The sequence below is a fragment of the Zootoca vivipara genome, chromosome 12 (genome assembly GCF_965207765.1).
Source record: "Zootoca vivipara chromosome 12, rZooViv2.hap1.1, whole genome shotgun sequence".
NCBI classification, from domain to species: Eukaryota; Metazoa; Chordata; class Lepidosauria; order Squamata; family Lacertidae; genus Zootoca; species Zootoca vivipara.
The window spans coordinates 32678047-32732943 of NC_142595.1; the positions used below are offsets into that span (position 1 = coordinate 32678047).

Here is a 54897-nt window from a genome sequence, read left to right on the forward strand (position 1 = left end):
TCATTGACCATGCACAAATATAAAAAAAATAAAGCCCTAATTTCTACCCATCTTAACAATCATCCTTTGCATTTGAAGAAAGACGTTTGTTTTAACTGGTTTGCTTGTATTGCCTAGAAGTTCTTGAAATGTCTCTCACATCGGAGAAAGCAGTAATTCTAATAAAAAAAATTCCATACAATAAATAAAAAGAATGATCTCCCCCCCCCCACACCCCACACCCTACCCCTTTGAAAAAGGAGATAATGAAAGCCAGCTTGTTTGGTAAAAGCTAATGCCGATGCTTCACTGGGGAATAAAGACCACACCTCAGAAAGGTCAGTGAGAAGCCTGTTGGCATCCTTCTGTTATATAATCTTGCTTGTTAGGAAAAGTATTCCCCGCTGTCTTTTGGTTATATGAGAATCAGTAGACACAGCAAGAACATCAGAAGGTTGGCACTGAGAGAAGAGGCGTGGGAAGGTAAGTGGACATCGGGATGCTTTTGCCCACTGGTGTCTGACCTCCAGTAATGTATGTCACGCCATTCGCGTAGTCCATGGCTATTTGGGTCTTTGACAAATTGGATGCCTGGGATATGGCTGTGGATCCACTTTTGGTAGTACGTGAGACGACTATACACACCAGGGCGGTTCTCAATGGCACATCCTTCACCCCAGCTCACAATGCCAGCCAAGACCCATGACTGGCCAACTGGACATACCATGGGACCCCCAGAATCACCCTGTGAAACAAAGAAACAGAAATGAATAATAGGGGCAATGAATGGCACAGTTACTATCACCAGCAAGGTCCTCTATTAATTTTAACAGCAGGTGTATTTTAGGAGATATAAAGTGGTGAGTTCAGTTTGGAACACTGAGGGCCCCCTAGATGTTCTTTTTAATCCACGTTCATGATGATTTGCACCCAGGATGCTGTTGGGGCTGTCACACACATTCCTACTTTCAGTATTGTTTGTGCGTGCAGAAGATTTGGAACAGTCACCTACCATTTCCAGTGAGTGCATATCCCTTGCCTTTCAGCTGAAATCCCATAACTTTTTATACTACAAATGTTATGGTTTATTTCCATTCTAATTTTTGCTGCCCCAGAGCACCGCAGAATGAACTAAGGCTGCATTTAGACAGCAATTTATTTTGTCTCCCCAATGTTTTCTTACCCGATGATTGCTGCATTTTATGTGCTTTTTCACATTACATAAAAGCTCGCGGGAGTTCCGTACTTATTCCTATATTAAATGGTTCCAGAACAAAAATGCTTGCAACTGTGTAAACCCTGTTTACTCCCTGCAGGAGTTTTTGGTGTTTTTTGTGGTTCAGAGCATGCGATGAAACTTGAGGCAGTGTTCCAGCATACAGTTATTTACCCCACCCCACCCGACCCCACCCCACCCCCCATTTTCATGTGGCAATCTTAGGGGAACAGAGGCACACAGGCAAACAAAAAATTGCAACATGTCCATTGACATCTGCTGTTGTGTCACACCATGCCCACTGGTGTGAATGAAATTTAGTGTGTCATGGCAGCTGTTATATTTTTTTGAGGGGGAGAGGGAGGGGTCAATCTGAATTATATCTGTGGGGTCCCTTCCAGGCCTCTGATCCTTTGTCTGTGAGGTTAGAATCTGAAATACAAAACCTGGTGAACTGCTCAAACCAGTTGCTTTGCCTTGGGCTGGCTTCATCAGCATTTCAAAGAGTAAGATAAGAAGAGATGTCATAATAAGAAATAAATATGCTTCCGGGGGGTGGGTGGGGGGTGGGGGTGTGTTAAGCATTTCTACATCCCACCCCTGACCTGCTTTGATACCACTTCATCCTAGGAAGGAGAACAATAGGACAGGGTGCATTTTGTGTGTGCATTTTGTCTGATGCAGAACCTCCAGCAAAACAAATTAATGGGAAGCAGCACCTGTTCATCGTCGAATCTCGGCACAGTGCCCTCTCCGCAGATCCCATCTTATTTGACATCTATATCAGTTGCAGCCCATAGATTTGCCTTTATTAAGGCAAGATTTAATGCCTTTCCTCCCAATGTTATGAAAAATGGGTTTTCTAAAGGTCAGAGTTCAGTTCTATGTGACAAAGCAGGTTCTCCCCTTAAGGAGAGCATGGGTTGCGGAAGGGTTAACAAGACCTTCCCTGGTCAGCAGGGGCGGGTCAGTTTGGATGGCCACTGAGGGATTGTTGCTGGGGAGAATGTTATGTTGCTAATTTTGATTGACAGCCGCAGCCTTTAAAAGGGTGCAAGCAGGTTGCGCTTTTGCTTTTGGGTGCTTGCAAACGGATCTCCCGCCCCCTCCCTATATTTAGGGTTTTTTGCTGCGCTTGACGTTGCTGTGCCTCTCACGGGGTCGTCTGCATTCAGGGGCCTAGTAGGAATCTTGCCATCTGGCTGATTGGCTGGTGCCAGGTGGTTTTTGCCTACTACATAGCAAACTGTCACAACTTGTAAGGTTGGCGGTTAGGCATTGGTTCGAATTGGATGGGGGAGGGTAAGGATTTGGCTGGGCCTGCCCCTCAAATTGCTGCTGCCTTTAGGGGTATTCCGTTAAAGGAATCCTGGGGCTCAACATGTTTGTCCATACCCCCCCCCCAAGGGGCTAGGACCGCGCATGAGCCTTGGGGAGCACCTGAGGGAGAGGTCATAGGGCGTGGTGCCCTGTCCCAGCCTCTCTCAGAGGGTGCTTACCTATCCTGTAATCCCCAGGACGCTGGGGAGTCCGATCTGTCCCAGGCAGGGTACAGATGGCATGGGAACCAATGCCTAAGCAACCACTCACATTCAATTGTATTTAAACAAAGTTGTGGCCAAAATTAATGCCAAAAACCAAAACTTAATTTCTGTGTGATGTGTGAAATTATTTGGTGGGAAGTCTTGGTACCTCGGCACGCAACAGAACTATAGAATCTCTTCATCATATATTATTCTGTTGCCCCTTGCACATGGTCCCTCAGACCAGATTTTTATCCCCCTTAATATCAAAAACTTTGGTTGAGACTCCGGAATCTCAGTTAACATATCTGCTACAGGATGACGATCCGAGCAGATCACTCCTTATAGCCAGATATTTGACTGCAGTTTTATCCTATAAGAGGAAAAATGGGTTACTTTATGATTATTGATATTCCGTCCAAGTGTTTGATTTATAGTGGTGACCTGATGAACTAAGTGTTATGCTGTTCCTACTTTGTAAACGAAATTTATAATATTTATATGGATAGGATTTAAATGAATGGAATTAATTCAATTTATTTTATTTTGTCCTATTTTATTCTGCTGTATGGTGTATATTATTCTGTGTTGGTATTTAAATATGGGCCTATGGCCGAAATAAAGTTTATCTATCTATCTGATGCTGGAAGCTGAAGGAGTAGAGAATTGAGTTGGGAAAATGAAAAATTAACAGAACCAAAACTGAAACACCATCTCTATTCTTGCAGTTATTCTTGTAGCTAATAGCAGCTATGGGGACCATTGAATTTTAATTGAAACTACAGTGGGAAGGGAGAGCTAATCACACTGCCTTCTGTGATCCCTCCCGTCTAGTTTTTATTTGATTTTTTTAAAAAGAAAGAAAGAAAAGAAACATGAAATGCAATCCCGCCTTCCTGTCATATCTAGTTTGGCCTTCAAACTCTCTTAAGACATACATCCAAATATCCACCTGTGCTAGCAGCAGAAGTTGCCAAGCAATTATAGAGGACCAGGAGGAGTATTTACACATTTTTAGAAGTCAATCAACAGATAAACACACTCACCTTGCATGCATCTTTCCTGCCCTCCGCAAAGCCAGCACAGATCATATCATCCTTGATCACCCGTGGGATTGGGCCATCAGCTATGTTGGTGCGGTAGAGGGCACTGCATGTCTTGGAGTCAATAATGGGCACCTGCAACTTCTGCAGGGTTTGTGGGGATGGAAGGTCGACTGCAATGACAACAACAAACACCACTGAAACACTCCCCCCCCAATGCACTATGGGGGAGGGAGATGCATTGAGCGTCTCTGTCGCGTCATCTCTCATATTTACCAATCTATTCACTTTATTTATTTATCACGTTAATATCCTCCCTCCCTCCAAAGAGCCTAGTGTTGTGCACATGGTTCTCCCCTTACACATTTTATCCTCACTAACAACCTGAGTTGGTTCGACTGGGAGAGAGTGATTGGCCCACTGTCACCCAGTAAGCTTCGTGGCTGAGTGGGGATTTGAACTCCTATTTCCCAGGCCCTAGTACAACACTCAAATCACTACACCAAACAGGCTCTCTTAGCCACTCCTTCTTTTCTTTCCCCCTCCTACTGTGAACATTTTAGTTGGTCACTCATTTCCATAGCTGCCAAGTTATCCCTTTTTTTAAGGGATTTTCCCTTATGCTGAATAGGCTTCCTCGTGAGAAAAGGGAAAACTTGGCAGCTATGCTCATTTCATCAGAATTCCATGCTCCATAATTCATTCCACCACTCACTCGTTCATCCAAAGGTGTGTTTCCACAATTCCTTCCCTTCACATAATGAAAGCATAAATTTTTGAGGATTGTCCCTATGCCTGATGATGACATGCATGATGGCAACATTTCCTATCAGCTACATATGTATCTGTTGGCCATGTGAAGAGGCTCTGTGCACATATTACCACAATGTGCATAGGGTTCCTCCGCATGAATGGGATTCCTGAGATTGGAGCACAGTGCATGCATTTCCCCTCTCCACATGGCTGCAATATGCGCAGCTTCATCAGGGGCAGGCACGGCAAACCAGCATGCTCTCACAAACTCATCGCAGATGCATTTTAGACACAAGGGGGCCTCATGCTAAGCCACAATTCTGCAGGGGAGCAAAAAGACTACTGGTTGAGGCAGAATTGGCCACACAATTCTATTTCCTGGGAATCTCAGCTGTTTGCCAATGTTTTGCTAATATATGCTTGAAAGCATGTGGGCAATGCTAGCTGAAATTTCAAAAGCTGAGAGGGTACAGCTAAATTAAGAGCTCGTGCACAACTACCTTTGTTCCGTGCTTTCTAGGAACACGTCTGGGCTTTCCAGATCCATGTCTGAGTGGTATTTTATTGTCCCAGCACTTTCCTCAAGAAAAACCTGTGTTTTACCACTTAATTGGAGCAAACAGCAATCCATGGAAAACCCAATTGCCATTTGTTTCAATTCAGTGGTAAAACACACATTTTCCCAGGGACAAAATAAACAAAACACACACTTGCATGTGGTCCTGGAAAGACCTGTGCCCAGAAAAGCGACACAAAAGCAAATGTAGGTAAGATTTCCAGTTGTCAGGGACAGGGCTTACATTCCTCTCCCTATTTCACAAATAAGACAAGGAAAATAAACTATGCATAATGAACAAATTCACATTTGGGTATAGGGTTTTCATATTTAATTTTAGAATTTAGTTTAATATAAAGCAAATTTAATGGGTACCCTGATCTGATTTCTTTTGTGAAGTTATCACTATATCTTTTTTCTCCACACAAGTAGTGCCTGCCCCTGTCTCCTCCTCCTCCTCCTCCTCCTCCTCCTCCTCCTCCTCCTCCTCCTTTTCTCTCTCTCTCTCTCTCTCTCTCTCTCTCTCTCTCTCTCTCTCTCACACACACACACACACACACACACACACACACACACACCTGAATGACGCAGGTTTCCCCAGCCGGTGACCCAGCAAACTTTGCCTGGAGGAAACTTCACAGAAGCATCAGGCAGGCAAATGGGTAGGATAAATTCCGAATAGTGGACCTTCCTGGTCAACTGCACAAGAGCGATGTCCCCACTGCTGGTCTGTCCTGCATAAGTTGGATTTCTGATGACCTTCTTCACTCCCAAGCAGCATGACTGTGGGCCAGGATTGGATAGCTGGTTGGCCCCTAGGAGGACCTGGTACTGGGAGAGATCCCTGAACCTGGAAACATGACAGAAAGAGTGGGGCTAGGTGAATGAATGGTGTTCGGGACTGGATTTTGGAGCAAATTTTATTTGGAGAACTGCACTGCAAAATTTGGATAAGTGTGCATTTTCAATTATTGCTCTGTGTCAGTTTGCATATTGTTTCAGAAAGTGTGAGTTTGATAGTTGAGTGGGGGTGGGGTGGGGTGGGGTGGGGTGGGGTGGGGTGGGAGAAAAGCAAGCCAGAACAAGCTGTGGTAACTTCTTTGCCTGTCCTTTCCTTCCCAAAGGGCCAGAGCTAGGGTTGCTACATATCCGGAATCTCCCAGATATACCCAGAATACTGCAGTCAGAAGCATAGCTGTCAAGTCTTTTTTTTTTAAGGGAAATTCCCTTATGCTGAATAGGCTTCCTCACGAGAAAAGGGAAAACTTGACAGCTATGATCAGAAGCAGTATCCTGTTGGAAATTGGCTAAATGTTTGTGTCCAGATTTTTCACTTTTTAAAATATGGCATGCATCCCCAAACTGCGGCCTTCCAGATGTTTTGGCCTACAACTCCCATGATCCCTAGCTAACAGGACCAGTGATCAGGGATGATGGGTATTGTAGTCCAAAACATTTGGAGGGCCGAAGTTTGGGGATGCCTGAAATATGGCAACCCTACAAGACCTAGTATTCTGGGATGGGGGATCCAAAGGCATCAGTAACCCAGGTTTGCCATCCCACCTTGTATACTCACTGATAGAAACAGTGTGCTGCGGTTATCACCCACTCGTCGGAGATGAGGGACCCTCCACACACATGCCTTTTGTTCAGCTGCAAGCTGATCTGCCAGGGGAACTCCCCTGGCACTGTGTCCTGTCCCTTCACAATCCGGTTGAGACTGACATGAGGCCGCCCACAGGCTGCAAGAAAGGACAAAGATTCATTCAAACTGCCATGAGATTCGGGTGGAGGAGACAGGGCCGGCCCTGAGGCAAGGCTGGGTGGTGCAGGGCGCCAGGGCGCCGGGCCACGCTGGGAAGCGGGCGGGGGGGCACCGGAGGGATCTTCGCACAACGGCACCAGGGCGCCAGATATGCTTAAGATGGCACTGGGAGGAGACACTGAGATCATATGGATTCTAATTGATAATATAGTGGAGAGAGGTTTGACTCAACCTTAACAGCACATTCACATAATCATATGGCCATCTTCATCATTATCCCTGGTGAGAGAAAAGCAAGCCAACAGCAGTGCTCTTATAAAGGTGCAACAACAAAAACAACAACAACAAAAACAACAATTTATTATTTGTACCCCGCCCATCTGGTTGGGCTTCCCCTGCCACTCTGGGCGGCTTCCAACAAACATTAAAATACATCAAATATCACAGATTATAAACTTCCCTAAACAGGGCTGCCTTTAGGTATTTTCTAAATGTCAGGTAGTTCATCTCCCTGACCTCTGATGGGAGGGTGTTCCACAGGGCGGGTGCCACTACCGAGATTCCTGGTTCCCTGTAGCTTTGCTTCTTGCAGTGAGGGAACCACCAGAAGGCCCTCGGCGCTGGACCTCAGTGTCCAGGCAGAACGATGGGGGTGGAGATGCTCCTTCAGGTATACTGGACCGAGGCCATTTAGGGCTTTAAAGGTCAGCACCAACACTTTGAATTGTGCTTGGAAACGTACTGGGAGCCAATGTAGGTCTTTCAAGACTGGTGTTATGTGGTCTTGGCAGCCGCTCCCAGTCACCAGTCTAGCTGCCGCATTCTGGATTAATTGTAGGGTCACCTTCAAAGGTAGCCCCACATAGAGCGCATTGCAGTAATCCAAGCGAGAGATAACCAGAGCATGCACCACCCTGGCGAGGCAGTCCGCAGACAGGTAGGGTCTCAGCCTGCGTACCAGGTAGAGCTGGTGGACAGCTGCCCTGGACACAGAATTGACCTGCGCCTCCATGGACAGCTGAGAGTCCAAAATGACTCCCAGGCTGTGCACCTGGTCTTTCAGGGGCACAGTTACCCCATTCAGGACCAGGGAGTCCTCCACACCTGCCCGCCTCCTGTCCCCCACAAACAGTACTTCTGTCTTGTCAGGATTCAATCTCAATCTGCAATGGGCAGAATCTCATGAAGGCTGGGAATTCTGTCTCTCACAGGAGCCAACTCCTAGGGGCCAAGTTCCCTTCAGCACCCCAATAAAATATTTGAGGGGCTGGGCCCTCCAAATTTGATGGACATTGCCATTCAAATGGTATGCATGCACCGCATCATGTTGATGGACTGCATGTACCGCATGCAAAGTTGATGGACATTGCCATTCAAATGGTGTGCATGCACCGCATCATGTGCAGGGCTGGGCTTACCTGCCTCCCATATTTATTCTAGTTGGAACCCGTGCAGAGTCTCTGCATCAAAAGGTATTCAGTGCTTCACTTGCCCCAAGGCAGAAACTAGAAAAAATTACTCAGTGCTAACAAAACAGCTCCTTAGAAGACTTCTCTGTGGATGAACAATCTGGGCTCACGGCATGCAAAAAAATATTTAAATTACTTATTCCATGCCACACATATACCGGTATGCTCCAATGCACAGCTGGGCAATTAGTGGGGACAGTAATTGCTGAGCCAAATATTTTCAAATGAAAAAGCTGAATTTGGAGGGGAAACACAATCCCTGCTTAAAAGCCTTCAGCCCCTGGAATCACAAACAGTTCAGAGATTAGGGTGGCATGCATCAATACATTTGAAACAGAAGGAAAAGAAATGCCGAAAATGTACACTCACCACTGGTAGCCTGAACTTCTTGCAGACCTGCAACATGACAAGACAGCAGTGAGAAGGTGCCAAGAAAATCGAGGAGATTCACTGGATCTAAGACTCATTGGCGTAGTTGCACTGTATCTCCAAACAGCAGCTCTACTTTATTCCAAGCCAATGCTCTTGAGACAGGAAGCATCCTTGAAAAAGACAACATACATTCCCTCCAGGACATCCCAACGCCAACACAACAATGTGTACAACTCTATGGACCATCAGTAGACATCATCATTCCCTTTCCCAGTGAATATACCAAATAAAAGCTCTCTAGGTAGGTTTTTGATCTCTCGATGTCCTGACATCAGTCCTGACAAATGAGAAGGTTGTATTAATGTATCAAATTTGCAGATGAATCAGAATTGGGAGGGAGTGCAAACATTTTAGAGCATGGGATTAATTCTTTTTTAAATGATCTTAGTAAAATGGTAGACATCAACAAAAACTGGTTCTACCAGAATCAAACCAAAACAAGGAGCTCATTCAGCTGAAATCCCGAATGAAAAGTTTCTCCTGTTGTGTACATATTCCTGTCTCCTGGGTGGGACTGGAAGTTCCCTTCTCTTTTGTTTCTCAGAAATTACAGCACACAGACATGTATTCTGTTTGGCCTTTAACTGGGAGGTGGGCAGCAATTATACAGGATCATGGGGCAGGTCAACAGGGTGGTTGTATGTGGATTGTTGGCTCTAGCTGGGCTTGAGGTGGGGCAGCTAAGCCGACTGCAAGTCTAGCCCATATCTTCATCCCAACAGCCCACATACATCCATGTCTCCAGTTGCAATTGGGAAACAATAGACTGGTATGCTTCATAATTCCTCACTGTCTGGGACATCTACGTTACCTTGTCCATCTTGATCATACCAACCTCTCCTTCTGTACTGTGGCATCACAATTTCCGTTCCTGTCAAGGACCTGTGCTCCCAAAGTAACCTCTCTCTTGAAAACTAATTTAGCAAAGCCGTAATTTACTTTCCCCCACCTACCTGGCAACACCCTGAAACCCAATTATAACATCATCAAAATCAACTAAAGAAACTATTATGATGTCTCTTTCATCTCCATTAATGGCCCTTCCTTGCAGACACATGTCTGGTGCAGGATCGTTAAGACGGTATCTGCTTGTTAGTATTTTCTTATTTCTTTTTTAAAATATATATATATTATTAAAGGTTTCTTAGTTTACAAAAATACAGGCGTTGTCTCTTTTTTCAAGTTGTGTTTTCTACAGATCAGTTTCATTTTTTGTGCGAGATTAGTGTGACATACAGTGTTAGGTTAGGAAAGCGGGGGAATGGTAAGTGGGGTGGGGTCAGGTGGTTCTTCTACTTCTACTTAGTGTATGTGTGGGGTTTTGTGTCAGCATTACTTGTATGGGTCCTCTTACTATTCGCTTGTTGTACAGTCATACCTCGGGTTACGAACACCTCGGGTTATGAACACCTCGGGTTACGAACTCCGCAAACCCAGAAGTATTTTCGCTGCGCACACATTCTGTGCATGCGCAGAAGCGGCATGCACAGTTTCTGCATGCGCAAAGCACGAAAATTGCTGAAATTGCGCTTTGCGCATGCACAAAATGGCCCTTCGGGTTATGACCATTTCGGGTTACGAACTGCGTCCCAGAACGGATCGTGTTTGTAACCCGAGGTACCACTGTATTTCCTTGGTGGTGAGAGAGGTTAGAGTAGCTTAGGGTGTGGTTGGTTGTCTTTGGTTGGCTGTAGTGAGATTTGTTTTTTGTGTGTGAGCGTGAACATGGTGTGTGTGTATTTTTGAATCAAGTTAGTCAGACTGATTCGTATGCTGTCGGCGGATTCTTGTTGTTTTGTTGGGGTGTGTATGTGATATAGAGGAACTATAGTGGGGTGAAGGAGTCTTCTTCTTCTATTTGTCTCCATGTCAGCTTCACTTTATTGGTTAGTTTTTCTGATAAAGCTGTTTCCCATACTATTTTATACCATTGGTCCTTGCTTACTCCTGACAGGTCTCTCCAGAGTCTGGTTTTAAAAAGGAGGGGAAGCAACAAAAACCGAGCCACAAATTTTCCCTCGGGTCTTGAGTTGCTCTGAAGTCAGAGGCAGAGAGAGCGTGTTAAGTCTCACAATTGTACCGTATTCAGGTAGATAAGCCACCCTTAGGAGCTGCCTTATGCCAAGTCGGAGCACTGGGCCAAAACTTCTCTCTACTCAGAAAAATTGGGTGAGCATAACCATGTATTATTAAGCCAAGGAACAAACATGGCTTGGTTTTCAATCAGTGGATTTCAAGCAGCTGCAGAATAAATTAATGCACCATACAACAGGTAGAAGAGAGACTTGAGCAACAGTGTAATAATGGATGAGAGAGCATTGGCATTGATCCTTGGCACCATAGGTCACTGGTCGATTAGAGTGCCTTCTTTGCAGGCAAAAGAGCCTTGTTCACATTGTTGGATCTCCAAGTAGGGAGGGAAAGACTTCATCTGAAAACTTAAGAGAGCTACTGCAAGTCAGTGTAGACCTGAAGCGGGGAACATTTAATGATTCAAACGTAGCCAGCTTTCCGGTCAGCATTCCAGCAGGAGACTGGGTCAAAGGCGGAAGTGGGTGAGGAAATGTGGGTATGGCCAAAAATGCACTGGTTTGAAATGAAATCAATTGAAATTACAGTCATACCTCGGTTTAAGTACGCTTTGGTTTGAGTACTTTCAGTTTAAGTACTCTGCGGACCCGTCTGCAACGGATTAATCCACTTTCCATTACTTTCAATGGGAAAGTTCGCTTCAGGTTAAGTACGCTTCAGGTTAAGTACAGACTTCCAGAACCAATTACACTCATACTTCGGGTTAAGTACGGTTCAGGTTGAGTACCCCACAGACCTGTCTGGAATGGATTAATCCACTTTCCATTACTTTCAATGGGAAAGTTCACTTCAGGTTAAGTACGCTTCAGTTTAAGTACAGACTTACAGAACCAATTGTGTACTTAAACCGAGGTACCACTGTATGGTGGATAAATTAAAATCTACTTTATATTTTGGAAAGTTGATTGCTCATTATAAGTCGCCGGCAAATTTTGTATAGTGGTTCCTGAGATCTAGAAGCAGATTTTCATACATGTTTGGATACAACTGGACACCATTTTGAATGAAAGAATGTTCAGAACCTTTCAAGACGGCATTGATTTTAACCACTGATCTGAAAACTGCAGTGATTTTGGGGGGTTTCTTAGAACTTCCAAGCATGGATGGATTTATAATGATTTCATTTCTCCCCCACCCTCACTAAACTTTAGGTTGTGGGTCTGTACCAAGCAATGCTGGGTATGAGGCTGCCAGTAAAAAAAGAAGGGCAATGCTGCTGCCATAGACAATACTGAGATTGAGCGATGGTTTCATGTGATATAATGGTATTTCCCATGCCCCCTAACTTGGTATGAGAAAATTGGAATAATAATAATAATAATAATAATAATAATAATAATAATAATAATGTTATACCCCACTCATCTGGCTGGGTTTTCTCAGCCACTATTAACAAGTTTATCCTTATTTTGATCTGGAGGGTATACTGCAGTTATTCAGAGGCACATCAGGCATGTTCAGAGATGTTTTCCAATTGCCTCACATGCTGCAAGATTCAGCCATTGACTTGAAAACCTCCAGGGGTAATGGAAACTGATTTGCAGTGATGTAAAGGAGAATGAGCCACAGAATGAGATGGCTGGGCCTGCTCAAGCAGCAGATGAGATGGGAATCAAGTGGTCAAGTGCTAAGGTGGTAGAATGGACTGTAGCACTTCAGACTACAGGTGGGTGGGAATCACATTTTTGAATATTTCCCTGTGTTAAAAATGAAGCCAAGCTCAGCAGGAAGAGAGATACAGTAGAACAGGCATCCCCAAACTGTGGCCCTCCAGATGTTTTGGCCTACAACTCCCATGATCCCTAGCTAACAGGACCAGTGGTCGGGGAAGATGGGAATTGTAGTCCAAAACATCTGGAGGGCCGAAGTTTGGGGATGCCTGCAGTAGAATCTTTGCCCTCAGTGCATTAATTTTCAACTTACGGGGGGTTGTGACATGGAGGAGTGTTAAATAAAATGGAGCCCTCACCTGCTGTGTGAAGTAGTGTCATCTGTTCTACCACCTTGTTGTGCTGCATGTGTAGGCCAGACCAAACATCTAGACCCAACTGGGCCCAGTTTCACAACATTGTTTCACCTATCCCCAAAGCTGGGAGCAGGCTTGAGAACCAGTGGTATATAGTGGTTAGAATGTAAGGCAGATCCAGGCTCATATCTTTGCTCAGGCATGAAGCTCACAGTGTAACCTTGGGCTCTCCATATCTGTGAACTTAATCTATTTTGCAAGGTTGGTGGGAGGACCAAAAAGAAAAAAAAGTTGAGCTGAAGAAGAACTATGGAAAAAGAGTGGGAACTGGATAAAAATTAAGTTTCTCTACAGTTGAAAGGATAGGAGAATGTCTAAGTGCTTTACTTATAATAACAACCAGATGCAGTTAAGCTATAAGGCAGCACAAAGCAGGTAAGGCAACTATAAGAGCGCTGATTAGAATCTCTACAAAACCACAACCACACAGGAATAATCAACAGAGATCAAAGGGTGAGGCAGGAGGGGGAAAAAGAGAACTTGGAGGCAGTCAGCAAAAAAGCCAAGCAAAGCCTTAATAAAATATAAAGGGAGGCAGAATGATTTAATGTCTGCAAGGGGAAGAAGGAATGTTTCTGAAAATATGTCCTGGAGGAGTGTTAAGAAACCGATTAGAGGGAACACTGGCTGATCTGATGCCAATGAGGGACACAAGAACTTGTAAAATTAATAGACCATCAAGCAAATGTTAGAACAATCCAGGGAGGTAGGGAGGTTTACTGGGAGATATATATATTCTCCTGATGGAGACACAAAGGAAACTTATTTGCAGCTGAAAATAGATGTTGGTAGGATTTGTGAGAGGTTTGTGGAGAACTGGAGTAAAAGCAAACTAATAAATGCTTGGCATAACTCTTCCCTCAGGCAGAAAGACAAATTCTCTTTGCTGTGATTTCAAAATTGGAGCCATCTGGTTGAGATTTCTAACGATGAGGTAATGTGGATTTCAAGACACAGCTGGTTGAAATTTGTATACAATGTTCACGGGGAACATTCAGAACCCCCACACTGGATTATATATTACAGTTGGGGTAAAGGCTGTTACAAACAATCGAGACATACCCACAAAGGAAATTGCCTTGTACTGACTGAGTCAGGCCACTGAACCATCTAGCTCAGGCACCCCAAAACTGCGGCCCTCCAGATGTTTTGGCCTACAACTCCCATGATCCCTAGCTAACAGGACCAGTGGTCGGGGAAGATGGGAACTGTAGTCCAAAACATCTGGAGGACCGAAGTTTGGGGATGCCTGATCTAGCTCATTCATCACTCTTTACACAGACTGGCAGAAACTTTCGAGGATTCCAGACTGGGATTTTTCTCGGCCTTTTCTCGGGCGTTTCTGCACTTAACATTTATAGGAGTATAGTTGCTGTTTGATCAGACATTTTAAATAATGAACTTGTAGCTGATTGTCTGCCCTTTTGGTCACATGTCACTGTTATGAGTTCTGGGTTATCCTTGGGAGGTTCTGCCCAAACTGAGAAAAATTCAGTGGTCGTAGTCATACCTCTTGGTATCTCCATGTTCCTCCAGCCAGTAAATATTGGGATTACCTGTATGAGTATGTGCACAGGTGTAAATAACCCTTTGTGTTTTTATTCTATTTTTTTTTGAATTTTATGCCTAGTAATCAATAATTGTAACCTCGTGGGATATAGGAGATTAGAAGAGGAGCTATGTGTCTGCCTGGGCTATGGTGAACCTGGTGAATGTGGTGAGACTTTGTCTGCAGCTAATGATTGCTGTCATGGGCAGTACTTTGTCTGGCATGTCCGTCCTCTGAACTAAGCTCTCAGATTGACAGTTCACACCCAAAGGGAGGGAAGTGGCATCTCCAAAACCATGCCCATCAACCCCTACCCTCCACAAAGAAACCAGAATGATACTTGTAGACATTCCCAACTAATGAAAATATTCAGGATCCATTCTGGATTGTTCACAAAAGTCAGATTTTTTTGGGGGTGGTGGTGGTGGTAGAAGTGTTTCCTTGAGTACATTATTTTGGAAAACTAGTTGAATAATGATGGGTGCAATGAGTCAGTGCCCACCCAGGGACGGCTGTGCTCAGGATTCCTCCTTCATTGCAGGAGGTTGGACTAGATTTCCATCAGGTCCCTTCCAACTCTACAATTCTATTATTCTATGTTGTTTGGCAGCATGCCAAAAACAGAAGAAGAAGAAGAAGAAGAAGAAGAAGAAGAAGAAGAAGAAGAAGAAGAAGAAGAAGAAGAAGAAGAAGAAGAAGAAGAAGAAGAAGAAGAAGGCAGGGATTGAATTTAGTACGTTTTGCTTGAAAAGCTTGTGCTTTGCCACAGTACTCATGTGCTGGTGACACTATTTGTATAGTATTGTCTTCAAAGGGATGTGTTTTTAATATAGTAAACCTAGTGTATGCAAGACCTGCTGGAAGAATTCCAGTTCTGTTTCCAAGTCCTGAGCAGAGGAATTTCATGGAAATTCTGCGGTAAATCTGGGCTGGCAGCTAAACCTCTGGCACGTTCTCTCAATATCATCAGTGATTCGCTTTACATAAGTGTCCCAGATGCATTGGTGAAGGCTGCTAACTCATTACAGAAACATTGGGTGATTAATTGTGTGGTCTATAGTCAATGAATGAATTCATTGATTAAGCCTACATAAAATTTTCACATTGCTCTATAGAAAAAAAAAGTGTTCTGCTTAAGGCATCTTTGTATTTGCATATGTTTGTGAGTGTTTGATTAAAAAAATAGGTGCAGCAATACAGCTGGCTGGAGCATGGGAATAACAGGTTGGTAGGAGTTAGATGGTAGATCCTATAACAGGGGCATTGCTGTAAACACAGATTTGCACGTGCTCATTTATAGGAGAAAGATCTAGGGGTCGAAGTAAACCACAAGCTTAACATGAGTTAACAGTATGATGCAGAACCTAAAATAGTTAATGCTATTCTAGGCTGCATCAAGAGAAGTATAGGATCCCAATCAAGGGAAGTCATAGTACTGCTCTGTTCTACCTTGGTCAGACCACATCTGGAGTACTGTGTCTAGGAATTTACAAGTAAGTTGCCAGCATTCTATGTTTCTAAGGTCCCTAAAAGCATTCAGCAGGAGAAGCAGTTTACACACATCTCTGCAATGCCATTGAATTCTTTTTTTTCCCATAGTGTTCATCCTTAACTAAAATGGGAACTCTGCCTCCTCTGTGGTGGTTGAAGAGAAGAAGGGGGGGAGACTATCAAAAAAGAGGGCTAGATGGACTCTAGAGGATGCTGTTGCTGCACCAGACCAATAGCTTCCTTCCCAAACCATGGTCCATGTGAACTTAACTGTTGTACACTTCCCAAATGTGTAGGAAAGCACTCCAAACTATAATGGGATTCCTGGTGGCTTTGCTGTGTCTCAACTGACAGAGGCAGTAATGCTTTTGGATGCCAGTTGCTAGAAAACCACAGGAGATGCTGTTGTACTCAAGTCCTCCTTGCAAGCTTGCAGTTAGCCACTGTGAGAACAGCATGCTGGATTAGATGGGCCTGAAATGTGGTCCAGTAGTTAAGAAACAGGAGCTTCAACATGCTCCTTACAGGTGCTACACATTGCAAATGAGCAAAGACATGTGAGAACTCTACACATCCCAAGACAACATTTAGACCTACCCTTATATTGAGTCAGAAAGCAGGTCCATCTTCCCCTACTCTAGAATTACTTTCCAGCATCAGCATCTTAAGTAAAAGTCTGTCTCATCCTCTGCTACCTGATTCTTTTAACTGGAGATGCCAGGGAAGGAACTGGGGGGGGGGGTTTGCGCTTCTGCAGGCAAAGCTTTGCTCTGCCACTGAGCTATGGCTTTCTGTAATCCTTTGAAGAAAGCCTCAGACTTCCCCATGCCACTTCTTCAGTGCAGGTATCACTGAGGTAAGGTGGAACAATTTTCCTCAGGTGCACAGATCTGCCCCATCCCCTCCTTGCCTCTGCCATTGCCCCACTGGGACTCTGCCCTCACCGCTGCCACAGCACCATTGCACTTACTGCTGCTGGAGCAGCTTCACAATTGTGCCGGCTGCAATAAGGAATGAATGCCTAAAGGGGAAAGTAGTCCAGATATAGGCTAATACATATGAGGGGACAAAGCTTTAGCTGAGTCAGTCCATTGATCCATGTAGCCCATGGTTTTCTGATTGGCAGTGGTCTTTGCAATCACAGTTCAGTGGCAGACCACAACTCAATGACAGAGGACATGGTTTGCAAGCAGAGGGTCCCAAGTTTAATACCTGTCACCTCTAGTTTAAAAAGATCAGGTAGAGGGTGATAGGAAAGACCTCTGCTTATGACCCTAGAGAGCTGCTGCTAGTCAGAGTAGACAATATTGAGCTAGATGGACAAGTAGTCTGATGTGATATGTGGTAACTTTCTGTGTCTGTTGGTTTGTTCCTGTCCCTGCTACCTGAGAACATTTAACAGGATGTGCCATGGATTGAAACTGGGTACCTTTAATATGGCAAACATACCACTGAGCTATGGGCACCTCTTTCTACCTCTGCATGCATATCTAAAGGTAAAGGTAAAGGGACCCCTGACCATTAGGTCCAGTCGTGACCGACTCTGGGGTTGCGCGCTCATCTCGCATTATTGGCTGAGGGAGCCGGCGTATAGCTTCCAGGTCATGTGGCCAGCATGACAAAGCCGCTTCTGGCAAACCAGAGCAGCACATGGAAATGCCGTTTACCTTCCCACTGTAGCGGTTCCTATTTATCTACTTGCACTTTGACGTGCTTTCGAACTGCTAGGTTGGCAGGAGCTGGGACCGAGCAACGGGAGCTCACTCCGTCACAGGGATTCGAACCGCTGACCTTCTGATCAGCAAGCCCTAGGCTCAGTGGTTTAACCACAGCGCCACCTGGGATAGTCCTGCATGCATATCTAAAAGGCTGTTAATACAAGGCAGTAAATGAATCTGTTATAAGGTTATTAGAGAATAACAGAACAAAACAATGCTGACAAACTTTAATTCAGATATTGGGAAGTGGGGTATTGCTGACATCCTTCTTGGACTTCATTCTTCTAGATCTGTGTCCATAGCCACTAGCACTTTCCCATTGCACTACCAAAGCAATACCACTTCTGTCCTAGAGCTAGGAGCAAAACCAAGGATTCTTCTCATCCTTCTAAGATTCTAAAACCCACTGTTGTTTTTGGTTGTTGTTTAGTCCAATTGGTTTAGCTGTTGGAGGTAGGTAAAAATATGGTGGTTTTTCTTACCCATCAGTGCTAACAGAAGCATGAGTAGACGAGCTTCCCTGGTCGCCACAAGGCCTTGTCTTTTGATCACCTGCCACTCCAACATGGTGGGTTTTGCTAGTGCCAATAACCAAAGAGCCAATCAGGAAGAATCTGTAGCTTTCCAGAAAGTGGACACATAAGTGATAGGAAGCCACTGAAAGATATCCAGTCATCAGCGACGAGAATCACCTCACTTATATAGCTGTCTGTGGCAGGTAGGTTGTGTCCTGGTCGAGAATGTTGACCAACAAGTTCAGCAGATCTTGGCACACGTCTTTGCCTTCATTTCTAGCATCCATCCTGCTGAGGCCAATTGCTGAGGTTGCCAGGAAGAAGTAAATGCGACTGAGAGACCACACCTGAACCTACCATGCCCAGCCGTCTTTTCTCCATGCTCATCCACCCTCAGCTCCATACCAGCTTCCATTATTTGTTTAGCACTTTGGGAGTGGTGACACCCCAGGTAACCTATCCTGAAATCTGAGCTCCAGGAAACAACAACTTGTGAACAGTAGCACTGAAGTGCAATATTTCAGTAAATGTGGCAGCACTGTGATGCTCCTGATAAGGTTGCAGAAGGATAATATTGATGACACCATTGGTGTGGATGGTGCTTTACAAAATATAAGAGAACATGTCCCTGCCTCTGAGGAGCTTACAGGGGAGGAATAGAGGAAGAGGATGGAAATGGAGATGGGGTAAAAATGTGGGAAAGTATGCAGTTATTTCAATTGCACATACTTAGAGTATATTCTTCCCACCATTTATGGAAATTTTGAGGTTATGGGAACTGAGAAGTTATGCTAAAAGTTTTACATACAAGGTCGGAGATCTTTGAGGAGAGATATGAAGGAAGTGCAGGAGTTTGCATCATATAGGTTTTCCGGAAAATAGCTCAACGCCTAAGGAGCAGCAAGTGAGAAAGGGTGGGGTTGTAGGATAGGGTTACCAGATGTCCTCAGTTCCTGGGGACAGTCCCCAGATTCACCAATCTGTCCCCAGACAAAATCTGTCCCCGGAATGTCCCCAGATTTTAATTAATGTCCCCAGATTTATGCCTGGGGACTTCCAGCGAGGCACTATGGCGGGCACCATAGCAGTAAGCAGCACTGGAGGTCCCAGCCACATCAAAGTTCTAGCCAGCCAATCCGACGGTTGTGGGGGGAGTATTTAAACCAAGGCACGAGCCAGAGACCTTACTTCTGGCTTGCTTCCTCGATCAACGCTCGCCTCTTTTTATCCCTAAAGGTAAAGGTAAAGGGACCCCTGACCATTAGGTCCAGTCATGACCGACTCTGGGGTTGCGGCACTCATCTCGCGTTATTGGCCGAGGGAGCCGGCATACAGTTTCCAGGTCATGTGGCCAGCATGACTAAGCCACATCTGGTGAACTAGAGCAGCGCATGGAAACGGCGTTAACCTTCCTGCTGGAGTGGTACCTATTTATCTACTTGCACTTTGAGGTGCTTTCGAACTGCTAGATTGGCAGGAGCTGGGACCGAGCAACGAGAGCTCACCCTGTCGTGGGGATTCAAACTGCCGACCTTCTGATTGGCAAGCCCTAGGCTCAGTGTTTAACCCACAGTGCCACCCACATCCCCTTTTTTTATCACTACTATGTCCTTAAAGCAATGTCACTCTCAAAAAGTGATGTTAACATAAAAAGAGGTTGGAGTTTTAAGTAGTATACTTATGTACAGTTTCTCAAAAGGCAAAGAACCTAGAAGCTGAATTCACTAAGAGATAAATATAAGATCAGGCTTACTGGATCAGGCCAATGGCCTGTCAGATCCAATATCTTGTTCTCATAGTGGCCAAGACTCTCCCCCTCCTGCAGTTTTCAGGTATTCAGAAAGATAACTGCAATATCCCCAAATGTTCCTTCCAACAAGGACAACAATTTAATTGCTGTAAATGACATCAAGGAGTGGCTGTACACGTAAAACGCTTAATAAATACCTTTTGAAATATGATAGCTTCTTCTACCAGACCAAAAGGCATATTACTAAAATGGGGTGTGGGGAATCTGATTTGAGTACCTTATTTGGCATTTTATTAATGTCCCTTGGTAAATTGCGTGTTCCAGGCTGCCTAATAGGCCTAAGACTCCAAGGCACTGAATAGACATCAAAATGCATTGTCACTGCAGAGGTTATACTGTACATAAGTATACTACTTAAAACTGATGTTTCTGATCTTTCATGGAGACATTACTTTTTCCCCATCCAAGGGAATATTCTGAATCGTCTGCTTCTTCCCATTAAATTCTTCCCATTTACCTTCTGGAGTTTCGTAAAGCTCCAGAATTCAATACCCAACTGTAGGGGGAGAGCAGGTCTTAAGGGGACAGATTAAAAACAACAACAGTTTTCCTGTTACTGGTTTGGCCCCACTTAGCATCACTCCTCCTGCTTTCCAATAATGAGGCACTCACTCCCTATTTAATTAGAGACTCCTCAAGTGGAAGCTTGTTGGACTTTCTAGGAACCCCTTTATTAAACATCTGCATAGATGTTATTGCTCACCTGACCAAATACACAACATGGTCTCTGCTTTACTCCCCTAGCCCTAATACATCAGAGATATTTCCTAGCTGAAAAAGTGGTTGAGTAATGGAAGAATAAATATTCTTGTGTTCTGGGTGTTCTGCACTGATCCCTTGATGTACCTTTATATATCCTGCACACATACAAACACAGACACATGCCACAGAATTTCTGACTTATTGACATGGACCACACACTGCACTGCAGCAAATATTGAATTCGGAGGTGGGGCTGGAATCCCAAATGCAAATTCTCAAAAATCCAATTTTTAATGGCTTTGTCCTACCTACTTTGTCTCCTACCTTTGAGTGGGAGAGGTGAAGGAAATGTGTCTTACTAAGGAATCTTATTAGGCCCCTGGCTTTCCCTTAAAAAGAAAAAAGCAAGTAGTTAAAAAAAAGTCTTTGTATGAGAAGGTGTTGGCTGTGACCAAACAAAAACATTCTATAATCTATTACTGTTTCGGACCACCCATGAAGAGGTGTTGAACTATGGGGCAAGATATATTCCTCATCCCATTACCTTCCTGTGTGCTCCACCTTTCCCTCTTTGCAATCTGTTTCCTGGTATTTTCTATTTTGTCCCTATTTTGTTTATGAGGAAAGACAGCAGCTCCGTAGTAGTAGATTGTATGCAGAAGGTCTCAGTGTAGACCAGGGTTTCCCCAACTTGGGTCTCCAGCTATTTTTGCACTACAGTTCCCGTCATCTCTGACCGCTAATCCTACTAGCTATGGATGATGGGAGTTGTAGTGTCAGTGCTTTTTTTTCTGGGGGGACGCAGGGGTACGCATACCCCTAAACATTTTGTGAATCTAAGTTTGGCTTCACTGAGGGGCAATATTTCAATACAGTGGTTCCTCGGGTTACAGATGCTTCAGGTTGCAGGCGCTTCAGGTTACAGACTCAGCTAACCCATAAATAGTACCTCGGGTTAAGAACTTTGCTTCAAGATGAGAACAGAAATCATGCCGCAGCGGCACGTCGGCGGCAGCGGGAGGGCCCATTGGCTAAAGTGCTACCTCAGGTTAAGAACAGACCTCCAGAATGAATTAAGTTCTTAACCCGAGGTATCACTGTATGAGTAGGAAATTATTATTTATACCCTGCCCATCTGGCTGGGTTTCCCCAGCCACTCTGGGTGGCTTCCAACAGAAAAATAGAATACAATCTATTAAACATTAAAAGCCTTCCTAAACAGGGCTGCCTTCAGATGTCTTCTAAAAATCTGGTAGTTGTTTTTCTCTTTGACATCTGATGGGAGGGCGTTCCACAGGACGGGCGCCACTATTGAGAAGGCCCTCTGCCTGGTTCCCTGTAACTTGGCTTCTCGCAACAAGGGAACCGCCAGAAGGCCCTCAGAGCTGGCCCTCAGTGTCGGGCCGAACAATGGGGCTGGAGACACTCCTTCAGGTATACTGGGCTGAGGCCATTTAGGGCTTTAAAGGTCAACACCAACACTTTGAATTGTGCTCAGAAACGTACTGGGATCCAATGTAGGTCTTTCAAGACGGGTGTTATGTGGTCTCGACAGCCACTCCCAGTCACCTTCAAAGGTAGCCTCACGTAGAGCGCATTGCAGTAGTCTAAGCAAGAGATAACTAGAGCATGCACCACTCTGGTGAGACAGTCTGCAGGCAGGTAGGGTCTCAGCCTGCATACCAGATGGAGCTGATAGACAGCTGCCCTGGACACAGAATTGACCTGTGCTTCCATGGACAGCTGTGAATCCAAAATGACTCCCAGGCTGCGCACCTGGTCCTTCAGGGGCACAGTTACCCCATTCAGGACCAGGTAGTCCTCCACACCTGCCCGCCTCCTGTCCCCCACAAACAGTACTTCTGTCTTGTCAGGATTCAACCTCAATCTGTTAGCCACCATCCATCCTCCAACCGCCTCCAGGCACAGGACTTTCACCGCCTTCACTGGTTCTGATTTGAAAGAGAGGTAGAGCTGGGTATCATCCGCATACTGATGAACACCCAGCCGAAATCCCCTGATGATCTCTCCCAGTGGTTGCATGTAGATGTTAAAAAGCACGGGGGAGAGGACAGAATCCTGAGGCACCCCACAAGTGAGAGCCCCGGGGTCTGAACACTCGTCCCCCACCACCACTTTCTGAACACGGCCCCAGGAGGAAGGAGCCTCGGAATCTGCTGCAATCCCCAGCCCTACTTTGAGATGTCAGGGACTGAACCTGGAATCTTTTTCACACAAAACCATTTGCTGTACCATCAGGTATGCCAACTCAGGAAAGCGACTGGGGGAGCCTGATGTTACGCACAACTTTCAGGAGTTGTGCAGCAACTCATCTTCCATGACCTGCAGCTCCTCTGCCTCCTGCCGCCACCATGAGCTGTGGGCTGCTTTCCCTCTGTGGCAGCAGGAGGAGGAGCCACTGTGTTGCTGGCTTGCTCAACAGCGTTGCGTCTGGGCGTCATGCATGTTGTTGTGACGTCACACATGATGCCCAGATAAACATCAAGGGGACCCAGCCCCCTGCTAACTCCCACACTCCCTGACTACTGGCCATTCTGCTTGGACAGATGGGCGTTGGTGTCTGACAACACCCACTCCCCAACTTTGAGGGCCAACGTTTTCCCACGCCTGCTGTATACAGACGAAACTACAAAGAACTGCAAGAAAATTGCCCTAATGATAGCCAAGGTCTGGTCTTGAACATCATTCCTTCTACACAGTCTTTTTGCTACTGAAACAGATCATCATTGCTAGTAAACAAAAATACAGATATTGGGTATTATGAAACCCTGGCCTAAGATTGTTCTATTTATTTGTGCTAGTATATGCTGACTGTTTTTTGCTTTGAAATGACTCACTGAAGGTGTTACTTCACAACTGGTTAGTGCTTGAGGCATAATATTAACACATGCTAATGTATCTATCACTCCTTGTTTTTCATGTACATACTGAAATTACCGCAGTAGCAAAGAGGCTGAAGAAACTGCAGAGGTTATCTAACTAGGCTGTATGTCCCATTTGCTACCATATACTACGGATGGTCAACATGGTGCCTTACAGATGGTCTACAACACCCATCATCCCTGACCAGCAAGACCAATGGCCAGGGATGATGGGAGTTGCAGTCCAAGACATCTGTAGTACTACATAGTCTACAGCTGCCTTGTTCCATAACAGGTTAACTATGGCATATGCAACGAGATTTTGTGGTACTTCTGGGCAGAAGAATGGAACACAGGACTAGTTATGGTATACAGTGGTACCTCTGGTTACGCACTTAATTTGTGCCGGAGGTCCATTCTTAACCTGAAACCGTTCTTAACCTGAGGTACCACTTTAGCTAATGGGGCCCCCCACTACCGCCATGCCACTGCCATGCGATTTCTGTTCTCATCATGAGGTAAAGTTCTTAAACCGAGGTACTACTTCCGGGTTAGCGGAGTCTGTAACCCAAAGTGTTTGTAACCCGAGGTGTTTGTAACCTGAGGTACCACTGTAGTTTATTGGCTGCATTCTGATCTGCTTTTGCACTGCTCCCCTGCTGCCTACTCGGGAGAATAGAGAGAAAGCCACATCAAGGCAAGAATAGGAGTGGTGGACAGCAAATGTTCAGTAATATGCACTAGAAGGTCACTAGCCCATGGTTTGGACTTGATTTGTACCAAAGAAGCTGGCACCGCTAAGCTAGATCCACATTATATACTGTACTCAAATTGGTTTAAAGCCATTCCCTCTTCCTTGGGAACACTGTGAATTGTGGTTCTGTAAGGGGCGCGGGTGGCGCTGTGGGTTAAACCACTGAGCCTAGGGCTTGCCGATCAGATGGTCGGTGGTTCGAATCCCCGCGACAGGGTGAGCTCCCGTTGCTCGGTCCCAGTTTCTGTCAACCTAGCAGTTTGAAAGCACATCAAAGTGCAAGTAGAGAAATAGGTACCGCTACAGCGGGAAGGTAAACAGCATTTCTGTGTGCTGCTCTGGTTCGTCAGAAGCGGCTTTGTCATGCTGGCCACATGACCTGGACGCTGTAGGCCAAAAAGAATTATCAGCCTAAATAAAGCCAGATTATATGCAGTGGTACCTCTAGTTACCAACTTAATTCATTCTGGATGTCCGTTCTTAACCTGAAATTGTTCTTAACTAGAGGCGTGCTTTCACTATTGGGGCTTCTTGCTGTTGCTGCACACGATTTCCATTCTCATCCTGGGGCAAAGTTCTCAACTCGAGGTAACTCTTCCAGGTTAGCGGAGTTTGCAACCTGAAATGTTTGTAACCTGAGGCGTTTGTAACTCGAGGTACCACTGTAACATTAAAAAAGACAATTCTAGTTGTGTAACTGTGAAGAGAAACTATTCATTATCTCTGTAAAAACAGATTCTCAAATTTGCATTTGCCGTAGAGCAAATACAGGGATTGGAAGCAATTGAAACCCTGGAAAAACCCACTGCCAGTCAGTGTAGACAATACTGAGCTGGATGGACGAATGGTATGACTTGGTCCAAGACAGCTTCCTATGTTCCAGTAGCCCTCCAGATGTTGTTGAACTCCAGCACTTACCATCCCCTGTTAGGGATGAAGAAAGCTGGAATCCACAACATCTAGAGGGCTATAGGTTTCCCCATCCGTGTCATATGGTATAGTACATTTGCAACCACTTCCTGTTTATGTGAGAACAAACAATGCTTGGTCTTGCTTTGCTTGGGATGATGAGACATTCAGGGTTAAATAAACATGCTTGGGCAACACCAGTGACTTCATTTCAATTATACTAAGACACGATTTGGCCCTGCTTGCCACCTCCATGATTCACCAAGGGTTTGGTCTCCTCTTGAGTTCCCAGTGTGCAAGGTAAAGGCCACAGGAATCCACACTAAGAATTCTTTCTCTTCCATTCCTTCCTTGCCACTGCCAGCCCCCACGATACCTGGTGTCATTCCTTACCTCCTTTTTTTGTTATTCTTGTAAGCTCAGTGGCTTGTTTGTGCACAGTTCTGAACAATGGAGCCCTTTATTTTAAATCCATAGGTGCAACTCTTTAATCACCACAAAACAATAATGCAGCTAATAGGTAAACCACCTCCATTTGCCATGTAAGGGCACAAAATGGATTATTCAAGGACCTAATTCACCCCCACATCATTAGCATGTGCACGACTGTTAGTAATAATAATAATAATAATAATAATAATAATAATAATAATAATATATTTATACCCCACCCATCTGGCTGGGTTTCCCCAGCCACTCTAGGCAGCTCCCAACAGAATAAAAAAACAATAAAATATCCCTAAACAGGGTTGCCTTCATATGTATTCTAAAAGTCAGATACAGTGGTACCTCGGTTTATGAACACAATTGGTTCTGGAAGTCTGTTCATAAACTGAAGTGTTCATAAACTGAAGTGAACTTTCCCATTGAAAGTAATGGAAAGTGGATTAATCTGTTCCAGACGGCTGCGGAGTACTTAACCTGAAGCGTACTTAACCTGAAGCGAACTTTCCCATTGAAAGTAATGGAAAGTGGATTAATCCGTTCCAGACGGCTGCGGAGTACTTAACCTGAAGCGTACTTAACCTGAAGCGAACTTTCCCATAGAAAGTAATGGAAAGTGGATTAATCCGTTCCAGACGGGTCTGCGGAGTACTCAACCTGAAGCGTACTTAACCCGAAGCATGGGTGTAATTGGTTCCGGAAGTCTCTCAGGGGCACCCCAGCGAGTGGGGGAGCTGCGTGGTCCATGTGGAGGCAAGGCTGGGGCACGCGTCCTTCCACAGTGGGGGCATAGGTTTCCCGGCAGGAGTTGATCGTGCTGAGGATTTGCCAAAAGTGCCTTCCCCCTTGGCACATTTTTTCCATTCGTCCTGATTTCGTACTTCATATACTAAAGTGAAGTGGGCATAAAAATGCACACATTGAGGAAAATAACATGCCGTACAAAACTTTATTACTACAGTCATACCTCGGTTTAAGTACGCCTCGGTTTGAGTATTTTCAGTTTAAGTACTCCACGCTTCAGGTTAAGTACGCTTCAGATTAAGTACAGACTTCCAGAACCAATTGTGTTTTTAAACCAAGGTACCACTGTATACTAGAGAACGTCAATGCAAAATTCAGGGAAGTGTGAATTGTGTAAGCAATCATGGAATCATAGAATCCTAGAGTGGGTAGAGACCCAGGGGATTATCTAGTCCAAGCAGCTGTGCCCAACAGGGATTGGACCTGCAACCTTGGTGTTTTCAGCACCATGCTCTAACCAGCTTAGCATTGTTTCTACCTTTAAATGCAAACTGAATCAATTTTCTCTCCCACCCCTCATTCAAATACACCAGGCATCCCCAAACTTCGGCCCTCCAGATGTTTTGGACTACAATTCCCATCATCCCTGACCACTGGTCCTGTTAGCTAGGGATCATGGGAGTTGTAGGCCAAAACATCTGGAGGGCCGCAGTTTGGGGATGCCTGAAATACACTATGTGTTCTCAGTTAACCTTGAATCACTGGCAGAGGAAGAGGAGTGTGCGGGGAGCCCACCCACTCCAGCAGCAGTGTGCCATTGCGGCTGCCCTCCCGCGGCCAGGACGCACTCCAGCCCCACCCCCGCCTGCTCTCCACCCCCCGGTACCAGAGCATGAAGCTCCGCCACTGCCTTGAATACAGCCAGTTGAAAGTTCAGCCTTCTGAATGTTGTGCCCCCTTGCTTACAATGTTCCCCTTCTGTGAAATACCTGCTAGTGAGTTCTTTATTTGTTGCATCTCATCAGTTGGATTGGCTAACGCTGCACCATTAGTTTCCATTTGCTGTGGCATGGAAACAAACCGTGCAGTGCCTGCCAATTCACATAGCACTCTTGTTGGCCAAGAAAAGCAGTGCAGTCATTAAAATGCTAAAATATTTGGACTCATTTGGATGGCATTTCTAAATCTAATCTATGCCAGAAGCAAAACAAAATACTAATAATTAAAATCAAATAAGATAAAAACACTGCATTGTGAAGCAATTTAAGGCTGAGCAGCAGGCTGAAGTCATGTGTAGCACTTTGTAAATTCTAATCTAGGCATCTCCCTACTTTGTCTGCTGACAAAGCAGTTGTTAAAGGCACTAATTAGGAATTAATTCAAAACTTGAGCTTTGAGGCAGCTTGGATATGAGGTCTTGCAAGCTTCACACCTGAGCCCAATGTCGTGATCCATTGATTCTCAACTGTGTCCCACTAGTAAGGTGGATTTTTTGAAAAAAAATAAGCTACTATGTTGAATTAAGCTATTGCAGACCCTCCAAGTGTTCATATTTTCCAAGGAGAGTCCCAGATTTACAGAAGCCATCCTGGTTGCTTTTCCTTAGGACATCCCTATTTTCATCAGTGAAATGTTGTAGGGTATGGAGTTATTTGACCCCCAAACTATATAACCTTTAGAACAGTGTTTCCCAACCTTGTGCCTCCAGCTGTTTTCGGACTACAATTCCCATCATTCCTGACCACTGGTCTTGCTAGCTAGGGATGATGGGAGTTGTAGTCCCAAAACATCTGGAGGCACAAGGTTGGGAAACACTGCTTTAGAAGAAATCTGAAGGCTGCCCTGTATAGGGAGACTTTTTAATGTTTAATGCTTTATTATATCTTTTATATACGTTGGAATCTGCCCAGAGTGACTTGGGAAACCCAGTATGATGGGTGGGGTAATAAAATAATAATAATAATAATAATAATAATAATAATAATAATAATAATAATAATAGATATAATAATAATAATAATAATAATAATAATAATAATAATAATAATAATAATACATCCCTATATTCATTGGAGAAATGTGGGCGGGTGTGCCATTGTTGTATTATGAGAAAGGAGGCCTCATGAAACATTATCCTCCATTCTGTCTGCCAATATATCAATATATTAATGAGCGCCAGTGTCAATGAGATCATCCTAGGGACGGAATAAGGACATACACATGGTGACATGAGATTCTCTTGTTCAGGCATGCAAGAATCCTAGAAGCATAATCATTTCCCAGAAAGCAATCTGAAAAACTTGGAGGTGAACCTTGAGAGGTAAAAATAACTGAGCTGGGTTCCAGTCTCAATGAGGTTCCCTGCCCATATGATCAAGAAAATACGTGTTTGTGTTTATTAATTTATTAATGTATGAATCAGCTTCCACATGAGTCTCAAGAAGATTTACATAAAAGTTGCTTTGGGCTTGTTTGGAGGTTCTAGCAGGGGAGCACATCTATCGTATACCCTTGTCCGAAGAATGGTACACTCCTTCTATCTGGGATGGTCGTCCTCTTCCACCGAGCGTGCAGCTTCGGGAGGGATGCACATGGAGCGGTGAGGGAGGGAGGGAAAACCCACCTAGCCAACCAGATCAGCCGAATCAACACTGGCTATCAATGGGGTGACAGATGTCGCAGCCAGATCACCCTCACATTAGTTAATAATTTTTGGAAACAGATAGGTATAGAAATATCGAAAAATGTGGGAAGGAAAGTGGAAATATCTAAATTAATAGGTCTAATTAGTCTGGGTAACACCAGATTAAAAACAAAAGAGGAATGTAAATGGGTAAATTTGATGGTAATTGCAGCCAGACAGGTTTTAGCAAGTACCGGTAAGTGAAAAATGCAGAAAAGTTAGAGGTGAACCAATGGAGGGAAAAAATGAATAATATAATAATTTTAGAATATTTAATGGTGAAGATACGCAGAATGAAAGGATTTAAGATCAGTGAGAAAGAGGAGGCCTGGCTAGAGAAGTTATTGAATTATTTGGGTAAGTTTGAACAACTGGGGTAAAAGCTAAATAAACCTTGCAGAATGTGAATATATAAAGAATTGTACTTATGAATGATTTAAATATGTTTTAGCCTACTGTGAATGTACATCCGATGTATCGGCAGCCTGTGGGGTTTCACTGTTGTATGTCTGGGTTGTTGGTGATTGGTATAATATGAAAATAATAATAAAATGAAATAAAATAAACACCAGCAGCACACACAAAAAGTTGCTTTGGGTTGTCCTGGGCAAAATAACATTTAAAGAAAATGAAAAAGAAAAGAAAAGAAAAGAGGAGGAAGAAGCAGAAGAAGGAGGAGGAGGAGGAGGAGGAGGAGGAGGAGGAGGAGGAGGAGGAGGAGGAGGAGGAGGAGGGGAAAAATAGCTTTAAAAACACTACAAGGACAACAATTTAAAATAGGTGTTTATTTTGTATTGTTTTTGAACCTAAGTCAGAGACATTTTCATCCTGTTGAAGAAACTTGTCTAACCAAAAATGTCTTCAATTGTTTTAGGAAAGTACAAATATCAGGCACCTATTGTATCTCAGCTGGGCTACTCTTCCATATAACAGGTACAGTTACACTGAAAAGTTTGATCTGAGTTATTGTGGGATGGGGCTTCTGATATTTTGGGGCTCTCCTCTAGAGTGCACTGCTCTTCATGCAATGACATGAAGTCAAGCCCACTTCCAGAAATACAGTGGGATACAATGCAAGGTTGCTGATCATTTCTGTGTTATTTGCTTCCAGGAAAAACCAAGTCAAATATAATGTAGAAATTAGTATGAGAATGTCGGCCAAATGGAATAAAATACAGTGTGAATGCAGCCTTTGTGTCCAATTTTAATCCTGCAAAAAACTGTGGTACAGATATCATAAAGAAGGGAAACACTGTACCTTATTAGCAGAGCACTTGTTTTTCATGCAAAAAGTCCCAGGCATCTACAGAATCACTACAGAATTACTGGAGACAGGAAATAAATGAAATAAATGAATACATCATGAACTGAAGCTGTGGCCAAATACTCCCCGCCCCTGTGAAAGAGGAAGTAGGGGGATATTTGTGACTTCTACTGATGGATAGACAAATTCAAAGCACCTGTGAATTGTGGGCTTACTTTGAAAATCAGATGACTAATCATTGGGTATACCGTGTGTGTGTGTGTGTGTGTGTGTGAGAGAGAGAGAGAGAGAGAGAGAGAGAGAGAGAGAGAGAGAGAGAGAGAGAGAGAGAGAGAGAGAGAGAGATTTGGCACTGCTTCAAGAAGTGACATTGCTACACTTAGCAGGTCTGACAACGGTCTCTTTGAAATTTGAGATGGGAAACCCTATGGGAATGATGCTCTGCCATGTTGTTCCCATGGGACATTCTTAGGAAGATCTCTCCGCCCCAATTGGCCAATCTTTGGTTTGATCCTTGGTTTGAGATAAGGATGTTACAATTAAACAAAGATGTCTGTCTTTTTCATCTGTGAAATCTAGGAGGGTGCATATATGCAAAGAAGAAGAAGCTCAATAATAATTCAGGATGCAGATAAATAATTAAAGTGATGACATACAGTATCTAAGCTTCATATCTACATATATTAACCCATCAATGGCCTTCCTTCATATATACCCATCTTGGGAGGTGAAGGAACACGAGCGCCAACAGTCTTAGTTAGTTTCAATCCCAATATCTGCAGTTTGAATTATCAGGGAGTTGTTGTTGTTTTGTTGTTGTTTAGTCGTTTAGTCGTTCAGTCGTATCCGACTCTTCATGACCCCATGGGACCAGAACATGCCAGGCACTCCTGTCTTCCATTGCCTCCCGCAGTTTGGTCAGACTCATGTTGGTCGCTTCGAGAACACTATCGAACCATCTCGTCCTCTGTTGTCCCCTTCTCCTTGTGCCCACCATCTTTCTCAACATCAGGGTCTTTTCCAGGGAGTCTTCTCTTCTCATGAGGTGGCCAAAGTATTGGAGCCTCAGCTTCACAATCTGTCCTTCCAGTGAGCACTCAGGGCTGATTTCCTTCAGGATGAATAGGTTTGATCTTCTAGCAGTCCATGGGACTCTCAAGAGTCTCCTCCAGCTTTTCTTCCCAGAAGCAGGCGTCTTTTAATTTTGTGACTGCTGCCACCATCTGCAGTGATCATGGAACCCAAGAAAGTAAAATCTCTCATTGCCTCCATTTCTTCCCCTTCTATTTGCCAGGAGGTGATGGCACCAGTGCCCATGATCTTAGAATCATAGAGTTGGAAGATACCACAAGGGTCATCCAGTCCAACCCCCTGCCAAGCAGGAAACACCATCAAAGCATTCTTGACATATGGCTGTCAAGCCTCTGCTTAAAGACCCCCAAAGATCGAGACTCCACCACACTTCTTGGCAGCAAATTCCACTGTCGAACAGCTCTTACTGTCAGGAAGTTCTTCCTAATGTTTAGGTGGAATCTTCTTTCTTGTAGTTTGAATCCATTGCTCCGTGTCCACTTCTCTGGAGCAGCAGAAAACAACCTTTCTCACTCCTCTATATGACATCCTTTTATATATTTGAACATGGCTATCATATCACCCCTTAACCTTCTCTTCTCCAGGCTAAACATACCCAGCTCCCTAAGCCGTTCCTCATAAGGCATTGTTTCCAGGCCTTTGACCATTTTGGTTGCCCTCCTCTGGACACGTTCCAGCTTGTCAGTATCCTTCTTGAACTGTGGTGCCCAGAATCTTAGGGTTTTTTTTATGTTGAGCTTTAGACCATATTTTGCACTCTCCTCTTTCACGCTCATTAAAAGATCAGGGAGTAAGGGATGTTGAAAACTTCTGTGTAGCACACCAGAGAGTGGCTGCAGTCAGAATTGTCAAAAGCAGGCTAGATTGCTCAATGGTCTGATTCAGTATGACACTACTTCATATGTTTAGATAAGAAAAGAAGTTTCATGTAGACTTAGTAAATTAATTAGAAGAGGCAGGACTCCAAGTGGAATGGGAAGTTGTCACATACCTTGTCACACCATACTGTAGGTCCATTTAGATCAGCTCTATCTATACTGGCTGACTCACTATCTGGGTTGCTCCCAACACTTCCTGGAGATGCTTGCTTGAGGTTGAACCTGGGACCTTTTGCATGGAAAAGATGTGCTCTGCTCCAGAGCTACATCTCCTTGCCAGTTTTCTACAAGGGGAATTTAAAGCAGGAATCAGGAACTGAACTGGAGGTCACTGGACAAACTGAGCCACTGTCTGGCTCCCAAACTGAATGCTTAAAGGCCAAGAGAATTGTGACTGATTGCCTTCTATGGCCATAGGATTTGACATCAGAGTATTTGGAGGAGCCATCATCGAGCCTCCATCCTCCTCCATTTTCTTCTCATATTAGTCCTTCTGATGAAACTTTTTTACCATCCTGCAATCTCTGGGTTACAACAGAAAAGAGTATGAGGAAGAATTCCCCTGTCTTAGTGCAGTAGCAGTGACCCTTTCCCGAATGTCACTGTGTTGAAATGTACCGACACAGCTAAGCTTATTGTCGCCAGAGCACCTCCTGATCCTTAAATGGCACCCACTGTCATGTCATGTTTAATTATCATTAATTAAAACTGATTGTAGAGGGCTGTGCGGGGAAGGTGGAAAGATACATCGCAAAAGGGAGAGAAAGAGGAGGCAGCAAATGCCACAGGGAAGGGATTTTGCAATGGGACATTGCAATCAAAGCTTAGCTAAAGTTCCAGAAGTTGGAACCCCAAGGAACGAACTGTGCTATTAGAAACAATTAATTCAAGGAAATAGCCATTGCCTTTCCCACTCTGAATTTTACTACACAGGCATCACCTGTAATAATGTGCTCCAGCTCCCACCACCCATGACCATTAGGTTTGCTGGCTGACTTCACACTCCAACACCATCACCTTTCACTGGTATGAGCCCTTACCCTCCATCTTGGAGCTCTCCCCCAGCCACAACCCCTCTGCAGCTACACCCCTCCCTCCAGGCCACACTCATCAGCTCTACCTCATCACACACACACAGAGAGAGAGATGATTCATAAATAATAATAATACCCTTGAAAATTTTTGGCTGGTTGGGATAAATGTTGTCAGGGCAAAAACTGAGGGTATGGTTGGTACAGCTAATATTCCATGGAGGACTGACTTCCTTCACCTCTTAGACCAGGCATCCCCAAACTTCAGCCTCCAGATGTTTTGGACTACAATTCCCATCATCCCTGACCACTGGTCCTCTTAGCTAGGGATCATGGGAGTTGTAGGCCAAAACATCTGGAGAGCCGCAGTTTGGGGATGCCTGTCTTAGACATATCCTTTCTGCGTGTGTCTTTGCAGCATCTTAATTTTTACCTGTCAGCAGGTCCAGCCATACCATTCGGCATAGTGATGCAACCACCTAAGGCAGTAGATTCTGGGAGGCAGCAGTGACAACCCCTTGCCTTTTTCTTCTAAGCCCCCTGGCCATTCCTTCAGTTGTATGACAGTGTTGTAATGTTCCATTCCACCTTAAGAGAGAGGGGGGGGGTCATGTGACTATGGGTCAGTTGTTGTCGGTTATTCCTGTCAGAAGTGAAGTCTGTGTGTGCCTCTGATAACTTCTATGAAGAAGTCAGTTCTTTTGCTGTTTGTTAAATAAATGTTTTGTTTTAACCATTCATGCCAGCCTCTGTAGTGCCACTTCAGCTGCTAGCTACTCCAGGGTGGTGAGAGAGCTAACTGTGGGGAAGTCAGTTGCTCTAGTCTCCCTAAAATATCTATAACAGACAGATCTATGGATGTCACATAGCTTGTCCTATCCTGGCCTCTACCTAAACTGGCCTGCTGTCTCAGGTGCAGTGGTGGAATATGGTGCCCTGTCTTGAGCAAGCTTCTGTGTGCAGAAGAGGGAGGCCTTTGCCCAAGGCCAGAAAATGCCTTGAAGACATAGAGGAGAAAAAACATTTTGGGTCTTGTAGCTCTTAGTTTCCATTCCTTTCCAAGTCTTATCCAGGAGAAGCTCAATAGCACCCCCTGTTATATTTATACATTTTGTTTTCACTTGATAAACTGGGGGTCATTTGCACCCCACTTATTACAGTTAGCCCTCACCCAATAAAACTGCCCCCCAAAGATGTAATCACAAAGTGTCTCACCCTGCACTAACCCTGATACAGCTATGAAAGATGGACCGAGTGACCTTGCAGGAACCTTCCCTGCCCTCAGTAATGCGTTTGTGCAATTGGCCTCTTGTTAGTGTGTCTCAGAGATAATAACCCTCCCTAACACTCTAGCGTTACACGGATGTCATCAAGATAATTTTCATTAGCACCTGCCAAGTTACGAGTGACACAGGAGTGAAGGGCGTCCATGAGACGCCTGCAAGGAAATTAATTTCTGCTTAATATGGGGCCCGGCAGGTATGTGGGTGATGAGGCCTCTCTCTATCCAGCCACAGGGCAAGGAGGAGAAAGAGGTAAAACTGGAAGGCTAATGAGCCATTTCAAATTTAAAGCAAATTGAAGTCGGGAGGGTGTTGCAATTGACACAGGAAGGGCACCGGAAACCTCAGTGGAGAACGCTGCAAGTTGTACTTTTTCATGCTCTGGTGCTATTTAGTTTCTCTCACCCAAAGTTTCATTGTTTATTGACCAGATGCAAATGTGCAAAAAGGAGGCAATTTTATTGTTCACTTTAGATTATATTGTTGATAGCACTTCATTAGAGCATGTTTGCAGCACTAGTAAACACTTTTTAAATATATGAGAGGCTGCACCTACTAGCAAATTAAGAACCACCTTCTACTGCTGCATGAACTGCCCAGAGACAAAGGATAGGGCCTTCTTGAAGTGGGGCCTAGGGAGTAGAATGCCCCCTTTCCTGAGACTCCTATGTCCTACACCAGTGGGAAAGCTTTGGCCCTCCATACATTTTTGGACTACAAGTCGCATTAGCCTTGACCATCGACCATGCTGATTGGGGCTGATGGGAGTTATAGTCCAACAACATCTGGAGGGGCATATATTCCCTACACCTGTCCTTAAAAGAAATGCACCTCAGGCATTCCAATGCTCTGTAAAGATCACTTTATTTCACCAGGCCTTTGTGTTGATTTGTTGGTTTATCACTTTTGTATTTATTTATTTTTAATTTGAGGCTATTTTTCTGCTGCTCTGTGCTAACACACACACACACACAATTTTAGTTGGGAATTTTACCTCCAGTCCTATTGGGAGTTATGGAGGATTGAACCTGTGACTGTTTCACAGCTGTCAAATTTTCCATTTTCTCACGAGGAAGCCTATTCAGCATAAGGGAATTTCCCTTAAAAAAAAGGGAGAACTTGACAGCTATGGACTGTTTGCATGCAAAACATGTGTTCTCCATTGGCCTAAAACCTTTCATTGTGCAAGCTGTAATGAGATTTTGGTTGAATCAAATGGGGTTTGGGTCTCCTCTGCTTTCTTTCCAAGGAAACCAAATTTAAGGTATGCGTGTAACTTATTGCAGCAGCAATAGTGGCAAGGAATAGGGAAGGCAGTTACAAATTGCACACACCTGAGTCCTGTCACCAATGCACCTGCTCCTTGCTGTAGCTGCCTGCTTATAGTCTTTGAGTTAGCAAACAGCCAGGGAAGCAAGGAGAAGGACTTCTGCTCAGTCCCTGGGCTATGGTGTGGATTTTAGGGTGCCTCCAGACCATCACTGTTTTGTGGGAGGGAGTAAAGTGCGCATAGCAGGAATTTAGATTTGCACAATGTGGATTAAAGCACTCTGTTGCAAAAGCACAAGAAACACATTTTTTTGTGGTTAGCAAAATGTAATGCGGAAATACATTGAAAAGTGTAGGAAGAATGAATGATTAACAGGAACCATCCCACAAGCAAATGAGAAAGAATGAAGGAGGACAGTGATCATTGTCATAGAACAATTCCAAAAACAAATCAGGCTAACCTGTATCTAAGATTTGTGCAAGCAAATCGGGATGAATGCTCAATAAACCAGTCATCTAGAGCTGTCCCTTCTTAGCAGGAGTGAACAAATGGACAGCAGCAACAGTAGCAAGGAATAGGGAAGGCAGTTAAGAATTGCCAAAGGGGGGAAGAGGAGCTCACTAAAGTCACCTTTCCAGGGACCCCTAACAATCTTGGAGACAGCAGTGTTGGTGGGCATAAACTCTGTAAACTTCTTCAATCTACTATTTACTGTCTCATGGTGATTAATAAGCCTGAGTTTTGATGATGCAACTATCCCTTCCTCACTGTATATTAATAATGCAGGAACGTTAGAAGGGAACATGATGCTCATGATTGACTCCAGTTTCATCTCATAAAGGGAAGATTTAAGTAAACACAGAAAGAATCTGGGTTACACAGTCGGCCTAAAGCAAGGTTGGGGAAAGTCCCTTCCGGCATAGCAGGAGGGGAGGTTGCGGGCACCCACGAGCCCTTCACATGCTGAGGGTATGGCTGCCATCCCCTTCAGCCATTGGCTGTGCCCTAGGCGCGGCGCTCCCCGGCGTGTCTAATCCGGATGTCCGGGGGGGTGGGCGTGGCTCACCAACTTAAGTGAGTGTGCGGCTGGGGCTCAGTCTCTTGGTATCCTGCCCCCAGCCGCTTTGGTTTTTCCGCCCACCCTCCCTTTTTCTCTCTTTTTGACATTGCTATGGACCTTGGTTGGTCGCCGTTGAGGAGCCTGGTAGGAATTTTCCCACTTGGCAAATTGGCTCTGGCCTGGTGGTGTTCGCCTACCTCGTAGCAACTTGTCACAACTTTGGTTCTGGCAGTTAGGCATTGGATTATCTTTGAAAGGTTACAGGTGGAGGGGGGAGGTTGCTGCCATCACCTTCCCCAAAATGCTGAAGGGTACTCCCATAAGGAGTCCGGGGGTGTGGCCATGTCCGAAGTCGTGGTAGGTGAGGGCCCAAGGCACGCCCCCTATCAGTGGCCCCAGGGTGAGTTCCTAGTTGATCTGCATCGCAGGGCTCACCCAACGGTGGTTAACTCTTCACAGAGTGCCAGCACAACGGGCAGGTGTCGGATATAGTCAGTTAGATCCAATGCCTAAGCCAATACCTCTCTACATCCATGATCAATAAAGTTGTGGCCTTTTATGCCCATTAACCTTATTCAACGTGTCCTGTGTCTTTATTTACTCCTGGAGGGATCTGGGTATCGCCACACAACCTCCAAACTGTAAAGTGGATCTGGTCCATGGGGCTTCCCCATTGAATCCACAGATTCCTGTTCCTACATCTCCCTGCTTCCCATGCAGTAATTAGTTTTGAAACCAGTGCTAAATCTTTATATTTCTGAACCATGAAACTGGAAACTTACATATTCCATTCCTCTTGAAGTTTTTGTGTGAGAGAGAACCGGGGACGCAGACTCGTTTGCTAGCCAGATTAAGTTAAACTGTGTCAAGGGGAACATTGGTCGTAGCCAGAATTAGTCATATTCAGAGTAAATCCATTGAGGTTAATGGAAATGCCTGACTTAGATCCATTCATTTCCGTAGGTCTACTCTGAGCTTAACTTAGATGCAATATGATATTTCCAAGAAGCTCAGAACAGTGGATTCAGATTCCCATGGGTGTGAAAATTATTCTTGCAACATCAGAATCCATGGATCTCTTCCCATGAAAAGTAACCCCCATGGGATTTTCACAAGCCAAATCATGAAGAATTCTGTTATAACTTGTGATGAAACAAGCCTTGTAGGTGTTATCATTCCCTCCACCAACCATTCATCTGAGTTGCCAATTTCGCCAGCCCCACATATCATCAAGGCGTTGACATCTTCAAAGGCAGCTTTAAAGGGTAGGGGTAGGGGTAAGTATGGTGTGGGAAGAGAGGTACACAGCACAGGCAGTTAGTGACTGTGCCATATGCCAGCCTCTCCTCCAACCTGGGGAATTGTGGTTGTCATATCAGCCAGCCCTTAGGTTTGTGGCAGCTGCTGTTGAATGCCAGGTCGGCCCAGAATATAATCTCCCTCATCCATGATCTGATTGTGGATGAAGAGGCTGAAACCTGGGTGGGTGAACAGGGTGGGCTGAATGAGAGCCAACAAACTGAAACTGAATTCTGATAAGACTGAGACACTGTTAGTGGGTGGTTCCTAGACCAGATGGGTGGGAGATCGCCTGCTCTTGATGGGGTTACACTTCACCTGAAGGAGCAGGTTCATAGCTTGAGGGCACTCCTGGATCCTTTGCTGCCGCTCGAGGCTCAGGTGGCCTCAGTGGCCCGGAGTGCCTTCCATCAGCTTCGGCTGGTGACCCAGCTATGCCCCTCTCTGGTCAGAGATAGCCTAACTATTGTTGTGTATGCTCTGATAACTTCAAGGTTAGATTACTGCATTATGTTATACATAGGGCTGCCTCGGAAGATGGTTCGGAAACTTCACTAGTGCAGAATTCAGCAGCAAGGTTGCTCACCAGAGCAAGATGGTTTGAGCATATTACACTGATCCTGGTCCAAATGCCCTGGCTACCAATCAGTTTCCAGGCCCATTTCAAAATTCTGGTTTTGACCTTTAAAGCCTTAAACAGCTCAGGACTGCAATACCTCAAGGACCACAGGGGCGTCTTAGCCATAGAGGCTACTGGTGAAAGGTGCCACGGCGCAAAGTTCTGGAGGGCGCTTCCGCCATGCCGTGCCATGCCCGGAGCCTCCTCCCTGCTGGAGGAGCCGCCCTCACCCGCCTCTTCTTGGGCTGTGGGCGCCATTGCGGGGAAGCCGGCCACGAGCCTCCTGTCGGCATGGCAGCCAGGGCTCCCTGGACGGCAGCACCACACAGCCGCTTCGACCAAGCAGGCGGAGGCGGAGGTGGAGGACAGCTGGCAGCATCCCCACCTGTCAGGCCGCCCCACTCCGGTGGCTCGCTGCTCTTGGTCCTCCCCGGCGGAGTGCGAGTCTGGTGTCGCCGTAGCTGGTCCTGCCCACGGTGGGCTAGAAGCAGAAGGCATGGCATGACGTCATGGGGGGGGAGCGGTGCCTCGGAGGAGCTGAAGCAGCAGCTGCTGATCAGCCAGTTCGCGGTGGCCACCGACTGTGCCGTTGACCAAGCCCGGCAGCTCCTGCAGGCCGCCCACTGGCAGTACAAGGTGAGCTGCCTCTCAACAACTCTGGAAAAGGGAGTCTCCATCCTTCCGGAGGAGACGCCCTGCAGCTGCTGCTGCCGAGAGGGAAACATGGGGGTGGGGGGCACCCGAGGGATCCCTGCACCAGAGTGCCAGATAAGCTTAAGACGGCCCCGAAGGACCACCTCTTTCCATATGAACCCACCGGGACACTGAGATCATCTTCTGAGGCCCTTCTCCTTGTGCCTTCTCCTCGAGAGATCCGGAGGGTGGCAACACAAGAATGGGCCTTCTCTGAATAATGCCATCCCAGTGAGAGAGGGAGGGTGGAATCCATACTGGGGCCAGAGTTTAAGGGAAAGGAAAATTGTGAAAGGGCTAAAAAGTGGAAAAGCAGTTGGGTGGTGTTTTGTAACATTTAAAGAATTGGGGAGGCAGCAGGGTCTTCCTTGGTCATCCATCACCAAGGAAGAAGGGTGGATAGGAAGGGACAGGGTGGGAGTGGGAGTGGGGTGAGGAGTAAAAATGGATGTTACTTTTTGATTGCTTTATAGATGGTCCAAAACTGGAATGACCTATGGAACTCACTGAAAAATCTGGGAGACCCTTAATCCAGAGGAAGAGGGGCTGACTTAGTTTTAAGTGATTAAATGTTATTATGTTAGAAAAAAATTAATTTTATAATCATGGAAAGTTTTTGGTAATACATTTTAGGCTAAGGGGAGAAATAAAAGATAGAGGATGGGGAAATAATTTTCGATTTGGAGTAATTGATTAATTATTGGTGGAGGATAGTGGATGTTTTATAGAACAGAATAGTTGATGATAATGATAAAATGTGTTAGAACGATTTAAGATATAAAATGAAAATTGCTTAATTGAGATTCTAAAATGGACCCAGTTTTTTTTTGGGGGGGGGGGAATTGAGGAAGTCAACAATGTTAAGTAAAAATATGTAAGAACCGCTATGTTTTTCTTTTTTATGTTTTATTTTTGTTTTATGTCTTTTGTGATTTTATTTCTGTGAATATTGAAAAATGAATAAAAATTATTTGAAAAAAAGAAAGAATGGCTTCTTCCTTCTCTGCAGTGGCTCCCCATCTGTGGAAAGCTCTCGCAAGCGCCTGGCACCTTCATTATATACCTTTAGGCTCCAGGCAAAAACGTTCCTTTCTATCCAGGCCTTTGGTTAATTTGATTGACATCCTATTCCCTTTTAAAATGTGGGCTTTGGGGGGGGGGTTATTGGTTTGTTGTTTTTATATTGATTGTGCATTTTGTGGTTTTATATTTTGATTTTATTCTGTGAACCGCCCAGAGACCTCCATAATAGTTTTTCCACGCTCCATTGACAGCTGATTAAGCTGCTCTCCATGAAGCTGATAAAAGAGACACACCTCAGTTCACCCACAACAGCAGCAAAAAGATATCAGAGCCACACCTGATAACACAGCTCCCATCCAACCGGTACCACAGGCCCTGGAAGCCTAGAGCTTTAAGGACTGCTGGTATCAGCAAGCTATCACTACAGCACTCAACTGAAGTGGGTGGGCCACATGATCCAGAAATGATGCCTGGGAATATGCAATCAGGAGTGCCTTCTTCAGGCACATGGCAATGGACTAGGGTAGATGTGAAGAAGTTGATGGGCCCTTTAGATCATTGCATGGTTTCCAAGAGCAGGCGGAGTGCAGGAATGCTCGATGCATATGCTTTTCACCGAGGAGAAGATGTTAAACATCGGCAGACATGGTTAGTGTCAACAATGCACGTCCTCATTCACATTTGAGAGCTCCACAAGATCTCACAGAGACCTCTAGAGGCCAAAATGAATTATTGTGAAAATAAGAAATATTTGGTGGCTTCTTGTTGTTTTGCTAAATGTTGTTCTTGTTTAGGGTGCCATACTACCAAAGACCATCCCTGGGTGTGATTATCACTTTTGGAATCCATACCCCCCTGCCCCCTGTCTTGCTATCTAAAATAAATGTGTCTTCTATGTTCAGTGGGGATATACCCTGGGAAGGCTTGCTTTACCTTCTGGGAATTTGGACACTGATATGAACCCTGGCACTTGACATTGTCAAGGGGACGCGGGTGGCGCAGGGGACACAAGTGGCGCTGTGAGTTAAACTACAGAGCCTAGGGCTTGCCAATCAGAAGGTCGGCGGTTCGAATCCCCACGATGGGGTGAGCTCCCGTTGCTTGGTCCAGCTCCTGCCAACCTAGCAGTTTGAAAGCACGTCAAAGTGCAAGTAGATAAACAGGTACCGCTACAGCGGGAAGGTAAACGGCGTTTCCGTGCGCTGCTCTGGTTCTCCAGAAGTGGCTTAATCGTGCTGGCCACATGACCTGGAAGCTGTACGCCGGCTCCCTCGGCCAATAACGCGAGATGAGCGCCGCAACCCCAGAGTCGGTCATGACTGGACCTAATGGTCAGGGGTCCCTTTACCTTACTTGACATTGTCCTCTTATGTGTACCATGTTCTCTTTTGCCTTTTTAGAGAAACATCATTTGATAGCAATCAGTGTTGAAAATTGATTTTGAAATTTGCCATTTAGAAATTTTAGATTCATATATATATATATATATATATATATATATATATATATATATATGTTCCAATCTTGTTTCCACTCTAGTCTTAGATGCTTGGATATTCACAAGCTGCAAGATACCAACACCTGTTCACGTTACCTTAGAAAATGGGCCATGTGAGGGAACTGATTGATCATGGCTGATGTATGGAGAAAGGATGGACATTAATGTGTCAAATTCTTCAAATGCCGTGTCATATAATCCCACCTTTTCCATGCTCTGCTTCCTGAATTTCTAAAGCTCCAAACATTCACTCAGGAGCTTCTTGTGAGGACATGCCTTCAGTCTATTATTGTCTCTTTGACTGATGTCAAAGAGGTGTGTGTTGCTCTGATCCTGTCACCTTGATGTCAAATATCTCCTTTCTGAATAGAGACAATAGACCCATTGAAAACTTTCTGCCCTAACTCGTTCCTTTGCGTAGGTGGCATAATTTAACCCTTTTGGTGTGTGTAGGCAAGAGAATAAAAAATTAGCTTCTGTGTGATTGAATTTGATGTGGGCTGATTTACTGGTAGGATAAGTGAGTCAGTAATGGGATTTCTCATGGCGGGGTGGATGTAAAATACCAGTTTGCTTCTTTTTTTAAGGGTGCAATCAAATAGCAACTTCTCTCCCTATATGCTGTTGTAGGATGCCCTGTAAATTCCAGAACATTTTGTTCCCCACCACCACATCAGTAATGGGCTGGGACCAGATACAGCCTTCAAATCAAATCATTGTTTTGAAAAGTTCATGAAGTGATTTCTCACTGGTCCAGGGTAGCAATTCGCCAACAGGGTGCTGCAAAAGGGCTTTAGGTCTGCTTTGAAAAACTAAGGCACCCTGCAGTGATGCTGTCAGAGCAGGATTTTGGGCAGAAGTTCAGGACACCATTCAACAAAATAGGCAAGAGGACCCCCAAATGCGGCAGGACTGTCTTACCATATTTTGAAGCATTAGCTATTACAATCCAAGGGGATTGATTGACAGGATTCCTGAATGAGTATTACACCCAGAGCCAAAAATTCCCTAAGTGCACCACTGACAACATGTTGCATTCATCTACCATAGGGCTGCCATATATCCTGGGTTTGCCCATCGAAAATAGTGTCCGGTGTAATTTCTGAAAAGTGGGGAAATGTCCTGGAAAGCCAGAGCATATATATGACTGCAATGTGTAGTCAGTGGTTTTTAGTTGGGTTTTTTCGGGGGGGGGGGTTGGAGATTTTGCAAAACTATCAAACAAACAAACAAACCCTCTACAAGCTACAGAACCAGGTTATATAATGCCCTGTTCTTTATAATCAGTCTTTCCCTGTGAGCATGAGCTTTATGTAAAGACCATGCTAGAGGTGTATCATAGAAATGTTTATTTTTGTTCATTTATTAATTAAATTATATCCCACTCTTCCTCAGATGACAAACTTCAAAAAGTTAAAACAATACAATTTAAAATAGAATAAAATAAAAACCCATTTGCAAACGAACCAAAAACATTTTAAAACAATTTCGAAACATTTAAAAACAATGTAAAACATTTAAAAACAAAACATTTCAAACAATCAAATACTTCACAGTTACTCATTTCAAGGTTTCCATGTACAGTATCTTAAGAGCATAAAATATGAAATGAGATATGTAATTAAATACTTATTTAAATGTGCAGATGTGCATTTTATCTTACTATTCACATGTCTAAATGTATTTTATCCTAAACTATTTTTTCCTCAACTAGAAAAGTATATCAAAATGCATTAAATGTATTGCAAAATCTGGAGAAAATTGTATGGGAGATGAAGTTCAGGTTAGTTGGCATCAATATTTGTTCAAATTACATTCGTCAAACAGGTAGGTAGCTGTGTTTATCTGCCATAGTCAAAACAAGATAAAAAAATTCCTTCCAGTAGCACCTTAGAGACCAACTAAGTTTGTCATTGGTGTGAGCTTTCGTGTGCATGCACACTTCTTCAGATACACGGCCATGCACACAAAAGCTCACACCAATGACAAACTTAGTTGGTCTCTAAGGTGCTACTGGAAGGAATTTTTTTTAATTCGTCAAACAGTTTAACAGGCTCCCAAGGTTACTTAGGAAAAGTTAAAATTACTCCTTTTTGTAATGTACCTTGAAAACTCAATGGATATCATTAACAACATTATAATCATCAACACCAATTAAAAGGAAAAAATGTTATTATGATTAAACAAAGAAATGGGGAAAAAAAATCTTCTGTATGGTTGGGAGGGAGCTCTAAGGTTATCAAGTTTAACCACTGTGCTGCCTTTGCATTACCTACAGGGCAGGCAATAACATCCTGACACACCTAGAATCCTCCAATTTTGACCTCAGGGCCTCACCTTTCATCACATTAAGGTCAGCTAAAGGGCAGTGAAGTTTAAATTGTATTTCCTGATGTTGGAGAGTGTAAACAAGTCTCCTGATTGTCAAAAGTCTCCTGGATGATCTGATCACGCTGCTATGATCACTCACAGTGGTGCCTCCAACCTATGAAGGGAAAGGATTGGGGCCGAAAGACCAAGAGAACGTGTTGCTACATTGAGCCTAAGTTATAACTGAGCACAAAATGCCAGATCATAGTCTACAGCAGGCATCCCCAAACTCAGCCCTCCAGATGTTTTGGGACAACAACTCCCATCATCCCTAGCTAACAGGACCAGTGGTCAGGGATGATGGGAATTGTAGTCCCAAAACATCTGGAGGGGCAAGTTTGGGGGTGCCTGGTCTACAGTATATATTACAGTGATACCTCGGGTTGCGAACGCTTTGGGTTACAAATACATTGAGTTACAGTCTCCGCTAACCTGGAAGTAGTACCTTGGGTTGAGAACTTTGCCCCAGGATGAGAACAGAAATTGTGTGGCAGCAGCGGGAGGCCCCATTAGTGAAAGCGCGCCTCAGGTTAAGAACGGTTTGGGGTTAAGAACGGACCTCTGGAACGAATTACGTTTGTGACCCGAGGTACCCCTGTAATTCCTAATACAGTCCTTTTCTTATTACATTTATATCCCACATTTTGTACATAGAGCTCAAGGTGGTGTACTCTGTCTCCCAATTTTACCCTCACCACAACCCTGTTATGTAGGTTAGGCCGAGAGACTGTGGCCCTCCAGACTGTGGCCCTCAGCTCACCCAGTGAACTCTTTTAGTGAGTGCATATTCGAACCCTCATCTCCTAAGTTCTAATCAGGGATGTGGAATCTTTTGGCTCTGACGCACGATGTCACTATGATGTTGCCTGAATGACTGGTGGATTGACCTTTGCTTTCAGGTCAAAATCTCTTGCATTGGGTTTCAATTCCTTTGGGAATCACCGAGTGTAGGGCTGGCAAAGTGTTTCTTTCTCCTCTTTCCATCAGCTGATGGGGAGTGGAGGAAAAAGCCCTCATTTTGCAAGCATCAGCTCTGCATGGGGGGAGTCCCTCGTGTAGCAAATGCTTGTTAAAACCTGGGGCTGTTTGCTTTGGCTGTTTCCAGCAAGGAACAGGTGTGCACAGACAAACTCAGCAAGATTTCACACACCAACTGATGATTGCGGCAGCATCCCCACACCATCCTGGCAAGCAATAGTGATGCTGATATAAGGAGAGTTGCTCCGTAGCTCTGACCTCACCACATCAGCCACTCTTGTTTCTTCCTTCAGCTCCAGATCATAGCTGATCATTTCTGGGACCCTTTTCTTGTTGAGGGTTATTCCATACCTACCAAAGTAAGAAACAGTCTACACATCTGCTCAGGTGCGACAAACATGTTTTCTTCAGCAATTCCACAGGGATCCCTGGATTTGAGCTGGTAATTACCTTCCTCTAAATTATTAAAAACATGTAATTAATGCTGCTCACCCAGTACTGCTTGAAGTTTCGGCAACCATGAGAAAAATTAACAGCAAAGACGGTATATTATAAATAAATCCAACATCATTTAGAGCTAGGGAGAGTGACTGGGTCTCATACTATGACCCAATAGTCTACATTAAATACTTCGGGGGACTTATATGTGTGAGAAAGTACCGTTTAAGTTGATGGTTTTCATCAGGACAACTCTAACAATAGTGCTGTAGAAAAACAAAGGATCGTCTATGTACAGGCAAGATTTCCTTCGTTCTAAATATGATAGTTTTAGTGGTCTTGATGCTGGCAATAATTCCGCACAATGTATGCCAGGCTCAAACTGTGAAATGTAGGGTTTCTCATCCACATCGCCCACAACACATATACCACCAGCAAGGAAACTTCATCATTGGTGGCATTGCAACCCATGGTGGCTTCATGAAAACTTTAACAGCCTTTACTGAAGAACCGCCACCGGCATTGCTTGAAGAGTTTATGTAAGAAGGTTTATTATTTTTTCATGTCCATGTCTTTCCCTCTGAAAAGACCAGTGCTAGTGCTACAACATATATGCAGAGGTATATCAGCTTAGCCTTTAGGAAAAAATATGATGGAATTAAGGTAAAGCTGAAGGGAAGGTTTAAATTTCTCCAAAGGAAGAAGACTTATGTGGATTACATTTAAACTTCCTAAAATAATAGTCTTTCTTTCAACTCCATTTTCTTTTACCTTTTTATAATTCTTTTCTCCTGTCAGTTACAAAAAGTTCCCCTCCTGTTTCTTTGACTCAAATTTCACTTCTGCTTACATTCTTACACCACCCATTTCTTTCTTTCTTTCTAATCTTATATGTTAACGTAAAGATTGTTAAACAATATTGATTTTTGGATGTTGAACATCACTCAGTAGTAATTGCTTCTGATATATCTGCATTTTATCTTAATTTGCTTATTTCATGTGATGTAAAATACTAGAATCTTTTGACTCATGAGAGCTGCCATCAACTCAATTCATCCCTGTCTTGATATGAACACAGATATATTCCTGCTTGCTTTGTTAAATTCCATTTTCTCATATAATTCTTTTTCATAGAAAATAGCTTCACAAGAGAGTCGGTAATAAAGGCCTATATTGAAAAACGTATATTTGTACCTTGGAATTACATTTCAATGAAGTTTATGATATAACTCGCAGCTGACTCACAAAATGTTTAGTGTGCTATGTTCTGAAATGGTTGGGCTCTGTTATCTTAGCCTAAAGCAGTTTAGCTCATGTTACCAAGGAGCTCAGCCTTGCTGTCTTATTAAACATAGCTGCTTTGACTGAGAAATTTCACTCTACTGGATGGTGTTTAGCAATGGCTTATACAAGCACAAGAAGGGAAGTGTGCAATATTGTACATTCGCTCTCCATTATCCTCATCCATAGGAAGTGATAGAAGGAATCTGGGTGTATGCAAATGCCTTGCTCTAGATCCGACAAGCTTACTCTTCGGCTTGGACAATAAACAGATCTGCCATAAATAATTCACCATGTGAGATTGTCAGAAAGCAAAATCCACATGAAACTTCAGCAATAATTCAGATAGATGGCACTGTTGTTCTAGATTCATGAATTACATGGTATGTTGTGATGTCATGCACAAGCTCTCATAAAATACACATGTTGATAACATGTCTATGTGCTATGTGACATGCATTTGTGATTGAAAATTTAACCTAACCCTAATGAGTGTTTCAAGAAATACACTTCATTAAGACCATTATTCTAAGTGAGGTGAGCATTATTCACCAACCAAGGCTGTAGCTTTGTGTGTCTTGACTAACACCCTTCCCACATGTAGCTGCCTTTTTTAAGCCTCCTCATTCCAATCAGCATGAATGCAGTTATTCCAGCTCCTGACTGCTCTCAAGGAGGGGCCCAATCCTGGATAGGCTCTTTGAAGATAAAGGTGCCTGGAACCCACTGGAGGCATGGGTTTGCTCTGAAGCCTAAAATTGGTAACTGCTTGTGGGAAAGTTCTTGTATGCATCCATGCCCACAGAGTTCTTCATGAGCATAACATAGGTGTTTGTCACAGATGAGTTCTTCTCTGCTATTGGAGGACCACGTCCTCGTCACCCTACACTTCTCCAGCCAGAGAATCTTGACTTTAGTCTTTCTCTGGAATACTGCAATCAACAATCATCAATATGAAAATGCAGATAGTGGTGTTGGTTTTCCAAAAATTTTGAAATAATCATTCTGATACAGAATGCAATTTTAATTCTAGTGTAGTGTCAAAGAATTATCAGCATATTTTGGCCTTGGCATTTGCAGTAAAGGAGATCAATGACAACCCTCAGATCTTACCCAATATCACCTTGGGCTTCCACATCTATGACAGCTATTTTAATGAAAAGTTGACCTACTATGCCACAATGCTACTTTTATCTTCGTTAGAGAGGTTTTCCCCCAACTACGTCTGTGACATCCAGCATAATCTGACAGCGGTCATTGGGGGACTGGATTCCGAAACCTCTGTTCTTGTGGCAAATATTCTGGATATCTATAAGATTCCACAGGTAGGGATAATGTGCCCTTGTGATATCGATACCATGGAATGCAATACTTTTTCATGCGGCTTTCTTTCTTCTAGATTTTGTTTTGCAATTTGGAGAGAGGGAGGTTTAATTCTGTTAAACCTGTATTTATGACTCATGACATGGTAAACCAACGAAAGAAGCATTATAGATAGCAAAATACCCAAACAATGATAAAGCAAAGTAAACATAGAATCGCAGGAGAAAGAAAGTTAGGGCTTGTGTTTTTTGTTGTTGTTGTTTTTTTATAAATTTGTATGTGTGTTTCATTTTCCTCTTTGCTCCTGCCCCTGTATTTAAGAAGAAACATCTTTTTACATTATTATTATTATTATTATTATTATTATTAGCATTGAATCCTTCCTTGCATGGAAAAGACCATACTGAGAAGGAGGTGCATTGAGAGTTGTGGTAAGGCGAGTCTTTCTAGGAAAGGAATTCTATCAAATAGACATCCATGTCCCAGAAAACACATCTTACAATATGCATATGTCATATTATAGTATAAGTAATTTTGCAGATTGCCATATAAGATAGCAACCACTGCAGTAGGGCAGAACCATCCTGCCAGGACCAGCATCACTGTGGCTTATTTGCACAGTGCTGGGTGGTGGTGATGTCAGGACTGGGCAGGTGCATCAGAAGCCCTTTACAATTATATGTCCATTCTGCCCTGAGTTTGCTTGCACCTTGACCCACCTCAGCACCATCCAGAGATGCTGCAGCAACAACAGTCCAATTACACTCCAACAAAGAATTCACAATGGAAACCATTTACTACCTGCTGGTGTAAAATACCTGTGAAAGAGATGTCCTTAGACTAAGCACTAATCTCTCAGGACTAGCCCCCTTTCTTGATAAGAGGGAATAATATCCACCTAGATCAGATCAAATTTATTGCAGCTATAAGCTCATACAGCATAAAATAGATACAACAAGACATGCTTGCTTTGTAGTCAATAAAAATACAATACAATACAATACAATAAAACAAAATCAATACAAATGAATATAAGGCTAAAAATATACTACTTCAGATAATATAAAAGCAATATGATAAAAGGTTTCAGGCTTCATATAACAGTCAGTTTCTCCTCTTATAGGACAGGACAGCAGTTAGAAATCTTGCCACTTGCAACAGTAATAGGGTGAGGTGAATCTCTACTGGAAGTCCAGGGAATTTTTGGATTAATGGACTCAGTAGATTTCTCCTGACAGCACTATACAGGGGGCAAGTAAAGACTATGTGCTGGAGGGATTCCGTCAACTGGTTATTACAGGAACATAGGACTGAGACTTGGCCCTTAGAGAATCTATGGAGCAGGACATTGGAGGGAAAGGTATTAAACCTTGCTTTGATAAACGCAAAGCAGTGGCTAGCAATGGAGAGGGATGATAGATAAGCAGGAAGATGCTGTATAGGAGTGACGCCCAATATCCACTTACCTTACTACTTGCTGTAAATCCTGTGTCTTAGTCACTGGATTGAGTGATCAGAGCATATGAAACTACATCTTTAAAATGTCTCTGTCTCTCTTCCCCTTCCTGCTTTTTCTTTTAGCTGGTATATGGTTCGAATCCAGTGATGAATTATAAAACTCCAGGGCTTGATTTTTACCAGATGACCCCTCAGGAAACCCTTCAGTATACAGGGATACTCTCTTTGCTTCTTCATTTCAGATGGGTCTGGATTGGGGTTGTAGTCACGGATACTGACAATGGAGAAAGGTGTGTGCAAATTATCATTCCACTGTTCTCTCAGAGTGGTGTCTGTTTTGCCTTCATAGAAAGAATCCCCATGTTAATTTCTTTCAATGAAATTGATGAAAACCTGGAAAGAGGAGGTAAATTACATAATGAAATCATGAATAGTAAAGCCAACATAGTGGTTTTTTATGGAGAATCAAATGCCATGATGTATTTGAGATGGTTTCCATATCTGTCAAAACAAGAATCTGAGACAAGCATACCAAGAGGGAAAGTTTGGATTCTTACAGCCCAGATGGAGCTTACATCAACAGTCTATCAAAGGAATTTTGATACAGAAATAATCCATGGTACTCTAGCCTTCAAAATTCACTCCAATGATGTACCAGGCTTCCAGTCATTTATTGAGAGCAGAAATCCTTCCATCACTAAAGGAGATGGGTTCATCAGGGACTTCTGGCAGCAGGCCTTTGGTTGCACATTTTCAAAGACGGATGTAGGTAACGTGGATGGGTACATTTGCACTAGGGAGGAGAAGCTACAGAACCTTCCAAAACCCTTCTTTGAAATGAGCATGACGGGCCACAGCTACAACATCTACAATGCTGTCTATGCTGTGGCCCATGCTTTACATGCAATGTCCTCATCTAGAGTCAAGCACAGTGCAAATCTGGATGGAGCGAGAATGAAACTACAGAATCAAGAGAAATGGCAGGTAGTGGCCTGAACATTTTGACGTGACAATGCATAATATCTACAGTATTATAACAGTGTGCAATATCTACAGTAATATAACAATATTTCCCATTAAATGTAGGGAAAAGTTTTGTCCATGCACTTCATTTCTCTCCAAACCATAAGGAAGTGAGGGAAATGGCAAATTTTGTGAGCTTTTGTGGGTACCTGTTGACATTGATGGTTTATCAGTAACTAATAGGTGCAAGTGGAATAGAAACTCAGCTGTATGACTTCAGTAGTTGGGCTTCCTTTCCCCCTAGCTTACTATGTTATCATTGCATAGAGTAAGGCAACTGATCTTAGGCAACCGATATTAAAGGTAAAGGGACCCCTGACCATTAGGTCCAGTCGTGGACGAATATGGGGTTGCGGCGGTCATCTCGCTTTATTGGCCGAGGGAGCCGGTGTACAGCTTCCGGGTCATGTGACCAGCATGACTAAGCCACTTCTGGCGAAACCAGAGCAGTGCTCGGAAACACCGTTTACCTTCCCGCCGCAGCGGTACCTATTTATTTACTTGCACTTTGACGTGTTTTCGAACTGCTAGGTTGGCAGGAGCTGGGACCAAGCAACAGGAGCTCACCCTGTTGCGGGATTCAAACTGCCGACCTTCTGATCAGCAAGCCCTAGGCTCAGTAATTTAACCCACAGTGCCACCTACGTCTCATATTTCGTGAAATTAGGTATCACAAAAGAACAGCAAATAGCTACTTCTATAATTTCTTACTGATATATTTTTACTCAGAAAGGTACTGCTGGATATTTCTGCCTTGGGTACCAAATTCATTTGACCAAACTTGGTTCCTTGGGAATTGGTGGGTGATGTTATGATGGGTGTCATGTACTGTTCAACTTGACTTGCACCAGCCTGCTAGTATCGGATTTTGTTCAGCATTTTTCCTGAAAATTTCATGTAGGCATGGAAGGCAGGTTCTGCATAGGCATCTGGTTGACCAATGTGTGAAGAGCAGAGCATCCTGGGTTAGATGGGCCACTGGCCTGATCCAGCAGACTCTTCTTATGTCTTTATGTCGTTACCTTCTCTCTTGCCCCTGTTGCAGTTGTGATTGGTGATTCCCCGCACCTTGTGGATATAATGAGGTGGATTACAGACAAATAGATATAAGGTAATGCTCATTGGGAAAGAAGGGCTAATGTTGACTCCTAGAAGGTATAGGGCCCAGTCATGGGGCAGAATATGGCTAACCATACAGGTGAGATGCAGCTAAAAAAGCAACAGAAATGTTATGTGATGAGTTATTTATGCTTGAAAAGATTGTGGAGCAATTTGGGTGTACATTTTGACAGCTATATTTTCTAAGTTTTTGAGAAGAAAAACTGGTGTGAAATATGGGAGGAGGATGTTTTGCTAAAAAATACCATAAACTGATCTCTTTGAGGTCTTTTAGCTTATTATATGAGCAGCATGTATTCTTATCAGTTTGCTGAATAACATAGTGATCCTTCCTATTATCTCTCAATTATAAAGGGTAAGCAGATATTTCACCAATTGCCTCCTGCTCAAAACTCTTCAGGAAATCATTCTTGCTTCCATTAGACATTAGTCTGAAAACCCTATACTTTTTTCGTTCTATCCAGCTTCATCACTTTTTGAGACATGTTTCATTTAACAACAGTGCTGGGGACAAGATCTCCTTTGATAGTAATGGGCAGTTACTAGCTGGATTCGATGTCATCAACTGGGTGGTTTCATCTAACCAATCCTTTCACAGAATAAAAATTGGGAGGATGGATCCGCAAGTTCCTCCAGATGAAGCGTTTGCCATCAATGAAGAGGCCATAACATGGCATTACTGGTTTAACCAGGTAGGATCCAATCGGAGATGTAGGGTGAAAGTGTTTTAGAGAATAGTGTCAGTAACAGTATCTCTTCGAAACTGTCATCAAACATATAAGACCTCAGACTAAAGATTAGTGTCAGTATTCTCTCAAAGTACAACCTAGTCCTTTAATAGACAATCCTGTTAATAATGCATCTGCTTCCAGTGTTGGTGCTAGCCTCACACCAAGCCTATCATACAAAGCTAACAGGAGGTATTTAGAGCCCTCCTTCTGTGTGTCTATAATGGAATGGAATTTGTACTTTAATTTGCATGTGAGATGCATATGTGATTGAAATTCCTTAACACTGCAAAAAGAAGTGGAAAGGCCCATGAAATTTAAAGATTCCAAGCTCATTATTTTGCTTTCTCATTTATGGATTAGGCCCAGCCTCTTTCTACATGCAGTGAGAGCTGCCATCCTGGTTCTAGCAAGAAAGTGAAAGAAGGGAAGCCATTTTGCTGCTACAATTGCATCCCATGTCCAAAAGAGAAAATATCAGACAAGGAGGGTAAGTATAATTGATGCTACTGGCTGTTTTCAGTTCTCGGCATTCCAATTTAATTTGTGTAGTGACACATTTTTACAATCAGGCTACACCAAGCTCGATGTTTCCCCCCTGTAAATTCAGGTTTACCTGATGTGGGATGAATCCAATACAGTGGGGAAAATCAGACTCCAAACTGCTTCACCTCGGTCTCAGACTATTTGTTTTCATGGTTTGGTGATGAGTGGATTAGTTGTCACTTTCTGTTACTCCTCTTTCCACACCCATTATTCCTTAGTGCTTTCATTTTGTTTCTAGTCGTGCTCATAACTATTTCTGGTGTGCTTCTGAACGGAACTAGCGGTGTATATTTTTTGTTGATCCCTCAGATTTACACAGAACCAGAAAACTGCACAGGCAAACCACAAAAAAAAATCTTCATCCCTGACCACTGGTCCTGTTAGCTAGGGATGATGGGAGTTGTAGTCCCAAAACATCTGGAGGGCCGAGTTTGCCTATGCCTGGATTAGAAGGTTGGGACAAACACAAAGGGAACACCTATTGGTAAGAATAGGAAAAAGCTATGTTTTTTCACATAGAAATTTCCAGATGTAGGGGTCAACATACCACTGTGAAAGGAACCATTTAGGTATATTATTAAGGTTTTATGTAAGATCAATACCACAGTCCTTTTCACATATTACTGGTGTGTGAGGTTCTATTTCACACATGAATTCTAAATCATGCTATGATCAACACAGCGGGAGCAAAAGACTGTGTTACTTTGCAGCTGTGGCTATACATACAGCCCCCCCCCAACACACACACATTTGTCCTCAACACTCAGGTAATGCAGAAAGAAGGCTTATGTCTTTTCCTGTTTCAGATATGAATGACTGCATTAAATGCACAGATGAGAAGTACCCAAGTAAGAATCAGGATATATGTATTCCCAAGATTGTAACCTTCTTGTCTTATGAAGAACCTTTGGGACTCAGTCTAGGCTGCATTGCTCTTTCCTTTTCTTTGATCACAGCTCTGGTGCTGGGGACATTTATGAAGCACCATGGCACTCCCATCGTCGTTGCCAACAACAGGGACCTCACCTACACTCTCCTCGTCTCCCTCCTGCTCTGCTTCCTTTCCACGTTGTTGTTCATTGGACAACCTCAGAAGTTGACGTGTCTCCTCCAACAAGCTGTTTTTGGGATCATCTTCTCAGTGGCTGTTTCTTGTGTATTGGCAAAAACCATCACAGTAGTTCTAGCTTTCATGGCAACCAAGCCAGGATCAAGAATGAGGAGGTGGGTGGGGAAAAAGCTGGCCACCTCCATTGTTCTTTCCTTTTCCCTTGTTCAAACTGGCATTTGTACTGTGTGGCTGGTGACCTCTCCCCCATTCCAAGATGTAGACATGCACTCAATTGCTGAAGAAATTGTGCTGAAATGTAATGAAGGTTCTGTGACCATGTTTTACATTGTTCTGGGCTATATGGTCTTCCTGGCAATTGCCAGCTTCATTCTGGCTTTCTTTGCCAGGAAACTACCTGATAGTTTCAACGAAGCCAAGTTTATCACATTCAGTATGCTGGTCTTCTGCAGTGTGTGGCTATCCTTTGTGCCAACTTACCTCAGCACAAAGGGGAAATA

General features: G+C 43.8%; 3 protein-coding genes across 3 annotated transcripts in view; 2 read left to right on the forward strand and 1 right to left on the reverse strand.

The window, feature by feature from the left end:
- Window positions 1-384: 384 nt before the first annotated feature.
- On the reverse strand, window positions 385-18178 carry PRSS27 (serine protease 27). Its single transcript, XM_035135674.3, has 6 exons — window positions 18094-18178; window positions 8674-8700; window positions 6647-6812; window positions 5649-5920; window positions 3765-3934; window positions 385-724 (listed from the first exon to the last, which is right to left on the reverse strand). Exons 1-6 carry the CDS (start codon window positions 18176-18178, stop codon window positions 395-397), a joined length of 1050 nt encoding a protein of 349 aa, XP_034991565.2. The 3' UTR covers window positions 385-394.
- Window positions 18179-48312: 30134 nt separating this feature from the next.
- Window positions 48313-53412, forward strand: LOC118095450 (vomeronasal type-2 receptor 26-like). Its single transcript, XM_088654712.1, has 5 exons — window positions 48313-48456; window positions 50036-50896; window positions 52519-52746; window positions 53146-53272; window positions 53393-53412. The coding sequence occupies exons 1-5, from the start codon at window positions 48313-48315 to the stop codon at window positions 53410-53412; spliced, it is 1380 nt and encodes a 459-aa protein (XP_088510838.1).
- Window positions 53413-54134: 722 nt separating this feature from the next.
- The window catches only part of LOC148683961 (vomeronasal type-2 receptor 26-like), a 902-nt gene continuing 139 nt past the window's right edge, over window positions 54135-54897 (forward strand). The window contains exon 1 of the mRNA XM_088654713.1: window positions 54135-54897. This exon is cut by the window's right edge and continues 139 nt beyond it. Within this exon, the coding sequence (XP_088510839.1) occupies window positions 54137-54897 (761 nt within the window). The 5' untranslated portion in view covers window positions 54135-54136.

Excerpts from the sequence above, each read along its gene's own strand:
- PRSS27 (XM_035135674.3), bottom strand. The coding sequence starts at position 18,178 with ATGTTGGAGTGGCAGGTGATCAAAAGACAAGGCCTTGTGGCGACCAGG. Across the intron at positions 6,813-8,673 it reads AGAAGTTCAGGCTACCAGTG|CCTGTGGGCGGCCTCATGTC; the intron begins GTGAGTGTACAT and ends CCTTTCTTGCAG. Across the intron at positions 5,921-6,646 it reads GCAGCACACTGTTTCTATCA|GTTCAGGGATCTCTCCCAGT; the intron begins GTGAGTATACAA and ends TCATGTTTCCAG.
- LOC118095450 (XM_088654712.1), top strand. The coding sequence starts at position 48,313 with ATGCTACTTTTATCTTCGTTAGAGAGGTTTTCCCCCAACTACGTCTGT. Across the intron at positions 52,747-53,145 it reads GGCATTACTGGTTTAACCAG|GCCCAGCCTCTTTCTACATG; the intron begins GTAGGATCCAAT and ends TTTATGGATTAG. Across the intron at positions 53,273-53,392 it reads GAAAATATCAGACAAGGAGG|GTTTACCTGATGTGGGATGA; the intron begins GTAAGTATAATT and ends CTGTAAATTCAG.